We start from the raw sequence: 72089 nt of genomic DNA on the forward strand, positions 1-72089 counted from the left end.
CAACGTCTATCACACACAGGACTGCCATTTGCTTCTGTGACTGTACTGTTCCAACACTCAGGTCCTACCCGTGACACTGAAAGAATGGATGGGACCACCAAGAGAAAGACTAGGTTTGAAGCATAGTTATTTTTTTTGGTGTCAGTGCTTATTAAACTATTCTGCTCTACTGGTGAACCTTTTACAGTTTGTTTCAGTGTGCCAATGAAGGGCATTCTCAGAAAAGGTGATTGTTTTCCTTTCCATCTTCTACAACCTAGAGCCCTGACCCCAGGACTAAATTGCTATTTGCTGGCTGTCTTGGAACTTAACTGACACATACAGTGTTGTTTCTAGATGAGAGATTTCTAATTCCAAACAATTAACTTAGTAACAGATACTTGGAACACATTTCTGTAACCAAGTGGGGGATTGTGTGGAGTTTCTTTAAACATCTTTCTAAGTGGATAGAAATTTGGGTAGTATTTATATGACTCTAAATTAGAGTCCAAATGGCTACATGTTGCTTTGCTTAAAACAAGTCTGTTTCCTCATTTTGGAAAGGGAAAAACTATAATCATTCTTAAAAAGAAATTCTAAAAATTTCTTCTTGTGTGGGCTTTGGAATGAATAGATAACTAGATGTAGTTCTCTAGAGGACTCCAAAAACCTTAAAGCAGAAGGCATTAATTAATTGAGTTGACTATATGCCCTGACTTCTGCATTTGCCTCATGTGTTAAGGTTTTATTTGTTTGTTTTTGTTTGCTTATTTTTAAGTCACAGAATTGTGCATTTTTCAGAGCCTTACATCCCTTTCTTGACTGAACTCACTGTAAACAGATAAAGGTCCTGCTCTGTATCACTGCTTTTGCTAACTGAAAAGTCTCTTTATATGCTTATTTAAATCTCTGGTGTGCATATGTGCTTACGCATACTTTGGTTTGTAAATATTGACTTCCTTTTGGAAATATTAGTTCCTTACCACTAGAACAAATTGATTTCATCTATCTCCCTCCTCATCTTTAAGCATATTACTTATCCAACTTTCAGCCTTTCTGATATAAAGTAAAAATGTCTCGCTACAATAAGATTAATAAACAAAGTCAAAAGTCTGCTTATGAAAAAATATTTTAGAAATCCAGTCCCTTTGATTAGTAACCAGCCTTAGTACCAGCAAAACTTCAAAGTGCTCTCTAAACATTGAATTTTCATCAGTGATGCTGCAAGCCTTAGTTCTCATCTTTCATGCTTACCCATGCAATAACTTCAAAAGGATTAAAAAGAAGAATGACAATCTCTCAAAGCAACACTGTGCTCGGCCCAGTAATCTTGTCATTAGCTATCATGCATATACAACAAGATAATTGCTTCATTACATTATGCTTTAATAAATGCAATAATTAACATTTGTTACCCAAAAAAAAGCAAATATGCAAACCATTTAGAAATGAAATCCAGAGCCCAAGGGATTTCTAGAAGAAAATGAAAAAGAGTTAGACAGCGTCAAATATAGACATCTTCAAAGGGAAAGAGATCATTTAAAGTTTACTTACTGAAATATGTTCTTGCATATTTTATTGTTTTTGTCATCTTGCTTGTTATAATCCAGCCAGTGAATGTTCAAAGAACATAAAATCCTACAAATAAATAAAGTGGATATGAGTACATTTACAGAAAGGCAACAATTAAGATCTGGAGTCTCACATGGAAGCTTTGATTATATAAAGCAATTATGTTTCCCAGAGGTGTTGCAGCAACTTGCGATTTAGCAGTAGGAGGAAAATAAAAAAGTTTTAAGCTCAACGATACTTTCTAGTTTTCAGAATACAAGCTACTTGGAAGTCTTATCTGAATCAGCAGGGTATCATCAGCCAAAATCTTGGGGGATCAAGACAGTGCAGGCTTTGCAGGACATTGTGTCAGTGCGGGACGTTGCAACAGACACTGACTTTTGAGCAAGTATTACATACATCATCATGGACTATGTGGTTAGTAACTAGGTAGTCATCTCAGAAGTACCGAAAACTGTAACAGGAAGATTTTGAGAAGGGGTAGTTAGAGCTATGGGTTGTGGAATGGTAGCATCAAACTAGAGGAGACCAAACATTAGGTTAGTACTTGTGAATTTTGCTGTTTGGATCAGTGAATATTCTCCCATCAGCAGTTTTCCAAAGGTCTCTCTGTCAGCACAAGGTAACAAAATGGGGACAGCATTTAAAAATTAAAAATATAATTCTTCCTATCAAATTATATGTAGAAGTAGTAATTTATCTTGGAAATACATGTGAGAAATAGTTTTAAAAGCTATATTGCACCCCCCCCAAAAGGGGAAAAAAGAAATGTCTGGGAACATTCAATATTCTCAGTAAGTATACTTCTCCCTGAGACTATGGAGTTAAAAATTTATTTTTTTGATGACTGAGCTGTTATCGGAATCAGAGCTTCTCCAATTTATAGTGCATAGCAAATTGTTGATAGTACATTTTTACCATCAGCCTGTTAGATAATACAAGTGGGTAGGGCAGATTAAAGATGATCTGTTTTTTAAATATAAACATTAACTGCAGAGCTTAATCAGAAAGGCCAAATTAAGGTGTTGGGAAAAGAGCCGTGTGTGTGTGTGTGTGTGTGTGTGTGTGTGTGTGTGTGCGCGCACGTATGTTTGGAGGGATTGGTGTTGCAGTGCTGAATGATCAAAAATGGGAAAGGTGAGCAGGAAATGGAAAATTAAAAGCCCTGTCACCTGGATATAGAGGAGAATAGGAATGGAAGAAATATTAGGTCACAGGCAAGACTGACTGGAACTGGTTAGATTTATAGATGCAAATGGGAATTGAAGATAAGTGACTACTTAGTAAGTATAAAAACCTAGCACTACACATATATGAATTCTACCTTCTACCAGTGATAGGGAACCAATAAGTTAAATTCCTGGAAAAATATATATTCTGTATTAAACTCTAAGTATCTATCAGCAATGTCACTAGAGAATTATTTTTAGTTACTCTATTTCCCAAGAGTCTTTAGAAAAAGCTGAGTAGATAGAGCCATTTTTTCCTCCACAACAGCACACATTAACATAACCTTAAGATTTAGGATCCTAAAACACTGAAGAACAACAAAATATGAGAGAAAGAATGTAGGTTTATTTTAAAATTCCATGACTTTTTGCAGAGCATTGACAATGATACACAATGAGGGAGATATTAGAGGAAAAATCATGAACAGGAGATGGCCAAGCATTTGGCACAGGTATCACTTGAATTCTGTTCTCCTATCACTAATCCACACCAAGAAGAAAATATTTTTAATGGACTTTTAAGTTAGAAAAAAAGGGACAAAGACATGATATCTTTGTAATAATGGAAGCTGATACATATTAACTCACCCCACTGAATCCATGTGTCCGTGTTCATATTGGAAGGGCAAGACAGCTGTACTTTTCACATTCTGAATGTCACTTAATTCATTGTTAAACAATGGAACGGTCCTGAACTTTACCGGATAAAATAATGTGCTATTTACGTATTTTTCAGTGAAAGCAAAAATGAGTGAAAAATATAAATTGAAATTGAAAGAGAAGGGTAACTAAGGTTTTGAAGAAACGATGAGTAGGATGTAACAGGGCACCAGTTCTTGAGGGAGAGGGTGTATGAGGGCCAGTGGAGAAGGGCTGCCTATTAGAAATGCCTGAATTCTGACTTCTGAAGACTTGGTCTCAAACTAGCCTTCTATGCATAATCCTCCTTGGGGGTAAAAGTGATGCTGTGTAAAATGAGACTGGCTCCATACTGATTAATAAGAAAAGGGAAATAAATCACTCATGCTCTTTAAGACCATACTTACAAAGAGAAAACAAGCACCTATCATCGCTGCTTTGACTGTTACATCTAGATCTGCAGGAACGTGAATTCCGAAGTTGTCAGCATTGGTGAAGACATCATTTACAAAACCTGACCAGTATTTCGAAATCTTCCCAATTGTAAGCTTTTCATTAATGGTCTTCACCTTTGAAAATAAGAGATGTTAAATCTAAAAGTGAAACAAATGGTTTTAAGTATGTTTGCTTCAAGAGAGACATGAATTATTTTATTTATCATCAGTGACAATTCCATGTCATTCATTCCTTTATATAAGCACAAGTTTGTAGACTTAATTTTATAGTTCACTCTTCAGGAATATTGCTTTTTTGACAGTTGTCTAATTCATCCTAATTCCTTTTCTTTTTTTGCTTTTTGTATGCAGATTGAGAATATAATATCTATAAATAATTAAGGCCAGGCTACCACAAGATGGCAGCAGGTACATAGACTCAATTACATGGACTAACCTTGAAGGTAATTCCATTACCCGAAGTCCAGATTTCAAACCTGAATTCTTCAATTATAAAAAAAAGAAATTATTTTTGATAAAGATTTTAGATAAGATTTTTAGAAGAAACTTTACGTATAATTTGTAAACTTTTTAAAAAAATATTTTGTTTATTTAGTTGACAGAGAGAGATCACAAGTAGGCAGAGAGGCAGGGAGGAAGCAGGCTCCCTGCTGAGCAGAAAGCCCCGACGACTACGGGGAGCTCGACAACTACCTGGAGCTCGATCCCAGGACCCTGAGATCATGACCTGAGCTGAAGGCAGAGGCCTTAACCCACTGAGCCACCCAGGCACCCCTAATTTGTAAACTTTTAAATTTTTATTGCTAAGATCTTATAACTACTAACATACTTAAATATTATCAGCCATTGCTTAATCTCATTTTTATGTTATACTAAATAACTAAATATAAATTTATATATATAAATATATATATATAAAATATATATATATATATATATATATATATATATATATATATAAAATATACTAAATACTAAATATAACATAAAGGTCATTCCTTTATTACTAACTCCAAGTCCTATTTTTCACTAAAAAAGAAAACTCCTCGAAAAAAATGGATGGTACTTTGATAGGAATTGCATTAAATGTGTAGATTGCTTTAGGTAGCATAGACATTTTCACCATATTTATTCTTCCAATCCAGGAGCATGGAACATTTTTCCATTTCTTTGTGTCTTCCTCAATTTCTTTCATGAGTACTTTATAGTTTTCTGAGTATAGATTCTTAGTCTCTTTGGTTAGGTTTATTCCTAGGTATCTTATAGTTTTGGGTGCAATTGTAAATGGGATGGACTCTTTAATTTCTCTTTCTTCTGTCTTGTTGTTGGTGGAACAAATAATCCTAAAATTTATATGGAACCAGAAAAGACCTCGAATAGCCAAAGGAATATTGAAAAAGAAAGCCAAAGTTGGTGGCATCACAATTCCGGACTTCAAGCTCTATTACAAAGCTGTCATCATCAAGACAGCATGGTACTGGCACAAAAACAGACACATAGATCAATGGAACAGAATAGAGAGCCCAGAAATAGACCCTCAACTCTATGGTCAACTCATCTTCGACAAAGCAGGAAAGAATGTCCAATGGAACAAAGACAGCCTCTTCAATAAATGGTGTTGGGAAGATTGGACAGCCACATGCAGAAAAATGAAATTGGATCATTTCCTTACACCACACACGAAAATAGACTCAAAATGGATGAAGGATCTCAATGTGAGAAAGGAATCCATCAAAATCCTCGAGGAGAACACAGGCAGCAACCTCTTCGACCTCAGCCGCAGCAAATCTTCCTAGGAACATCACCAAAGGCAAGGGAAGCAAGGGCAAAAATGAACTATTGGGATTTTATCAAGATCAAAAGCTTTTGCACAGCAAAGGAAACAGTGAACAAAACCAAAAGACAACTGACAGAATGGGAGAAGATATTTGCAAATGACATATCAGATAAAGGGCTAGTGTCCAAAACCTATAAAGAACTTAGCAAACTCAACACCCAAAGAACAAATAATCCAATCAAGAAATGGGCAGAGGACATGAACAGACATTTCTGCAAAGAAGACATCCAGATGGCCAACAGACACATGAAAAAGTGTTCCATATCACTCGGCATCAGGGAAATACAAATCAAAACCACCATGAGATATCACCTCACACCAGTCAGAATGGCTAAAATTAACAAGTCAGGAAATGACAGATGCTGGCGAGGATGCGGAGAAAGGGGAACCCTCCTACACTGTTGGTGGGAATGCAAGCTGGTGCAACCACTCTGGAAAACAGCATGGAGGTTCCTCAAAATGTTGAAAATAGAACTACCCTATGACCCTGCAATTGCACTGCTGGGTATTTACCCTAAAGATACAAACGTAGTGATCCGAAGGGGCACGTGCACCCGAATGTTTATAGCAGCCATGTCTACAATAGCCAAACTATGGAAAGAACCTAGATGTCCATCAACAGACGAATGGATAAAGAAGATGTGGTATATATACACAATGGAATACTATGCAGCCATCAAAAGAAATGAAATCTTGCCATTTGCGACGACGTGGATGGAACTAGAGGGTATCATGCTTAGCGAAATAAGTCAATCGGAGAAAGACAACTATCATATGATCTCCCTGATATGAGGGAGAGGAGATGCAACATGGGGGGTTGAGGGGGTAGGAGAAGAGTAAATGAAACAAGATGGGATTGGGAGGGAGACAAACCATAAGTGACTCTTAATCTCACAAAACAAACTGAGGGTTGATGGGGGGAAGGGGTTGGGAGAGGGGGTGGGGTTATGGATATTGGGGAGGGTATGTGCTATGGTGAGTGTTGTGAAGTGTGTAAACCTGGCGATTCGCAGACCTGTACCCCTGGGGATAAAAATATATGTTTATAAAGCTGTTAAAAAAAAAAAAAAAAGAAGAAGAAAGAAAAAAGAAAGGATGAATCCCCAAGTTTTGTAGCAACATGGACGGGACTGGAAGAGATTATGCTGAGTGAAATAAGTCAAGCAGAGAGAGTCAATTATCATATGGTTTCACTTATTTGTGATGCATAACAAATAGCATGGAGGACAAGGGGAGATGGAGAGGAGAAGGGAGTTGAGGGAAATTGGAAGGGGAGGTGAACCATGAGAGACTATGGACTCTGAAAAACGATCTGAGAATTTTGAAGGGGTGGGGGGTGGGAGGTTGGGGGCACCAGGTGGTGGGTATTGTAGAGGGCACGGATTGCATGGAGCACTGGGTGTGGTGCAAAAATAATGAATATTGTTATGCTGAAAAAATAAAAAAATTAAATAAAAAAAAAAAGAAAAAAGAAAAATCCTCTGGGCAAATATATCACACAGGAAATGCAGTTTGGCATAAAAAATCTATAGTCCTTCTCAGCTAGAAGGCATCTACAATTAAACTTTATCAACTATTTTGCTTGCTCTGATTATCATGCAAAGGCTGAAAGTGATTCAGTATAAATTTTCACTTTCTGTATGGTGAGAGAAGATAGAAAATAGAGAAAGTTACGTAGGACATTCATTACTACAAATACTAAAATGTTTTTAAAACTTTTAAAAAGTATTTTATTTATTTATGAGCAAGAGAGGATGAGAGTGAGGGATAACACAGCATTGGGAGGGGCAGAGGGAGAAAGAGAAGCAGATTAAGGCAGCCTGACATGGGCTCAGGCTCAATGTGGGGCTTGATCCCAGGACACTGGGATCAGGACCTGAGCAGAAAGCAGATGCTTAACTGACTGAGCCACCCATGCGTCCCAATAATAAAATTTTCAAGTCTTAATCATAGGGCACATTTTTATCCTTTAGTTTTTTTTTTTTGTTTTTTTTTTTTTTTTGGTTTTTTGTTTGTTTTTTAATTTGAGAGAGAGAGAGCGCATGGGGAGGGAAAGAGAAAGGGACAAGGAGACTCCCCACTGAATGAGGAGCCTATCCTTAGTCTTAGGAAAGTCGTGCTAAGTCCTTTTAGAGTGGAGTGGAGTTAGAACACCTCATGTTGCAGAATTTACATCCTATTCTGGGTGAACAGTGTTCTGTGAAGTCCCTCAAACTGAATGAACGTCCTAGGTGGGATATATATGAATATGTAAAGAGAGAAGGAATGAATAGCAAATATACCCTTTAAATTCAATCTGCTTTGCCTAAAATGTATTTCTAGGAAAAGCAGTTAAGATAGCTCATATTCTTACAACCAAATTTGAAACTTCCTATTGTTTTTTTAACATTGCGTTTACACAAATATGTTTATGTAAGTGTAGATTATTTTACAAAATGAAGTTAGCAGGTCTTCTGGCCATAGCTTCTAAGTTAGTGATATTTTAAAGGAATGTGCTTTTTAGAAGAGACCTGAACTGGGATATGTAACTACAGAGCAACAGGAAAGAAGATATAATTTAGGGTGATTCTAAACTAAATGTATTTGCTTTGTACCATGGGTGCTATAATTCCACACACATCAAAAAGTTTTAGCATGTTTTTTAAAAAAAATTCTTAATATCTCTGAAATTATGAGTTATTATTGGCATGTAGAATATGGGCTTATTACATTATTTCACAAGTATATTGTCTTCTAAATTTATTTCAGAGATATTTCAGGGTTTGAATATCTTAAAATTGAATTATGTTGCAAAAAATCAGGACCTAAGTGAAAACATCCTTCATTCTGTCATCCATACCTCAAAATCCACATCTCCAAAACAGCCACATGGTGCACAAGGACCAACAATCTTCAAAATATCTTCTTTGTTTGCATTTTGGATTGTGAATTTAGGCAGAAAGGGGTCCCACTTCTGTGCAACATAACCAACTATAGTACCAGGAGGGGCTTGGATTTCTAACTGTAAGAAGAGATAATAATAAAATAAGATTTTTCTAGGGTTATTGTATTTTAATTTTAAAGTGTCAATTTACTTCTAAACAGTAACTTTTATAAAATTATTTTTGTATTCCACAAACTATTCTGAATATTTGCTATAAGGAAACACAGCAGTGAATTTTTTTCTATTATTTTATAGAAACAAAGAAATTCACTCTGTAGATATGCTTGGCATTATTCACTGAAGGTCCATGTCTTTAATCTTCCTTCCCTGAAGAGAACCTGTCCCAGAATTGTCTTCTGACCCTGGACGCTGGCTTCTTTGCCATTTTTGTTCTGAGTGTGGCAATTGGTCAGGCACTGAAGCTGTTTCCCATAAGGTATTTCCAATCTACTCCCTCTCCTGTGTTGCCACAACACACATCTATTTTTATCCCTCACTTACCAATTATTAGCATTTCGTGATTGTTTTCCCTTCAGGCTGTCAACTTCAAGCTTCTCTGTGTTCAATTAAAAACAAATGCTTCTTGTGAAGGTACTGTTTTACATACCAGTTTGATTCCTGTTTCACTTCTTCCAAAGCGTTACAGACTAACAATTGCATTTTCAGGCTTTACTTTAGTATTTTACCCTATTACCTTCATTTCCTTAATTTCTTTATTTTTCATCATATTGTACTTCAACATATTTATGTAGTCAAATCAAATCCATTGTGAAATAAACTAGAGGTGGGTAAAAATAATGAAAATTGTTTGCTTTTAAATCAAACCAACTCTTATAATCTGTTTACCTTTTGTCTTTTTTTAATTTAAGTTCATAGTCATATGTGTATGCCTTTAGTGTTCTTGGATCACCAGAGGTGGTTTCAATGAGAGTGCTTAGAATTATGTAGATCTGACTGGTTAAACCACTAAGTTGTCAGCTGATGGTTATGTAACATTGTGTGTCAATTATACTTAAATTAAAAAAAAAACTGAAAAGAAAGAATTATATAGATTTGTTCTGGGGTCATTTTTAAAATAACTGGTTTGATTTTGACCACATTTTTAAAAATTATTAATGAGTATCAAGGTACATCTTTTCATTTATGTGACATTGAGCTACTATAAAATAAAACATCAATTATCAGAAAGTTTCAAACAGATATATTATACTGACCATATCATCTTAGAGCATATTAAATCTTAAATATCCTCAGTAGGAGGATGAAGATTTGAACTCCATGTATGACTGCCTTCTCCATTTTATCACTTAACCAGGCAACTGCCAATAAATAGTTGGAGAATTAGTTTCAATATGTATTGCTAGAAACTTCCTCAATTCACCCCATTCATATTAATATTTATTTCTCATCATGCCACGTAGAGTACTTAAACATAGGTCGTCAATAGAAAAACTGTTTTTTTTCCTTTTTTTTTTTTGAGAAACTGGCATTTGAATAAGGACAGTGGATCAAGCCCCATTCATGATATTTCAATGACGTGTAAGTTACTTCCAATGTCTAAGCCCCAGTTTTCTCAGTTGCTAAATGTGGAGAGTAAAACGTATTCTAGCTCATACAGATGTTATGATATCAAAGAGATTAAGGTAAGTGAATGTTCCATATTGACTTAACTGCATTATGTCAATGAAAGTTATTATTGTAGATCTATTAGATAATGATGAAAATCTATTATATATTAAAATAATTAAATGATTCCCTTCAGAACAATAACATAGTCTTTGTTCCCGTTCGAAGTTTGTCATAAATGGCTGAATGGGATGGGAGATTCTGTATGAAAAGTGATACCTAACCAAGAGAACACCTTGGAAGGGTTTGTTATTACTCAGCCCTTTCTGAACTTTGCTACAGTCGGAGAATGCAAAGGGTAGATTTGCTTAATGGTGGATCTCATAGATATTATAATTATGTGCCTAATAGAGAGATTCAAGAGGATGTGTCCTATTTACGTGACACATTAGCTGTTTTTTTCCCATTCACCAGAAGCCACTAGAGGTTTTGGTTGGAAACAAAACAAAACAAAACAAAAACAAGTTAGTGAATCACCAAATCCTTCAGCTATTCTGCTCCTAAAGGAGCAGCCTACTAAATCAAACAATCCCAAGGTGAATTGCCTCATGGCTCCAGATGGATGTCATTTATTAAATAATTGTTAATCTTTTCAAATGTAGAAAAATAAAAGTACACGTCCTGCCCATGACTAACCTCTTGCAGGTAGCAAGGGCACCAGCAGCTGTTACACCTCAAAGGCCTGTTTACTGTAATCACCTCCCGACCTGAGTTATCCGTGATCTTTAGAGTGCAAGATCGCAGTGTGGAACAGAAGGTACGATTAAAGCAGATGCTTTCCTCCACTGCAAAGTAAATTCTTTGTCCCAGGCTGTTTTTAATCTCATATTTGTTGGAAGTCTCAGTGCCGAGTATCACTAAGGGAAGAAAAAATAATTCATTAAAACAATGCTATTGCCTAGTATCAAATCTTTAAATAAGTAAAGAAAACGGAGCACTGACTAATTATTAAGTGTATGGTATGTTCTTCATGCAAATCTATTTCCATGCTCTAAAATTTGAGGGCTTAGCTATGGAAATCAAAGTACTGAGAACAAAGCTGTGCAATGATTAAATTTTGATTCCAGATATATGACCTACTTGGAACACATAGTGCCGCTTTTCAACTGAAAAAGTCTGAAAAGAATCGAATCCTGAAATGATCCTTCTATCATTGCTGTGGAATTTACTGGGACAACTCATAGCATAGTAATGGTTTTGTTTTAGGATCTATTTGGCTATTTATCTACAGCTGCGTGCCATCCTGCCATTTGCTTATTACAATTTTGACATATTCTATTTTATGTATAGAATATTAAGAATAAAAAATACTCAAGCAATCTGTATTCAGTTAGTCATCATTGTAAATCTGTGTATTGTTAAAAAACAAGCCATTTGATGAATCACTGATTCAAAGATAAAACATTGGATTTTGTTCGATGGGTTTCTGTTATTTATTTATTTATTTTTTGTTTTGTTTCAAGTTTTATTTAAATTCCAGTTAGTTAATATGCAGTGTAATATTAGTCCCAGGACTAGGATGGGTTTTTGTTATTAATTTCAAGCTTGATTTCCATTTCTGAAATTACTAAAAAAATAAATTATTAAGAAGCATGGAAATGATCAAACATCTTTTATTATTTTAAAATAAAAATAATGTTAGATCCCTGATAACAATATTACTAAGGATTTGGAGAGTTTTATGCTTTTATGTTTATCTGTATCGGACTAACAATTTGCTTTCCAATATTTGTTTTAAAAAGTAGACTTACTGATCTTTTTAATTTAATTTTATCAACATTTAACTTAATTGTTTATGACGTATTTAAATGTAACAAAATTTCTGAAGCCTAAAATATTTTTAACAGTTTTAATAAGTATAGAATATAATATACTTACTTCCAAGAAGCTCCACCTGCTGGTGTATAATTATCAGGTCTAACTGTAAAGAATGACAAAGAAATAAAAAGCATTACATCACACTTTGAAAACCTTTGGAGATATTACTATCAACCTATTTACCACATGAAATTCCGTAATTTTCATGTTCTCTACTAGGAAGTAGTTGAAAACAGCTGACATTTTATAATGAAAACGGTATCTTTTGTATTCAAGTAAAAATAAAAAAAATTACAAGAGTTCTGAAAATTCCAAGGCAGAATTGCCCAGAATAAGAATAAGAACTGTGGTTAACTCTGTGTTCTTTCTGTGATAAAGGGACAAAAGAGTAACTGTTGGAAATAATACTTGAAGATGTTTAAGCAGTCTCTAAATAATAATGCCTAAAAGTTTTTTAAACTCATTTTTTTAAACTCGTTTTTTTAAGCAATCGTCTGAATGTGTGGCCTCCCCTCCTAAATCCTCTTTCACTCTCAACTCATTCCTCACAGAAATAAAATGTCTTTGTTAAAGCTGAGAGAGATCCTCTATAAATTGTTCTCACTCATACCTTCCTCTGGATGAGAAAAAAAAACAACAATAAGAAATACTATTGATGCCTACAAAATATCCATTTAAGCAGAATAAGTTTTGCCACTAACAGCTGACATAATAAAATCTGCTTTATGTAATTAAAAATGAAGTTAGCTTACAGAGATAAAGTAACCATAGATAGTTAAGAAATGACTATATTTAAAAGTATACAATACAATTATTTAAAGGAAATAATAAAATATGTTCTTGGAATGAATTTTATTTTTCGCTAAGGTAAATTCATGAACCATGAAGACCATTGTCTTCTCCAACACTTCATGTTCTATTTTGCCTCTGAATTTTACTTTATTCTCCCTTAACATTAATAAACTCCCTGGTAACCATTTAACTGAAATATCATTAGTAATATTTGGTATTGATTGGGCATCACAAACACAGAAAATCTGAAGTTACATTACTTCCTATATTCTCCATGTATATCCTGAGGTGTAGTAAAACTAATGCCTCATCCTCTATTTAAATCTTATTATTCTTTAATGAGCTCATGTAGCCTTTTTTTTTTAAGGTTCACAAAAAATATTTTCCATAAATAATTTATGATTTAAGAGATTCTAAAACCTATTTTAACAATAATGGCAATTTTTGAATATTAGAATCAATCTTTTGTAGTGTATTATTGTTAGTTCTGTTCTCTTTTAAGGCAAATTGAGAGAAGAGAAAAGTTCAAAAAGGATATCCACGATTATTTAGCGGTGGGTCCATTAGAGGTAACTTAGGTATGGAGAAGAACTATGGGGGCAAGACTGAAGTTTGAATCCGAGAACTTTAATGTTAGTGGCATCGATCGAGTTTTAGTCTTGAAATTTAGAGACTATCAATTGAGATCCACTGCACATTGGAAAGGAAAGTCGTACCCCTCTGCTTTTTAATAATAGTAGATGTTTATTTAGTGGCTACCAGGAGATAGTCACTGTGGTAGATATTTTGACATAGTGTTTGATTTAATCCTCATAAAAACTCAGAGAGGTAGACATCATTACATTTTATCCATGAAGAAACAATCCCAGAGGGAGTAAGTAGTCGGCGCAGGACCGCAGAGCTTGTAAAATTGTTGGGCAGGATTTAGACACAGATCTTACAGCCTGCCACCCATTTTGATGTGCTTTCTACTCTGTTGTTGTTTTGGCATCACTAACCTAATCTTAGGAACTGGGATAAACAATTCTTAAATGATACTGTGGAATTTCTGAGTACCTTTTCTTCCTAGTTTGTCTACCCTTTTACATGCCCCAATCTCTGTGATAATGTTTGATTTGATCTATCTCTGTGAGCAAAGCCCGTGGATTTGAGGGTCTTGTTTTGTTCTTGCAGTTTCCTTTAAGTAGTCCTGGGCACTTCTAAACTATTGTCCAAATGAGTCCTTTCCATCCTTGGCTATTAAATAATGGGCTAGGAATTGTTGGCAACTTTAGACAGATTGGATCATATATTCAAGTATCAGGGCAAGTAAAGCACTGAAGTATGAAAACCATAGAGTGAAAATCTAATGAAAGCTTTGGATATATAGCTTAAGAATAAATTCTCATATATAATTTATCAGGTTTACAGGTATCAGTGATTCCATTAAATATATGTACTTCAAATAAATTGGATCTACACATGTGTCTTTGTAGAATTTAACTCACTACTCCTACCTCCAGGTAGGTGACTAAATTCTAATAATTATCATTTGACACTAATAGGATAAAATGATATTGACTTATGAATATGTTAATCCAGAGAGAGAATCTCTAGTTTATTCTTAGGTTTATCTCTATATGAATGGTGTAAATATACACACACATACATACACACATATACATTCATATATATGTATATTGCATACATATTTACATATATATACATATATACATATGTGTATATGTATTTATGTTTATATACATACCTGAAGTTTTATTTTCAAATTATTAATGGAAACAAGATTTTCATTAGTCATAGGATGGACTTGATTAAAGGAAAACAAATGAGTTTTTACATTTTAACTTTGATTTTTTTAATTTAGAAGGATATTTTTGTATATTTTGTATATTTTCCTGTTTATTGAAGGATGTACTATTTTCAAATATTCATGATTTTATTTCATTCTTATGGTTTTTAGATAAATTTAACACAAAATTCATTTTATCTATATCTATATATCTCTTACAGACTTGTGCTATAAAACATTCAAAATGCTCATTTATCCTGCTATAAGTACACTGCTTTAAAGTAAGCAAGTATTCTTTTAGGATAAGGTGAATAAATTACCCTTCCCTTTGAAATAAACTATTCACCAATTTGTGGCCTATTTTTATTTTCTGGAAAAGATTACCAAAGGTATATGCCTAGAAAATTGACTTCATTTTAGAACTGAAGCCAATGGGTTCATATCTCTATTTATGGAACGTAAAAAAAGAAATGTATTCATGTCAAGCATCTGGCTCCGGGTGTGTCATCATTCATGGATGGAAGAAGAATATGTGATGACCATATGTGATCATCAAACCTCAGCCCTCTGGCACTGGTATATCACTTTTATACTTGGCAAAACCTTGTCTGACAACATTCCCAAACAGCTTGCAGCAGTTAATCAACTCTAGTCAGCTGTTACAGCTGATCCTTTCTGCAGATGGAAGATGGTAGCTTAGCTTTTCCAGCTCTTTTACATATCTCCCTGAGCTCTCCAGTCTCTGAAGTACATTTGTCTGCCAGTGGGTTTCTGGAGAAGGCATCTGCAATTATAAACGTTTTCCCAGGAACATATGCTGCTTGCAGCTTAAATCCTATCCGGCATAACAGAAATCTCTGGTACCTTAAGGGAATTAACAGAGAGATTTGATTTTGATAAAGGAGATAGACTTTATAGTTTGAAAGAATGCCAAAGAAGCTGAAAATAGCAGCAGATGTGCTGACATCTCAATATTAGCGTATTTCTAATCTTTTGCAGGATAAAATAGAAAAGCAACAAATATATATATATGTATATATATACATATATATATGGCTCTTTGTGTGCCACATAATTCAGATGATGGTATTTCTTGATTGATTTATTATAAGGATTGAATCACTGCTCACCCTCCAATGACTATATCTAATACTAATATAATCTTTTAAGCAAATAAGCCTGGAGAAGCAACAGTATCAAAGACAATGATGTTAACTTGGTAATTTGCTTTCCCTTGCCTTTATAGCTACCTTTTGAGATTCAGTTGAAGACGCTGAGTTCTCAGATCATTACTGACGTCTCTCCTGTGTACTTAGATCCTTAACAACCTTTCTCTCCTCTACGCACCTGCACACATTATGATGGTGTGTTTATCTGGCTTTAGTACATAGCCTTGCACTTTTTGTCAACATTTTTTGCAAGACGATTAGGTTGCAGAATGTTTAGGTGAGAGGACCTAGGTTTTATGCTTTTTATATGTCTTGATGATAGCAAGTACTCAATAAATATTCTTTAATTAAATAGCTGTAGGTCACTAGATGTGTCGGACAATTCCTTGAGGATACATTTGCTTATACCTTGAGCAATGAGCAGAAGGAGGATAAATGTGCTAAACAGCTCCATCAAAAATGTTTAGTGTCATCACTCTGCCAAATAAATAAGGATAATAGAAGTGGGAATAAAAAAGGATACATTTGTTTCTAAATAATAGAGATAACTTTCTTCATAATTTCATAATTTATACTGCTTTTCTCATTTTGGTAAGTGATTTGTTGAAGTTCTTCAACTGTGGTTGAAAAGCAAGAAACCAAGTCTGTTTTCATTTTAAGGGGTGAACGTGTGTAGAAATAAAGAGATAAAAAACACCTGGCTTAAATATTCTAGACCAGGAGGGAGACTGCCTGGTGGAGGGAGAACTGGCTGCCACACTTGGTTCCCTGGGTTGGGAAGTGAGACCTGAAAATTGTGGTCAGGGTCTGGAGCTCCAGGAAGAAAGCCAGGCAAACCTCTACTTCTTTGGTTCTGCGCATCTGCAAGAGAATGAAAATCTCAGCCCATATTTAAATTTAGTCCATTTCATTTTTTTCTCATAGTATTTGTTACTTCTGAATTCAGAGGGTCAGTAATCTCCTGAATTTTCCCTACTCACTGTTGCCTTCACTTAACTCCTAAGCCAGAGAAAAAGGAATGCGGAAGACAGCTGATAGAAGTTATATGAAAATGTTGGATAATTCGGGCAAAATAAATGATTCCTACAAAAATATATTTTTGAAAGCAAGTTAAACTGTTCAAAGAGCTGAAAAATTATAAACTCCAAAAGAAAAATAAATGGTAAAAAGAACTAGATATTCTCTACTCATAAAAAGATAAACATAGATACCAGTTTTGAACCATAATTACCAGTTTCAAGGCATATTCTCCCTTCCTCAGATACTTATGAGGGTACCTTGTAATTGCTGAGAATATTTTGTCTCTTTTTATCAATCCTACTGCTGTGTCTAGGTTTAATTCAGTGGTCCTTACTCTACCACAGACCAGGCTCTACCTGGTCCAGGCTCTACCACAACCACCTGGAAGGCTTGTTAAAAGACAGATTCCTGGGCCCCACTCCAGAGTTTCTGATTCAGGAGTTGGCAGGAGTGAGGCTTCAGAATTTGCATGTCTCTTAAGTTCCCAGATGAGCTAACGCTGCTTCTCTGACCGTATATTTTGAGAACTAATGGGTTAATTCTACATACTAGCAGAACATTCAAACTAATTTATGAGCTTAAGGGCAGTATAATATCTAATGAAGCTTTGATTTCCCAATATTTTGTATAAAAACATCCAAATACTTTTGACAGTGTGAATCCCTTTGTAGCTTGCTTAATATTACAAACAAGAAAATATTTACAGAATTCTAAAATGTTTGGTTTTGATTTTAAATCACCTGTTTTCTATATTATTGTCAGGTAAAAATGTTCTAATTCCACTTATCTGCTAGATTAAAATGTAGATATTTGCTATTTATCCTGCATTAGTCTGGAAACTGTAGTATTATGCATAAGATGTAATAATGCGTGAAAAACTTTTTTTTTTAAATCATAAATTACTGTCTTTCTACTATCACTTTTCTTTTTTCTTTTTGCATGTTGCCTTCTAGATTTCTCCCTCATTAGATACCATTTTTTTTCAAAGACTATCAGAGTTTTTATTTCTCATCTTTATTAATCCATAAACAATTGGAGTTCTCATAGTTGCATTCATTTAGTTTGATAATACTATGCTGTCTTAGATTGAGTGTAGGTATGGGTCAAGATCTGTGATAGGTATTTTCAAATATTAGAGGGGCCATTATGAAAACAATTCATACTATTCTAAAGACATATGAATGGGAAGGACAAGAAAAAGGGTCTGCTATAAGGAGAAGTTTATAACAGCTACACAGAGATTTGAGTAAGTACTCTCATTGTACTTATACTAAAGTTGGAGTGATATCTATATAATTCACAGTAGATTAGAATGGATTATCTCTCCCGAATTCATGTAAGTTGTGTGTATGTGGGGGTGTATTTTTCAGAATTTTTAAATCTCTAAAAAATAAATTTGAAGAAAGGACTGAGTTTCCTTTGGTGATAGTAAATTCCCCACTATTAAGAGAATTCAAGCATAGCCTGAATGAGTTCTTGGAGAGGGATAAAAAAAAAAAAAAAAGCCAGAACAAACTGGTGAAGGAACATGGGCATCCAAGTAATGGTCCTTTGGACCTTGACATAAACCATTTGCAGTAATAATCAGCTCGTTAAGTTTGTGTATACATGTAGTGTTAATGAGAAAAAATTGCCAGGTGATTCATTTATTTATTTAACCTTCAGGTTGTAGGAATGGATGAAGACAGGTGCTTAAGTTTGTATTGGTCTGTGACATTTAGAATTTGGACACGCTTTAGTGTTATGACCATAGGGAAAAAAACTCGTCATTTGGACTCATTAAAATAGAGCTCCATATCGGGGCGCTTGGGTGGCTCAGTTGGTTAAGCTGCTGTCTCTTCACTTCTGCGTGTGCTATGATCTCAGGGTTTGGGATCAAACCCCACGTTGGGGCTCTGTGCTCAGGAGGGAGTTTGCTTCAGGACTCTTCCTCCCTCTGCCTCCCCCCACCCGCCTTGCTCTCTCTCTCTCACATAAATAAGTAAATCTATAAATAACTAGATAAATAAAATAGAGTTCCATACCAATATTAGCAGTTTGCTTCCCCACAGGACCCATCCTGAACTTCTCAGATCTGGGCAGACAAAAAGGCAGACAAAAAGCATAGGGGCTCAAGTACTCCTCCTCTTGGAGAAGTGGAGAAGGTGCCCTGAACAGAACCTCCATCAGCAAACTGGGGAGGAAGACTGTGTAACACCATGTCTAATTTGGGAGAGGACCCAAACAGCAAGGTTAACTGGAAATAGTAATATGGAACAAACAATCCTTTCTTTAGCTTAGTGCCAAAAGCACTGTTGTCATTGACTTTCAGAGAAAAATAGAGGCCAATTTATGATCTAGAGAAAACCAGTTCATAATGATAAAATTTAGGATAGAAGTTCATCCTGGCTGTGAAGGTGTATGACTGTTGACCAAAAAGGGGACTTTATGAGATGCCAGAAATGTTCTATATCGTAATTTTGTTGGTGGTTACACAAGTGCATCCTTGTTTTAAAAAATCATAAACTTAAGTTTGATGCTCTTTATGCAGTGGACTGTATGCATGTTATCCTTCAAATACAAAAAACACATACAGGGATCGATGTCTAATAATAGCTGGCAGAAGACCATTAGATTCTCCCTCGTCAATTGTGTTGTTAGAAAGATTAGCAAATTACTTCAGTTCTATCTTGTAAGCTATATCTGCTGTGACAAAATGCAGATTATTGAGTGTCTTGCAAGTGGCTCTACATTCTGGACGCAGGTCTTTGGGTCCTTAGACCTCAAAGCAGGTCAAGAAGCAGTGATGCACTGGGGTCCCAGGGCGGATCATGTCAAAAGTCCGACTGGAGTCTCAGCTGGAAACTCTTGTCACCATGGTGACATCACTTGCTTCCTTTTCTGAGATTTCAGTTCATATTGGAACAGCTTTTAAAGATGGCTTCTGTTCAGTTTAGATCATCCTGGAAACTCCCGTCTTTCTCAAACTTAAAATTTGGGACCAACTTGTTCTTCAATTGTGTTTATTTACATTAAATCAGGGGACTTCAGACCACACAAGTGTTCCTTCACTTCTAATGGCATCCAGTATTCAGACTGTGCTCTGGTTTAGTGGTGCTGATTCAACTGCCCACAAAATGTGTGAACTATCCAATGACTCTGTATTCCCTGGGAAATAATAATTGCCACTATCATTCATGAGGCAGAAGACTTTCATGATGTTATGAATAAGGTCCTGCAACATATTTGAAGAAAACTGTCTACCAAAATGTTTTAGGTAAATAATTGATGATAATCTGATTTGCCCTCTCAAAACAGATTTCTGATTCAAAAGGGATCTTTGCTTTCATTTCCTTTAAATAGAATAGAGTCTCTAACAGATGTTTTGTCCACTTCATGTGCTAAATAATTTGAGTAGGTTGCAGGAGTATTAGTTTTCCACCTGAAGTTTTGCCTCTAAGTTTAGTGGTGAGTTTTTATCATTACTGAACATCACTGCTTTTTTTTGTAGATTAATCATATTTTGATCTTACTATGCTTTCCAGTCACAAGTTTCTTCAAAGACTCAGACCACCAGTTAAAGAAGGAATGCCTTTGAATTTCTATCTGGCTTTGAATTTCTATCTACTCTTTTAAAAATGTATAACTAGCTTATAAATATTTCACGTACTCTGCAACTCTTTACCTTACAGGCTACAGTTGTTGCTATAACTCTTATATAGTGAAGAAGTGTTTCGGATTAAGTGTTGGTGTCAGTCTTAAATGAAAGAAAAGGCTTGTCAAGATTTTTTTTGTTCACTTTCAAATATAAAAACGAGGTACATGTATTAAAATTCATGATTTTTTTGTTTCATGTCTATAGTTTACAATTTGTTTCAGCTTTCTCCGTGATACTCAGGGACTGGTGTACATTAAATGTTGAAGGAAAATGAAAAGATTACCTCCTTTGTTCCATATTAAATAGCATCCCAAAGTGTGTTTTGATAAAGAAAGCAAATAAGCATATGTACTTCTTTGAAAGCTTCATTAAATTAGTGGTGGATTTTTTTTGTTGGATTCTATTATCCTATTTGTAATTAGGTTAAAAGGTTTCTGTCAATTATACTAATCATAATTCTTCATGCTTAAACTTTTTATTACAGGCTAGAGTTTAATGGTTTGTTCTGATAATGGAATGAAACACATTATAGTCTCATTTTTATAAATTTCACAAGTGTTTTTAGTGAGATTGAAACTTATTGCCATAAAAAACAACCATATCTCTTGTCTTTTGAGAAGTTATTTAAAGTAAGACAGAACTAATGATATTTATGCAGTTTTAGGAATTTGAGGGAAAAATTCCCAGCTTCCTGTCCAACAAAGTCCCCAATTAATCTACTTAGATTAGTTATTTTCTGTTTGCTTTTTAATATATTATTTACTGTCAAAGAATTTTGGGAGTTTTTTCATAATTCAGTAATATTTACTTCTAGTCCATTAAATTATTAGAATTTACCAGCAACACATATTGAATTCTTTGTAAGTGGCTATATCACAACAAGTGGAGAATTTAAAAATACCGAACTGTATTTTAACACTTTTTAACTTATGTGTGAAAAGTTTTCTTCAAATCCCTTTAAACTGTCCTTGTGTTTGGTATTAAATACTGCCCTTCTAAATTCTGCTATGCAGCTTTTCTTATTAATTCACTAGATTTATATTCATGGTAACTAAAACATTGTTTTTATCTTAACTTTTACCTTCAATCAGATAGTGTTTCTTTTTTAATTTAATGGAAAATTTTCCTTGAAGTTAAAAATTCCAGTCTTCAAAATTGATAAATGACAGATTTCAAAGTGTCAACCTCACTGATTATAAAATCCCTACGACTGAGTACTTTTAGTCATAAATAAGGAAAAATTTATTAGCTAACTATATTTACTCTTACCTTTAGAGGCCATGAAGATGTTTGAGTCACTTCTTCAAAGGCAGCTGGGTTAAAAGAAAAGGCTTTTCTTGTTGCAGCAAGGAGAAAAAACACAGCATGCATAAAAACTTCAGAAGGTGTCTGTCTACTTCATGTCAGCTTACAAATAACAGAGGAAGTGAGTGCCTTACTGTATCCAGAGTGATGTATTTTATCACTTCGGACAACAGGGGGAGCCGAAGCTATCAGCAAAGGTAAACACTACTCAAATCCTCATACTCTCGATGTCTGAAGGAACAATATGAAAATAATAAAAAGAGGAAAGGAAAATAATGCAATACTAATTTTAAGAGTCTTGTATTCATGTAGTTACTGTTTTTTTTAATATTTCTTTGAATGAATATATATATGTGTATATATATATATATATATATGCTCTTGCTTTCACTATTATATCAGAAATACTCTATTTTTCTAGTTTCTAGAAATCTCCTGGGCCAGAGCCTATGATACATTATTCCAATCTATGTAAGTTTCTGACAGTTATAAACACAATATTTTATATTTTGAAAATGAACTTTAATATTATTTCTCTCTCAGGATTTCTTCACATTCTCTCCCCCAAAAGCAAAGAAGCAAGAAGAGAATTATTCCTTGTGATTTGTGTAATAAATAAATCTATAATTTCATTTTTAATTGAATTTGTTCAGTCAGAGGCATATGAAAATACAAACCTTCAATGACCTCACAAAGTTAATGGAAACATACAGGTGATATTTAACTACAATTGTATACTAGAGGGGAAGAGAAAGCATTATCACCTTGACTCGACAGCTCATCTTCCTAAATGCAGGTGACCAGGTAGCCATGGAGATTTTGCTTCTAAGACAATTGCCCTGGATGGCATGATTTGCAAAGGTTGAACTTCCAAGATACGCTGCATTATAAGTAACACTGTCTACTTCTAAAAATAGCTAAGTGACCTGATAAGCCATAGAGCATGATGAAAAATTGTAGTCAGCCTCACAGCTTGTTGACAGCCAAAAGTTTATGTTCTGATTAGCAAAGAGATATTTCTTTTTATTGTTGTGGCTGTTTTGAAGTATTTGGGGTTGAAGAACTGCCATTACCTGACTTGTCATTTTGCAGAAAAGGTGAATAAATATAATTATTTGTTAAAGATTTATTTATTTGAGAGAGAGAGAGAGAGCACACTGTCAAGCAGACTCCCAGCTGAGAGGGGCTAGGTCTCAAGACCCAGGGATCATGACCTGAGACAAAATCAAGAGTTGGAGGCTAAATTGACTGAGCCACCCAAGTGCCCCAATATGATTAGTATTTTAATTAAATTATATGTTTCCTAGATTTCTTATTATTTTTTATGGGCATTTGAAGAAACATTATTCCAAAGAAACTAAGTTGTTTTAATACTATCAAACTTGGTACTTTAATTTATGACCATAATGGACAAATTAAATTTGATTTTCCACAGAGCACCATTTTGGAATGAGAATCTGAGTGAATTAAACATGTATTTTGGCCTGTACAGCCAACCATCCATGTATGTGGATATGGCCATATGACTGACTCCTGGAATCTTTCAATATTTAACCTGCAAGGAAGAACTTCCAGGTCATTTAACCTGGTGTAGTGTAGGGACTGCCCATTTCTTTCTTCACTCTTTCTCTCTTTGTCCTCCCCAAAATAGCACAGACACTGTTTTTTCTTTCCAAAGGCCCAGCAGATACCAACTTGAGGTTTCCCCTTCCTTCCATTCCTTTCTGTTTCCCAGACTTTCTCAAAGAGAGGCTCACAAATCGTCCTGATGGACCTCTGGGACATTCGAGTGTCCTACTGTCCAGTGCTCCTGTAGCCAGGTGGTGTTGCTCCAAGAGCTGGCTTCGGCTTCTCTCCTGTGGTCTTTGCTGCGGTCATTTCAATTCCAGCTGCATGGCTCCCTCAATCCTCCTCCCCATCTCCTGGCACCTGTTGCCTCCGCAGAAGCACCCGGACCTCCCGTCAGCACACAGAACCCTCACACCCACCTCTCTGCTCTGTGTGCTCTGAAGCCCTGGACTGTTTCAAGCATCATCAATACCAGTTTCCCTTTGCTATCAGGCTGCAGCTTTCTGGTCTGCTAGTATGAGGCCACGAAATACAGCCAATACAAGGTGGGCGTGTCCAAAAGACATAACCTGGGGCTTGAAGACCACACAGTGGGATTTATACAAAAAAGGAGACTTAAAAATGAGTATCAGAAAACGTAAGTCAATGGGCTTGCCCCTTCTTAGGACACGACCCTCTCCTGAGCCTTTGTTCTGCAGCTCTGCTGCTTGAACATTCTCCTTTTCTCAGGATGTTCTGCCCCACCTGTCCTTGTCCCTTCTAAAAGAAGGGCCTCTATACTCACCCCCAACTTCAGCTCCAGCCAAAAGCAAATAGAAAAATATACAATTATCCCCTACCCATGGCCTTTCTGCAGGACATATCACAGATCTTCCAAAAGATCTGTTTATTCAGTATTACATCCTTGTTTTTAAGTTTCTCCATTATTTATTTAATAGTTAGATACTTGACTCAAATTCTCATGTCTGAAGAGACTCACCAAAATACTGTCTCAGTAGAAAGGGAGAGACTACACATTATTTATTTTTATTTTTATTTTTTTTAAAGATTTTATTTATTTATTTGACAGACAGAGATCACAAGTAGGCAGAGAGGCAGGCAGAGAGAGAGAGAGAGAGAGGAAAGCAGGCTCCCTGCTGAGCAGAGAGCCCAATGTGGAACTCGATCCCAGGACCCTGAGATCATGACCTGAGCCGAAGGCAGCGGCTTAACCCACTGAGCCACCCAGGCGCCCAAGAGACTACACATTATTTAAATCTATCTAGTGGCAGATAAGCTCCCTGTTATGACAAAAACAGGATTATGCTTCAGACAGCATCTGCTGGGGAAAGGATGGGAATGGAGCAGCATATAAGCCTATAGGTCTGGGGCAGGACCAAGGACCAAGTACTGAGAATAATTAGCTTTAGGAATATTTCATGGTTATTTTTGTTTTACTATGAAATTATGTATTCCTAAAAATTAAATATATACACATATAAACATATATATATGTATGTACATACATAATCATAATATATATATATACATATGGAATGAGAAGGAATCATTTTTTATTAATTTATATAAATATTACTGAAACTAATTCCAAAACATATTTTATTCACTTGAAATTATGTTTTCTAAAATTCATTATAATACATGAAGTTACATTTGCTTTTAACCACTCCCTTTTAACATTTGGTTAAAAGCAAATGTAACTTCATGTATTATAATGAATTTTAGAAAACATAATTTCAAGTGAATAAAATATGTTTTGGAATTAATTTCAGTAATATTTATATAAATTCATGTATTATATCATATATTATATCATGTATTATAATGAATGTTATTGCTTTTTATGGATACTATGGATATATATTTTATTACATTTTGTATTATTACATTTTTGGCCACTGTCCTTTTAATGGGAATTTTGATTATTTCCATGATATAAAACAATGGTTTTTATGCACATGTATGGCAGTCTTTTGAAGGTATATATCAAGAAATGAAAATGCTGGCTTATGGAGTATGAAGATTCTAACTTTTACTAAGAATCATTGCAGAATTTACCAAGTACTAAGCAAATACTAAGAAATTACTAATTATCACTAAAGATCATTGGAGAATTGACCTCCAGTGTGCTTGTGCCAATTTACATTCCCCACAGTAATTGGTAAGTGCTCCCATTTCTACATAGTTCTTCTAACACTGGTGTGGTTAGTAGAGGGGTGAATTAACTAGGGACTCCAAAATATTGATATATAAGAAGTCAGCATCTAGAAGTCTGAACTACATTTTAACTAAGTAATGTGAACACTTTTGTTGCATGTATTTGTATTTTCAGCTATTCCCATCATACCATATCATGTAAGATTAATTAATAACAAATTTTATGAATAACTGGCTAGAACAGTAACATTATTAATGTAAACTTGGGGAATGTTCTTTTCTAGGAATGTGTACCTCCTACTTCTGTAGCCATTTATCCATACTTTGTGAATTTTCTATCAAAGTGCATTTCTTTACAAACTTATTCAAATCTGTCCTTTTGAGGCAATGCTTTATTCATTCATCCAATAAACATGTATTAACTTCTTACTATGTGCATAGCATTATAGAGTATATTCAGCTGTAATGATATGGCCTCCACTGGGGGATTGTGTATGCCAGTGGAGTGTCACAATATAGGATTGCAATATTCTTTTTATTTTTTAAAACTAAGAGTAAGGTACAACCTCTTGAAAATAAAATGGTGTAACTTATCCTCTCTCTGAAAAGTGAAACTAACTGGAATCAATAATGCATCATTCAAAAGAACAATTCCTTGTTTCATACACATCTAATTTTCCTTTCTTCTGTTCCTTTAAAAAAGGAAAATAATACCAGTAAGATATTTTTTCTTAAATAATGAAAGGATAGTAAACTAGATCATGCCTCTTAGCTGTTAATAAAAGGTGGATTTCTGGGCGCTTGGGTGGCTCAGTGGGTTAAGCCTCTGCCTTTGGCTCAGGTCATGTTCTCAGGGTCCTGGGATCGAGTCCCGCATCAGGCTCTCAGCTCAGCAGGGAGCCTGCTTCCCTCTCTCTCTCTGCCTCCCTCTCTGCCTACTTGTGATCTATCTCTGTCAAATAAACAAATAAAATCTTTTAAAAAAATAAATAAAAGGTGCATTTCTTACCCCCACTCATTCTGCATATTTAAAAAGATATTGATCCAATGGATTAGAAGAAAAGGAAAAGAATCCTGGATACAGAGAAGAATCTGTGAAACTAAGATAAAGCTGGTTCTGGAGCAGATCTAGAGAGGTCCCCATTCACTGAGATGACATGGAAAAGACTCCTCATTTAGAATCCTGTGCACAGACTCCATGGGACAAATGGCACCCCATAATCAGTGGATTGTAAAGCCCAAGGCAGAAGCAAAAGTTTAATTTGTGTATAAAAGTTCTTCCTAAATTTTCAGCCTTATTTATTTTCTTCAGGTGGGACTAAGTTAAGCGGAATGGAGTTCTTTGAAGTATCCTGTGTTTTTTGTGCTTTGTCTTCAGGCATTTGCCTGATCTCTTATGCATAATGCAAACTTTTAATAGTCCATAATGGTTTTTTCCTTTAAAGAGTCTTAAAGTAGGAGGAATTCTGACAGCTTCTTTCATTCCAGGGTATATTACTAGAAAAAGAGATTGAAATTACAAGCAGAAAACTTGTACAAATATATGGCATATCAACAACTACTTATTTAGATGTCCTTCAGGAGGTATGTTTATGCGTGTATCTGAGAGAGAGAGAGGAAGTTGAAGAGACAGAGCCAGAGAGAGACAGAGAGAGGGAGAGAGAGCGAGCGAAATTGAAACTACAAATTAGATGGAGGAGAATTAAAATGTTAAAAACCTTCAGAAACCTCAGTATTCCCCACCAACAGCTACTTCGTTGTTTTGAAAATCTCTTGACTTCTACCATTATTTTACATATACTTACCTTGTGCCTTGCTCCTTATGGTCACTTTGTCCTCCCAACATCTGCCTGCATGTCAGCCATCACCAAAATCCTGCACCAAAGCCTTCGGTCGCTGCAGCTGACAGCCCAGCAGTGCTCTGCATACAGCTGCCTCCCCTGACAGCAGCCATAACACGCACAGCAAGTGCGGCTGCAGTTCAGTGTCAGCTAGAGCACAGCAGCTGGGTTCTGCAGCACATCTTCTTCTCATTCCCAGCGGTGAAAATAAGCTCCAGCAAGCCTGGATCCCCCCAAGAGCACTGTTCCCAAGAAACTGTGATAATGATTACAACAAATATCCATGAACCATATAGGCAGAGTCCATTAATTTATGCTCCATAGTGCGTGTTTAGTGTTTCCTCTGCTGCTCTGCATAGACTAGATCATCCAGGGAATGTTCCCGCATTTAAATGCATGCTTTGCGAAGTGGTGGCTGAAAGTGGGGTGCGTTCCATAGGACATGGAGAATGTTGCTTGGCTGAATGGGGGTGGAGAAGGAAGGCCTGTTTTTGTTAACTTGTGTCCTTTCTTTTTGTTGGTGGTGCCTCATGCAGGTCCTGACCTGTTGTGGGCGTTCGTGGAATGTTAACTGCAGGAATGATGGAATCCAAGTGACCAAAAACATTGTCTCTTGTTTGGACCATCTTCTTTCCATTATTTTGTCTACAGGCAAATGTAGGAACTATGAAGAGTGGATGAGAATTATGATCGTGCTCCTGACTTCAAGTTGTGATTTGAATAAGATTTATACAAGTAAGCTATGGTGTTTGGGGCATATCTAGAAATAACTCTGTGTTTGCCTAAGTGAAGTATATTTATGCTTTGTGTCATTTTGTTTTTTTCTTTTGAACTCTCCTTAGTCATGTTTTTCTCAGGTCACTAAGTAGATTCTACTACAACAGAAATATATTTTGTCAATAGAAATGTATTTTGAGCCACGTATGTAATTTAAACTTTTCTAGAAGCTACATCAAAATTCACAAGCAGGGGAAGTTAATTTAAATAATATATTTTATTTAACCAGCTATTTCAAACATAAAATTTCAACATGTGACATTCTCCCAATTTCCAAGGGCTCAGTATCCACATGTGGCTAGTAACTACTGTATTGGACATGAGACTCCTAGTGTATTTTTCCAGCAAAAGACTTGGCTGGTGGCAGCTGAAAGGTTGTTTATCAATCTTATGTGTTTATTTAAATATATATGAGCTTTAAAATAATTTTGAACTTCAGTTTTTTAATTTATATATTTTAAAATAAAAGTAGCACATTGATATGGAAAGCAAATTCAGGTTACACTGGAAATTATAAAGTAAAGGTTATCTTCTTTCCCACACCAGTTTGTTCTCCCCAAATAATTAGTGTGAACTTTTGTGTGTGTATTTTCAGGTCAAAAAAATATGCTTATAATATGAGAATACCTTTATCTATCCTTATGAAATCTTATACAAACAGACCTGTACTGTACTCAGCTTCAATAGTAAACAGAGAAAAATAGAATGTGATATCATTATATACTGCTTAGAATGGCAAAAATTAGAAGAACTGACACTACCAAGTGATGCCAGACATGGAGCAATGTTAACTCTTTTATGAGTATGTGTTTTGCTACCATATGTTGGAAACAGTTTGACATTATTTAATATGTTTGAAGAGACACATATTCAATGTCCTAGCAATTCCATTTCTAGGTATATACCCCGAAGAAACACTTGCTCATCTACAGCATGAGATATATGTAAGAATGCTCATAGAAGCATCCATCATTATAACCCCAAATTGGAAACAACCGTTGGTTGGCAAACTGGTGCCCTACCACAGAGCACCAGTGGGAGCTGGAGAGAGCAAGGAGAGCAAGGAGAGACCAAAAAAGAGACAGACCACTCCTGATTGGTAGGTGGTAGTTTGAATAAGCAATGGAATTTACTTGCAAGTCTTGTCTTGGGCTACTGCAAGACGAGTAGATCCCTGCACCTTCCTGCCAGATTTTTAGGTGTATATAGAGGTCTTAACTGGGTCTAGTCACATATGCCATCCAGATGGCCTCAATACCTTACTCTCTCAAGGCTGTATTGCTGGGGCAGTGTCTTGTGGGGAGGGCAAGCAGGATGCACATTCCAAGGACTGGGGAGGGATGAGGAACTTCTGTCAGGGACTAGCTTGACGGTCACCCAGAGATTATAGCCTGTTGGTGACCTCCTTTAACACAACGACAATGTTCACTCAAAAAAACTGATAAATAGTTGCATACTTATAGAATGAAATATTACACATAAAGTGAATAAACTACAGCTATTTGGTTGTAATATGTGTATTTCTTTCGATCGTGACATTGAATGCAAGAAGAAAGTCACAAAAAAAATGTTCACGTAGGGTGATTCCATTTCTATAAAATTTGGAATAGGTTAAACCAAAGGCATACATAGGTACTAAAACTGTACTTAAAAAAATACAGCAAAATATCAGATTTGTAGTTACCTTTAGGGAGGAAAGAAAAATATGTGAATAGGCAGAGACCTACAAGAGGATCTTTAGGTCCTGGCAACATGCTAATTTTTAACTGGTGTGGTGTTTAGACTGGTGCTGGCACTCTAGAGAGGAAGCTGGTAGTATTTGATTATATACTAAAGTACATACTTCAGTGAAATTCTTCCACAGGTCCATAAAGGGACACTCATGACAGTGAAGAGTTGAAGGCAACTCAGGTGTCCATAACTGGGACAATGTATAAGCAAAACATGATAGATACCTGCTGTGGAATAGCATACAGCTGTTAGAAGTAATTTATTAGGTGTACACACATTAACTGGCATAAGTAGTGGCAAAAGTGTTTAATAAAAAAAAAAAAAAAGAACAGAACAAAGTTTATTCAGTTGTTGGGATCTACTGATACTGCTTTTCTTTTCTCAACGATTTTGGACCTTGGCTCTCTGTCACATTTTCCAATGCTATTTCTATCTTATATCTTGAAAAACAGAATACACACATAAATGATCCCCAAAATTTACTGCTTTTTTACCTTCCTCCAGTGATCTTGTTTCCTATTCTACCTCAGTCTACCTTAAAAGAAGATATATCTTTTACAGGTATATCTTAGTTATTTTTATAACTAGTAAGTGCAGTCCTTCCATAATGTCAAATTCGTGTATCCTATCCTCTATTTCTGGCTCATTCTCTCCAGTACTTTCACTGAAACAAACTTTTGATACACCAGTGCCTTCAATCCTACGCATCATTGCTTCCCTTTGATGTCTTCATTCTCTTGTTCATGCAGCCTAAATTCCATGGAGAACTGTTATAATTACATCCCTGAATATACACATTTCTTATTTCATAATACCCACTTAGCAAAAAAAAAAAAAAAAAAAAAATCCTGGCTAAGTCCAACTCTTCTATTCTAGGCCTATACCTAAACACATACAAAGCACACCAAAAAATGATTATTAGTTTCACTTTTATATTTATGATCTCAAAATCAAGTGGCTGTCAGTGTTGCCGGATTATCATTTCATTGACCCTCTTGGATGACTATTTCATACCCTCTCTCAAAGAAGCATCCGTACCGGGGCGCCTGGGTGGCTCAGTGAGTTAAGCCTCTGCCTTTGGCTCAGGTCAAGGTCTTGGGGTCCTGGGATCGAGTCCCGCATTGGGCTCTCTGCCCAGTGGGGAGCCTGCTTCCTCCTCTCTCTCTCTGCCTGCCTCTCTGCCTACTTGTGATCTCTGTCTGTGAAATAAATAAATAAATTCTTAAAAAAAAAAAAAAAAGAAGCATCCATGCCTTTTATCCTATCCTGTTCTCAGCTTATAATTGTACAGCCAAGTTCACTGAGAAAATGGGAGCAATCAGAAGATGATTTTTAGGGGCACGTTGGTGGCTCAGTGGGTTAAAACTCTGCCTTCAGCTCAGGTCATGATTTCAGGGTTCTGGGATTGAGCTCTGCATTGGGCTCTCTGCTCAGCGAGGAACTTTCTTCCCTTTCTCTCTCTGCCTGCCTCTCTGCCTACTTGTGATCTCTCTGTGTGCGTCAAATAAATAAATACTTTTTTTTTTAAAAGATAATTTTAAAAAATTCCCACTACCATAGGTAGTCACCTGCCAACAACACCTGTGCACAGAGTCTGTCTTCCTCCATGTGGCCATACATAATTTATCCACATTGCTCCCTGCAAGTGTGCACTGCATCTCAGCCTCTCTTGCAAACTCAAGGACCCTTAACTAGTATTTTCCTCCTTTCTCTCTCATATCAAGTTTTTGTTCTTCACATTAGTGTACAAACTGCCATAATGACTTCCATATTAAATTTTTCTTTACTTGGTCCACTCCTCTACCAGCCATAGCTCATTTCTCTGCTCCTTTTCATAGCAAAACTCCTCAAAAAGAATTTCTGTATTTGTATCCTGTGATGTCTTACCTTCTATGTCCTCCCAACCCACTCCACTCAGGCTTTGGCTTTAACCATTCCACAAATAACTACTTTCGTTAAGGTTAAAGATAATTCCTATATTCTTAAACCCAGTCATTAATTTTTGGTTTTCCTTTTCTCCTTTTGCTTGACTTACTGGCAATGCTTGACAGAGTTGATCATACCCTCCTCCTTTACACACTTTCCTTAAGAGGCTTTTTAGCTTTTTTTTTTTTTTTTTTTTTTTTTTTTTTACTGATCACTCCTCAGGTCTGTTTTGCTGGTGATACCTCCTGTTTCAAATGTCTTTTTTGGAGTACTCCAAACCTAAATCCTTAATCATTTTCCCCATTTATTCACCTTCTTGGTGACCTTGTCTAATCTCATGGCTTTAACCTTTTATACATGTGATTACTCCAAAATATATTTCTAGCTCAGGCTATGCTTCTGAACTGCCTACTTGTAAAACAACATCTCAGACTCAGGTTCAAACTGAACTCCTAATCTGCTTTACCCATCTAGTCCATGATAATCTTACCTCTCTAGTTAGGTCAAATCTTGTGGGTCATTCTTGATTCCTCTCTTTACTTATACCTTCTGTTTCATACAGGGAATTCTTTGACTTTTTCTTCAAAATATATCAAGAATCCAACCAGTTCTTACCAACACTACTTCTGTCTTAGTCCAGCCACGATAATCTTAGGACTGGATTATTGCGGTAATCTCATAAATGGACCCTGTTTCTACCCTGGTCCCCAATAGTTAATTCTCAATGCAACAGCAAGAATGACCCTTTGAAAACATAGGATCAGATCACTCCTCTTCTCAAACCTTGGAATGATCTAGAAAGACCCTGTACCATCTGTCACATCTGATCCTCTTCCCTTTATTCACTCTAGTTTAGTCTATTTTAGTCTATTCATTTTAATCTATTTAGTCTATTTACTCTATTTATTTTGTTATTTCTAGACCATACCTAGGATTCTTTTCCTTTAGTTTTGCTCAAAACATTTCTTCTAATTGGAATATTCTTCTGCAAGATATTTGCAGGTTAATGCCCTCATCTCATTTACATTTTTGCCTAAATATCACTTTTAAACAAAGTCTTTACTAATCATCATATATAATATTCTTACACAACCGCCTTCCCCCCAAAGTCCAGCAGTTTCTTTTCCTTTCTTGGCTTGAAAATTATAGACTCTATTTCTATTCTTTAAAGCCTAACTTTACATATTGGTCATGTGTATATAATAAAGTATAAAGTTATTTTCCATAACTTTGTATCTTAACATTTGGTCTTAGTTCTATATATAAAACGTTCAATGCTTAGCCCTTTACTATAGCTTCACTGTATTATGATTGGTGACTACATGTGTATTCATGTTGTGTTTTCATAAAGGGCTCCTGGGATTGTGTTTTATGAGTTCACGCATATTTGAAAATTTCTTTCTGTTGTCTTTACACTTACTTGACAGATTGGCTGCGTATAACACTCATGAGTTATGTTTCATCTCCCCTTAGAACTTTGTAGACTCTGCTTCTATTTTTTTTTTAATATTTATGTGATTGTCCTAAGACAATAGGCATTTCCTGCTTTGTAAATCCCTTGCTTTCCTTGCCTACATGACTGAAGAATTCTCTCTTTAGCCTCACAGTTCACAAAGTTGACTATCACATGTTAGATGGCTGTTTGTTTTGTCGCACTGCTGTAGGAAAGCATGTAATCTTTTGATCCTTGCATTCCTATACTCTTTTATGTAAGGAAAATTTCTTTTAAGAACATTTTTTTCTGTTCCATTAGTTGTGGTCTCCACTTCACACACAAGTATTCTCCTAGGTTTCTTCATTATCACTTGCTCTGTTCTATTACCTTCTTTCTAATTGTTTTAAGCACTTTGTTTTCTCTGCGTTCACATTATTGTCTCAAGAATCTATTATCTTTCCTATTATTCATTTTGCTATATAACTTCTTTTAATCTAGTTACCTGAGTTACCTGTTAGTTTCAGATGATTTCTGTGTTCTGTAATGCTGTTTCTGCTCCCTCAATTTGGTCTTTAGCTCTGCATTTTCCTATTATTAAGCTCTTTTACCACTGTAAACTTAGTATATTGATATCTTGGATCTGTGTTTTCTTTAAATTCTTCTTTGGCAAAATCAGTTAGAGATTTTTCTTTCTTAGGTGACTTTTTCTTTAAAAGTTGATTTTTTTTAAATTTCATTTTACTTACACAACCATTTCTTCCTCTCTCTGCTTCCACCGTGTCTTCTTTCCTTTCTCCCTTTCTTTCATCTCTCTCTCTCTCTTCCCCACTTTATTCCTTTTTTTTTTTTTTCGCCTTTTCAATAGCCTTTTGCAGTGCTAACATGCTTCTTTCTTTCATCCATCTCTGTCATGACCTTCTGATTTCTTTGATGCAGTGTGGATAAATCCTCCATGATTTTCCTTTCCAACCTGATATGAAATTCACAGAGCTTCACTTCAACATCTCACTATTTTGTAATCTGTTACTTTTATGTAGCATCTGATCATGAAAGTCAAGAGGAGAATTCAGCCTAGACTCTGTGATATCTTATTCAGAGGATTTGGTCTCTGGGCCCCTTTTTCCATTTTTGTGAAATATTTTGTATCAAGTCTCAGTGTTCTAAGTTGCTATGTATCCTGTTTCTGTTCTGTGGTGGATAACCTTCCATACCAAGTAAAGTGGGATCCTACAGCCCTCCTTTGCTTCTGAGATGATTAGGCAGGTTAGTTCTCTTGTCACTTCCTCCAGCAGCCATTGCCATATACTCCCCAAGCACTGAGACAGAAATACAGTTGGAAACTTGCTTTTGCCCACACGATTTCCAGAATGATTAGTGTACTGCCTGTGGCCATTAGAGTTTAAGGGATTGGGACACTGCATGGTAAAGGTGAATAAGAGACTGCAGTTAAGGTGTCTAGACCCATGGCCTTTGGTATAGCCATTTCACTAGGCTTCATTCCCCTTTCCCAGACAATCTGCCTTGCTTTTTAATTCTTTGTCTTTGACTACTTTGCCTCCTGGCTGGACACAATTCTGGGAAATAGAATTCATTTTATTTTTCTTATAAACATCCTTCTCGCTGGGGAAATCTAAATGAAGAGTCTTAGATATTTTTCTTATTTCTTATGAGACTCTGATGTGGTCGGGAGGGGCTATGTAAACCTTTTGTTTACATTTTTTCCTACCCTGCCTAAGAAACACTTCAATATGCCCTTCAAATTGGGAGAAAATATTTTAAAATCATGGGATTCAAGGCACAGAAAGAGATCTTAGAACCATAGTTTCCTAACCAGTAACCTTGGTAGTTTTCAATTTCTGTGTAATTTTTGATAGTAAGTACTAATATTTACTTGTCAAGAAGAAAAGCAAGTTGAAAATAAAATGTTATGACTGAGTACATCCAACTAGTTACAGAGATATTCTCTGACTCTAAAATTCTTACTGCCCTTATAACTGTATTTCTATTATACTTTTTTTCCTGCTAAATCCCACAACATAATGCAGAGATGTCAAAAATATTTATTTTAGTCTTTTGGGTCATTTATGATTTAAGTCAACTAGTATTTTTTATGCTAATTTTTAGAAGTTCTTTATAAACAATTTAACATATTTTGGCCAGTTAATTAGGAGCAGTGATTTTGATTTACAGTTTCGTGCTGTTATAAATTGAGATATACTGTCCAGTTTTTTTTTATGAAGGAGCAAAGGGATGTTTCATTAAATTTCAAAGGCCTGTCTTGTGTCTGACCATCAATGTGCTATTATTACACTTAATGTCTTGTTCTTCATGAGGGAAATCTTTTTCTTTTTTAATCCCCTGTCACTTTCCAAATCATCATTTTTGAGAATCTACCAATCAAAGGAAATTGTGATTCTTTGAGCCTCTCAGCTGTACTCTTTGTTACCATGGAAACCAAGCCAAACTGTTACCATGGTAACCTTCCTGAAGCCATAATTTCTCTCATTATCAGTTTTTCCTAAGATTAATAAATTCATTGGAAGTTTAACATAAATAATGTTGTATTTGTATATCATTTAGGGCTCATTTTTAACTCTCACTTATTTTAAATTATATATAGCTGAATGTATGGTTCATGATGGAGGAACAAGCACACTCAGGTGGCAATATTTTAAGCAATTGATTGAATGTCTGAGGAGAATTAATTTGACCTTGATACTGAGAATATTTTCTCTTTAGTGGCATGTATTTAGTAGCTTAAGGTGCTTTTTTCCCCCATACAGCTTGGCTCTGCGGTATTATATGCCTTGATATTATAAACAGTATTTTTGGTCTTCAGTTTGTATAATCCTACAGAAAAAAAACAGAGGACATGGTTATGGATAAAAAACAGAAGGTAAATTATAGATATCTTGGGAACATAAAAGCAATTGTATCTTTATGTATTTAATGTGTGGTGAAAGAAAGTGTGATTGATTAATATAATCTTTTTTTTTTTTTAATTTGGCAGAGAGAGATCACAAGTAGGCAGAGAGGCAGGCGCGGGGGGGGCCGGGTGGGGAAGCAGGCTCCTCACTGAGCAGAGAGCCTGATGCAGGCCTCGATCTTAGGACCCTGAGATCATGACCTTGAGCTGAAGGCAGAGGCTTTAACCCACTGAGCCACCCAGGTGCCCAGAAAGTGTGATTTGATTAAAGAGCTGATTTGATATTGTTAGGAGTCAATTGCTACCATTTAAATGGGTAATTCAGGAAACTGAATAAACATACTTCAGAATAATTTTATAAATATTTTCAGATATTTATAATATTTAAATATTTGAATATTTTAAATAGTTTAAAAAATCTTCTGATATGCATCCAAAGGGAGAAAAATTAAATAGTTAATAGAAAAGGGGACCAGGATTGGAGGTTAGAATATAAAACTCATTATTTTAAACGTTTTTATGGTTTGATGTTTATGTTTTATATGCTAACCATTATAAATAAGGATCAAATCAAGATTTTTGTTGTTCTGTAGTTTTGAGTGGTATTTTTCACATAAAAAGGAATGTCTAAAAATTTTTATTTCTTTCTAAATTGAACACAAACATAAGCATGTGTGCTCTGTTTTCTAGGAGAGTCCTATTCCTCATAAAACTTCATCCCAGATTGCCCCTTTGTTTCCATTTTTTTTATGAGGGAGAAAGTATGGACTCATGTAATCAGTGGAACTAAGGCCCTGGATTTGGAGCATGAACACGTGGAAGGGCTAGCACGTGCATTGCCTCTATGTGATTGAAGGTGGGACCCCTGGGAGTCTGAGTACCAATAACAAACAGATGGCACCTTCAAAATAGAACCAGATCAGGAATTTTATTTACAAAAACATTTTTAAATTTGTGGCTTTGGGGACCCAAGATGAACACACTTCAGTTTACTAGTCGGCCGCCAAGAACCAGTGTGTGTCTTACAGTAGGGACCTAGAAGGAGACAGTCCCATGGGGTTGGTTGTGGGGAGAGGGATGAGACAAGCAGATAGCTGTTCTGACCGCACCCTCCCTGGATCTTCTCATCTCCTGCCTCTTCACTGGCCAGTGACAAGAAGCCAGAAGACATGAAAGCTCTGTTTTGTAGGACAAGTAAGTTCTTTTCTCTGGGCAGAAAACAGAATAGGTATAAGTGGAGATGGGAAGAGAATGGATTTTTAGGGGAAAAAGGAAGATATCTGTCATGTAACTCCCATCTTCAGAGCTTTTGTGATTTTGTTAGAATTGGGATTTTATTCTCATCTGTCAGAAAAATTGTTGTAATGAATATACAAATCTGCCATGTCTACAATGTGAGTAGTCTTTTCTTACTCATGGCAACATTGTGTACTGAGCCACCAGCAAGGTAATGGGTTCCTGCCTTATGTTTAGGTAAAAATTCAGAATGAGGAACCTGACTAGACTCCATGCATGGTGTCTTTTATTTAGTGTCACAATGATCAAGAAAAAGGAGCTATTCTGAATTCACATTTCATGGCATCACGAGGATCACATAGATGGAATCCAGAAAGTGGAGCTGTTTCATCAATATGATGTAGGTCCCCAACCTCACCATCTGAAAATTCTTTCATAGACCATTCCCTCCCTCCCTCCCTTCCTCCCTCCCTCCCTTCCTTCCTTCCTTCCTTCCTTTTTCTTCTTCTTCTTCTTCTTTTCTTTAAAGATTTAAAGATTTTATTTATTTATATGACAGAGAGATAGCACAAGTAGGCAGAGTGGCAGGCAGTGGGAGAGGGAGAAGCAGACTCCCCAGTGAACAGGGAGCCACCCAGCCGTCCTGCCCCCAGTTTTGTTTTTTTAAAGGAGAAATCTTTATGGGCATTGTTTCTACAGTAAGAATCATTTTGTTGTGTTTCCTCAACCAGGGGTATAAATTTTCTGTAGAAAATGGTCTTTGAGGGGTGCCTGGGTGGCTCAGTTGGTTAGGTGTCTGCCTTCAGTTCAGGACATGACCCCAGGGTCCTGGGATTGAGCCCCACATGGGCTGGCTTCCTGTTCAGCAGGGAGTTGGCTTCTCTCTCTCCCTCTGCAGCTCCTTCTGCTCTTCCCCTGCTTTCTCTCTGTCAAATAAATAAATAAAATCTTTAAAAATTGGGGGCATCACTAGGGTCTTGTTTCACTTGAAAGAGGGAATATTTGAAGGAAGAAAAAGGGAGGGAAGGAAATTCACATGCCTTTAACATGTTTTATATTAGATGCTGTGGGACAGAATTAAATATATATATTTAATTTAATTTAGTTAATCACAACAAACTGATAAGGCAAGTAATTTTTCCTTTATTTTAAAACTGCTGTGTGTGTTTTGTATAGAATTTGGTTCCAGTCTTGTTCTATGATTGCTGTTCAGCTGCAGGCAATTTTGAGGCATAACATACTGGAAGCTAAGAGAAGAGAGGAATGTGAGAAGGTAATGGATTACCTAGATCAGTGCATTTCAATATGTGTCTTGGGAAATCCTCATGTCCCAAGAACAGGCCTCTGGGATTTCTGAGGTGTGAAGGGCAGGGTAAGATTTGGGGGCTCGAGTGAGGCCCGGTGGGGAGAATTCAGATGCCTTCTTTTCTTTCAAACAGAGAAATTTGATGTGATCTGCTTTCAAAAATTTTCTTTAAAATAAAAAAAAAAAACTGGCCGAGAAATTCTGAAAAATTGTATGATAAGCATCTTAATATTCAGTCAAAATCATCTCTAATATGTTAGTGACCTAGACTTTTCAGACTGTATTACAGTTAAGTAGAGATAAAGGAATAATCAGCTTGCTATTCACATAAAAAACAGTATTGCTTATTTTGCTCCACAAAGGTTCATTAGCTCATTTTAAGCCAGACACTTCATTAAACAAACATGTGACCAGACACAGCAGTTCTTTCAGAAAGTGGAAGTGAGAAACCCCGGAGTAGAATGTGAGCTCCCAGGGTAAAGATTCTTTTCACATTCTTTCTTTTTTTTTTTTTTTCTTTCTCTTTTTTTTTTTTTTAAGATTTTATTTATTTATTTGACAGAGAGAGAGATCACAAGTAGACAGAGAGGCAGGCAGAGAGAGAGAGAGAGAGAGAGGGAAGCAGGTTCCCCGCTGAGCAGAGAGCCCGATGCGGGACTCGATCCCAGGATCCTGAGATCATGACCTGAGCCGAAGGCAGCGGCTTAACCCACTGAGCCACCCAGGCGCCCCTTTTTCACATTCTTTCTTAAGACCCGCCCATTTGTCTATTCTTTTGGGGCTCTTTTTTTGATTGCTGTCATACATTTATCAAGAGAACAGCTTTGAGGAATTTGTGGAATTCGTAAGCAACAATATTCTGTCCATTTGTTTTATGAGTTCTGCATTTTGATGACAATGCTGAGTCTAGAAGGGATCTGAAATTTTGCCCAGTCACGTGGAGATATGCATTCTACCTACTTGGTTACACGGACAGCCTTAAGTGACCCTGCCACCAAGACATCTCGAAAGAGTGAAGGAAAAAGAATTTGAAATAGATTTTTTCTCATATGATCATCTTTATTCTATGCATTTCTTAATGGAAATGTCATTGACATATAACACTGTATAAGTTTGAAATGTACAAAGTGTTGATTTAGTACATTTATGGATTACAGTATAATTACCACCAAAGTTTTAAGGTAACATTCCCCATTACATCCCATAATTATTTCTCCTTTGTGATGGGGACCATTAAGATCTAATCTCTCAGTAACTTTGAAGATGATGCTACAGTATTGTTGACTCTAATGCACCACTGTGCATGAGCTCTCCAGGCTTACTTAACTACCAGTTCCACGTTTGTACCTTTGAACAGCATCTGCTCAATTCTCTCACTCCCTAGACTTTGCTAACCATCATCCTACTTTGTTTTTTGAGTTCATCTTTTTTAGTTTCCACCTCTAAATGAATTCATACAATATTTGCCCTCCTCTGACTTATTTCAGTTAGCATAATGGCCTCAAGGTCCACCCAGTTTGTCCCAAATGGCAGGATTTTCACTTTTTATTTTTGTTTATAAGTAAAATGGGTTTACCAAAGTAGGAGACCCTAGGGGCTCTCTCAGAAGGAGCGCTCCGTTTAGTTAGGGTGTCAGGAAAGGAGAGTAGATAATCTACTAGTTTAAACAAAGAAAAAAAGCTACATTTGAGAGTTTCCAGTTTTAAAAATTGTTATGTTTAGATAAAAAAAAGGGGGGGCTGGGTAACAAAAGTTTTCACCTAATTTATTCTCTGGCTGATTTAATCCATTTATATTTGCATACATTAGCATACAAGAGAACTCACTCAATGAAACCAATTATTTAAGTTGAGCCAAACAATAATGGCAAGGAAAGAATGGGGAAAATTGTAGTATTTTCTACATTTTTTTAACTGTTTAAGTATTTATAGGTAAGGAAATTAAAATAAGGGCTTGTATGTGCTCTCTGTTTAATATTTCCCCTCATATTTTCTATTCTTTATAACTAGGAAGAATCTGAGAACTGTTACATTGGCCTTTCTAAGTTGCTTTTCAGAAGGCTAATTAAAGTAAAAAAAAAAAAAAAAAAAGGGAATGCTAAATGCTCAGAGTTCTAAGGGGTCTCCAGGGTTTAGGTGCTTCATCTCCTTACCCTCAGGCACATTTCACAAGTAATTCGGGCAGATAAACCTAGAGGAAAGGTGATTCCACAAACCATTTCTAGTAATTCATTGTAATGTTTAATTGACCTGCCCTAACTGGCAGGAATTTCTTACATCTGTGTGAAATGCTTTGTGCAGTCACTTAAATATCACATGAAAGAAAATCTGAAGCAGTATTTGTTCCATTTATGTCTGGGTCAGTTACAACCAGAGCCTTTGTCGCCTTCATTGGAATAGAAGCTTCCTGAAATATGTCAATATTTGCCTTCTCCACTTCCTCCTCTACCCACTATCACCATTCTCTACTTACACAAGTGCAATCTGACTTCTGTTTCCTAATTCAAAGACCTATCACTTCTCTGAAGTAACTGTTTCCAAGGTAACACATGACCCTCTGGTTTCCAAACCTAAAAATGCTTTGAAATTTACTCGTTTGACCTCTCTTGGCATTTGACTGGGTTGACAACTCCTTTATTTCAAAACACTTTCCTTCTTTGACTGGTTTTGCTTTTACATTTCTGGGGATTTTCCGTATTTATCTATCTTTTAATTTTAGTGTTACCTATGCTCCAGCCCATCCTTGATCTTTCTCTCTCTCTCTCTCTCTCTCTCTCTCTCTCGCTCCTTTTCCCTCACCCTATACTCTCTCCCTGAACAATTTTATCCACATGCTGGTTTTAGTCTCTATCAACTCCAAATCCATATTAGTTCATACCTCTCTTCTGGTCTTTAGATTTATATAACAAATTTTATAAAAGTGTACTGATCACTCAAAAAGCTCTGATGTTCCATAAATTGTACATATACACTATCACCACCACCTCAATGAAAAAATCAGTTTTCAACACAAAATCTCCATTATGTGCCATTCTATTGGCCAGTCTTCATGCTGCACATAAGACTTAGAATCAAGTAAAATACACACATGGTCTCCAGAAGCCTAGGTCCAGAGACCCTGAGCTTTCTCTTGGGTTTTCCCGCTAAAGGCTACTGTGCCATCTTGTCCTTCCCCATCATGGCTCATACCACATTGTGCCATATCTGTTTGTTTCCTTGTGTACACTTCTCACTTACAGTGGCAAAAGTTCAGGAACTCCTTCTGTCCTGTTATGTCTCTTTCTAACTTAATATTGACTTAAATGAATGGATTTTCCCAAATGTCATTTATCCACCAAAGTATATAAATTTGATGTAAAAAGAAAATTCTTATTTGCCTTCCAGAGTTTCATTTTCGTACTTGTGTAATTATTTTTCCAGCAGGTCAAGAACATTCATTTTATTATTTTTTTTATCAACCTTAAAAATATAACAGTCAGTTATTTTACTAGCAAAAGGAGTTTACTTAAGAACAGCAGAAGAATTGCAATTGGGAACAAGCAAGCTATGACAAACCATAGTCAAGTCTGAAGAGACAAAGGGAAGGACCGATTTTATTATATTTTAGGAGGAAATGGGGAGGGTTATTTTGAACAAAAATTCACTGGAGAAGAACAAGGGTTTGAGGCTGTGGAGGTTTCTTGTTCGCTGTAAATGGTGGTTAATGTATTGTTGCCAGGGCTAGGAGAGATCTTTCTTTTTCTTAAAAGCAGGAGATAAAATTACTGTGTGGAAAGTGTGCTTCCTTGTCAAGATAAGGATTATCTTCCCTCTTGGTTGTTATGCAGGCTGCAACTAATGGTCTGTGTGTGAGAACGCCCCCTTCAGGGCTTCTCTGCTGGATTTTTAAAAGAGGTTTCCTTTACTCATTTTCCACTTTCAAAGTATGCACTGATATTTATGAACATAATAGACTCATGTAAAATACAGGTGACTTTTAGTGAATGTATGGCTTCTGAGACCAAAGAAATATATTTATAGAAATATAACCTCAGATGTTAAAGGACTACCAACTTAAGAAAGCATTTAGAATTTATTTTTTGGAACCATTCCAGCTAGGTTATGAAAGAAGCCACAATTTAATTGAATCTGTAAAAAATTCTTACCATGTATTTTTATCGAGCTTATTTTTGTAATAAAAAAACTTCTCTACTGATATTAGCCTATGCATTACAGTGAAAAATCTTGATCATAATTTCTAAGATTTTTACTTCTGTTAAGGCAACTGTATTCCATAAAGTCTTTGACATTGTGTACAAATGTTGGTATATGTACGTAACTAATTATATAGAGTAGGCTCTGTAGCTTTTGTCAGAATCTCAGAGAGATTTTCCCCCAAAATGTTAAGAACCGCAATGATGTACTCTTTGTTCTACATTATATCTGGAAATTATCAGTTAAGAAAGAAGAATTTTTTAGGGAAGATACCAAATGAATACCTTAGACCAAAAAACCCCATCTTTTTGTTTTTGAAATTTACACTACACAGAAACACAAGCTCTCTTGATGCTGACCCTACAAGGGCATTTCTATTTGTAGCTGAATAGATTCATTCCCAAAATTGGAGAGTAGCCCATGTCCCATTACCATGTAGCCCACAACATGCTTGAGATTGCTAATTAAGGTGCAAATTGTGGTAGTATTTCTGGTGACCTGGACATGTGTTCAATAGAAACAGAAATGAGCCCCTCAACTCTTTTCACATAGGACAGAAAACATCTGCCAGATGGTTATAGCTTTCAGTAACTATTAAACTGGATCACATTTGAACAAATGACTTAGATATATAATGTTGGAAAGCTTATTCTGAATTTTCTAACATATCCATGGAGATTAGTCTTAATGAAAAACTACATTAATCTACCTCATGTATTCGATTAGCCTAAAATGGATAATTCCCTCTCACTTTTGCCAAAGTCAGCCCAAAAATGTCTTTATCCACTTTCATATAATGTTAACAAAATATCTGGGAGATTTATTGAGATAAGGATATCTATTAGGACATCAAAATTAATTTCAATTCCCGGAGGTATCTTATTTTAATTAACAAAACCATGATCCTGTTCTATTAATTAGCATGCTGAAGGAATAAGTTTGAGATGAATTTAATTCTAGCAAACCATTTATCTTCTAAAATAATAAAAAGAGCATTAACCATCTCAATCCAATTTGTTTTATACTTTTAATAACAGTCTTGAAATTCCATCTAGAAGAGTAATATAACTAATATTCATTATTTTTAATTTAAAGCTTCATTTTGGGTGTGCATATTTCTTATAAGCCTCATTATTAGTGATACCATAGTTCTAACATTGTATCATTTAAAGATTATTAATGTGAGCACAAGTTCATTTAATATGTTATATTATTAAACTTTCTGTTGGGTGTAAAGCTCACATTTATTTCACTCCTAGTGTCTTTTCCTCACTAACTTATGAGGTATCTAAGGATGCCAGCGTACGACTAGGAACAAGGCACATAGAATTTGTAAATAACTCCCTGTTTTGCCCATACATATAATTTCTGTGTAATCATATATTTTACCCTAGATTCCCATTATTGACACATCCTTGTATTTTAAATACAGCTAAAACATTTTAGATAAAATTAAATTAACAGATTAGATTAATAGTGCATCTGGTACCATATTAAGATTACTACTATAAGGGAGCATGCTGAACAATTTCACACTTTGTCTCATGTCAAGTCACAAATGATAGCTTCAGGTGGTATAAGATTAGGGGAACTGGATTGTAAAACCCTAAATGGCCTCCTTTTGAAACTCCTCATAGAACTTTTTCACTTACATATCCATTTTGTTGCAAACAGGCTTGTATTTGAAGGCATCATAGAATGGTTTTCAAATAGAACATTGGAAAATAGAGTGTGTGTACTAATATCAGAATACAAGAAAAAAAAACCCAATATTTTACATTTGATTGCTGTTTTTCAATCTTTCGTACTTATAATCTAAACCCTAAATAATCAGATAATAAATATTTTAGCCTTTATGGGCCAAGAGGCAAAATTGAGAATATTATGGAAGCCGGTATATAGCAAGTGAGAAAACAGAATTACACAAAGCTTATTGATGACATTCAAAACATAATAACTAAGACAATTTTTGACAATACAAGTCTACTAATGAGAAGAATGGAATTGTTTTTTAGAAATAATACTTCACTTAATTGGGATTCAAATTAGTGTTTCCTGTTATCAAAATTAATTGCAAGTGTTTATTTGTCAATGCTGATCTATAATGAGATGTTATGTATGTCAACTTTGGAAAATGGTTTTTCACAGAGGTAGATCTGTCAAATATTGATATTAACCCATGAACATATGGAAGACATATACAGAATCTTCTTAGATTCTTCTCTAAATATTGGCCTCAAGCATGACCTTGCATTTGATTATTCATGTCCAGTTGAAGTTTGAGGGGAAGCGTCTCACTTACAGAGGTAAGTCAACTTTGAGATATAGAAATTTCCTTTGAACTTGGACTATTAGAACTTCGTTTGAACTTGTAATGTGTATCTCCTGCAAAACTATGGTAATAAAGGTATTTCTTTTCATCTTATCTTCTGGTAATGAAGTATATAAAAGAGCTTGACATCACTTGTGACTCAAACAATATTAGTTGTCATCAGAATGACTTCATGCAGTATAAGTTCTGTATGTAAGTACTATTATTAGTACTTATAATTTTGCCTTATAATTTTAGGTCACATTAGTGAAATATTATTAAGCCTATAGCAAAGAGTTGTTTCCAGCTCTGTTCACCATTCAAAAGTAGTGGGGCTTTTTTTTTTAGAGATTTTTTTTTAAAGATTTTATTTTTTTATTTTATTATTTTTTAAGATTTTTAAAAAAGATTTTAAAAAAGATTTACTTTTTAAAAGATTATTTTAAAGACATTATTTACTTTTTTATTTGAGGGAGAGCATGCAAGCTCACATGAGCAGAGAGAAGGGCAGAGAGGGAGGGAGAGGGACAAGCCAACTCCACATTGAGTGTAGATTGGTCACAGGGTTTGGTCTCTGGACCCTGAGATCATGACCTGGGCCAAATCAAGAGTCAGATGCTTAACTGACTGAGCCATCCAGGCCCCCTGAGGGTGGTTCTCCTTGATAATAAAAGTTTTAATCTTGACTCTAAGCTCAAGAAAATCACAAGGAAATGTCACTTTTAAGCTATATAATTGCCCTGTGGTAGAGCAAGTCAGTGTAGTCAGTTTCTATTTTTGGCACACATTCATAGAATGATGATGATCATATCCATGAAAGCCAATGAAGATCAGTGTTGACACTACTCTTAGTGGCTTACCTAATATAAAGTCATTTATTCTTTATGTACTTATTCACAGTGTCATTATGCTAGTTTGGGTATACACCAGTGTGGGATTAGATGTGCAAGAAATGTACTGGAGAAAATCTGAGAGGCACAAACAGGAAGGGGCTGGATTAGGTAGGGAGAGACTTCAGACTTTAATGCACTTTTCACTCCTGTCAGGGAGGAAAGGAATGAAGGGAAGGTTTACACTGCTGTTTGAAGAAAGTTTCAACTACCCAGTCGGGAGTACTTGAGCGAAACTCACCCATCAGAGAAGGCCCTTCTGTGTTCCGTCTTTGACTGGAAGCATCCTGCCACAGTCCACCACTGGTTCCACGCAGATTTACTTCTTCATACTTATTTGGGGAGACTCTCCTCCATGGTTCTCCTGAGTCTCTCTTCCTGAGGGGAAACGATGAACTACAGCCCCAGACACTGCCGTTGATCTTGGGCTACAACTGGTACTCACTCACCCCTTTCCTCCTACATAATCCATTCTAAATCTCCCTGCCCTCCCCTATCACCTTAGCGTATTTTGATTACTTATGTAGTGGTGTGATCCAAACTTCACTTCTGAGAGTTTGAATGCTCAATGATCATACTTTCCGCGGGCCTGCATATATCTGGTCAATGGGGCAAGGGAGTACCAGGAATTGCTCAACTGGAAAACTTGAGTTTTACATGTGTTACTCTCTTCCCCATTGTGTAAAAGCAACCCTCTCTTCTTCTGCCACTCAGAGTCAATTACTTTGTTAGTATGGTAGCTTCCATTCTTGTCTGCTAGTCCCCAGACATAAGGGGTTCTGGTGGACAAGGTGCCTTGCTAACACCTGTAGCTTATGATATAATGGTACTCTTGCCAAGTCCATTAGTAAAAGCATATTAGTTTTTGGGTTTCAGGACCTCTACTCCTGCACAGACTAGTTGTAGGGATGGAAAACACAAAATTCCCAATGGATCATTGGAAGTAAGAGTACATAGGGTGACTCTCGCTTTTGTGTTTTGGTTCTTAAGTCTATTTTTGGAAACACAATGCCATGTTAAGAGCTCTGATTTAATGCATATGATTCATACAAAAGGATGGCATTCCGTTCTTTCAGAGAATTGCTTCTGAACTGGTACTGAAGTTAAACTTTTAAAACTGTTCCAGCATTCTGTGAGGTTGGCTGCTTCTAGATGGTTTGGTATGTGATATGATTATTGGATTCCATGGTACTGGGCTCATCTCATATCTCTTTCACTGCAAAGTAGGTCCTCTGGTCTGATGTCATCCATATGAAATCTATAAATCCTAAGATATTGGTGCTTACTGAAACCATGCAGGTAAGAATACCTAACCCATACCCAGAACAGGCATCTGTCTCTCTAAGAGGAATTGGACTGCTGGCCTTTCCAGTACTCCATATTGAGTACATTGGAAATATACCTGCAAATGGTCTATTGGTTTCCTCACCTGCAAGTGGTCTATTGGTCTCTTCATGTAGGAGAGTTGTCTTGTTGTTAAGAACTCTGAAGAATCTATTTGAAAGCTGAACTTGCCTCCCAGAATTTCACAGATTTTTAAAAAGACTTTTTAAAGATTTTATTTATTTGGCAGAGAGAGAAACAGAGAGAGAGCACAAGCAGGGGGAGCAGCAGGGAGAGGGAAATAGAGAAGCATACTCCCCACTGAGCAAAGACCCCAACATGGGGCTGGATCCCAGGACCCTGGGATCATGATCTGAGCCGAAGGCAGACTGAGCTACCAGGCACCCCATAGTTTCATAGATTTTGGCGTAACCAACTGAGCCACCCAGGCCGCCATAGTTTCATAGATTTTGGCAGAAGACATGAGACTCTTGTATCAGGGACAATAGACAGTTTAATATGTACATCTGTAACGGTAGTCAGAGTATCATCATTTTTGTGTTGGCTTCCCCAGTCCTAATTCTAGAACACGTTTGAAAGAAGAAGGAAACAGAGGCAGTGAGTTGGACTATAGGACAAAACCCCCAAACTTAGGGAACTGGGTTTTAGAAGATAGGATTTAGAGTGATTTAATGGCACCTAGCATATGGTCAGGACTCAAAATAGACCAGTAGTAGTAGTAGTAGTAGTAGTAGTAGTAGTAGAATAGTAGTAGTATAAAGGTTTACTTCATATACCAGGGATCCCAGTAAGATTTACTATTTGTTGCTAGAAAATAAAAATGTCACTTAAATTTTTTTGTAGAAAGTGAATTTACACATTTTCACAAGACAAAAGAAGGCAAACACAAAAGCAAACCAAAAAGGAAACAAAACATCCTCTGTAGATTATTCTTTATTATTCTAGATTATTCAAGATTAAGCCACTTGGATTAAAAAAAAAAGCAAGAAAGAAAATACGTACTGGAAACAGTATGTATTTTCTTTAAAATGTGTTAGAGCTTTTATTAAGTTCAGTATTTGGTAACTGGTGGTACATCTGTCATTTAACGTGACAGAGAACTTATATTTATTGATAATTTTATTTTGGAGGCTAAATGTAAATCCATAGAACTGTACAATGAAGATGACCGTGTAAGTCAAAAAGAAGAAATTATGAGGAAAAAAGCAGTATCACTGTTCAATTTTGTAAGTTATAATTGCATTATTCTAATATGTGGTACATAGAAGAGCAAATGACATGGTTTCCAAAATCTTTACAGATTCTGAAAAAGTTAAATGACCTTCAGGATTCTCATTGACCATGAAACTGTTTCAGATTTCAGCCCTTGTTTACATATACAATTTACTTTGCATTTTTCTTAAATAATTTATAATCTGTATGAGATTTTTTTTTAAATTTCTTTTCAGCATAACAGTATTCATTGTTTTTGGACCACACCCAGTGCTCCATGCAATCTGTGCCCTCTCCAATACCCACCACCTGGTTCCCCCAACCTCCCACCCCCCGCCCCTTCAAAACCCTCAGATTGTTTTTCAGAGTCCATAGTCTCTCATGGTTCACCTCCCATTTCAATTTCCTCCAACTCCCTTCTCCTCTCCATCTCCCCTTGTCCTCCATGCTATTTGTTATGCTCCACAAATAAGTGAAACCATATGATAATTGACTCTCTCTGCTTGACTTATTTCACTCAGCATAATCTCTTCCAGTCCCATCCATGTTGCTACAAAAGTTTGGTATTCATCCTTTCTGATGGAGGCATAACACTCCATAGTGTATATGGACCACATCTTCCTTATCCATTCGTCCGTTGAAGGGCATTTGGTTCTTTCCACAGTTTGGCGACCGTGGCCATTGCTGCTATAACATTGGGGTACAGATGGCCCTTCTTTTCACTATATGAGATTTTAAAACATACTGTAAATATGGTAAGTAAATAAAAAAGCACTGGGACCAGGCAATATAATATCAAAATTTTATTCTTGGCAACCTATTTTGAAGTACCTTGCAAAATTTAGTTGGCCATATCAATCTGATCTCCTAGGAAATTATCTCAAATTATAGTCTCCAAGGTAAGCAAAGGCCATACTTCATAAATAAAAAATGGTTTCCTAACAGAGCCCTGCTTTTGCAATTCATGCAATAGTCATCTTCCTGGGCCCCTCTTCTTTAATTCATGTAGTCCTGGGTAAAACAAAACCCATTTCGTGCCAGTCTTCTGCTTGAAACTTTTCTTTGGCTTATGGACACCCTTAAAAAACAAGAAACAAAAAACAAAACTCTAAAATTCTTACAAAGGCCTTTCAAGCCTTATGAGTTCTGTTTCTTGCTAGAGTATCCTCTAAAATCCAGCTACTATTTGTGGTAGAAAAAATAATGGCAGGAAATAACCAAATACTTACCAATCAGAAACTGGTGTATTCACATAATGGAGTTCTGTGGAGTTGTAGAATCTCTGTCTTTCTCTCTCTCTCTCTGCATGGTATGTGTATGTATTATCTATGTATATATCATGTATATCATATAATGTATGTGTATATCTATAGATGTATTCATCTACCCATCTAATCAGGATGGAACAAGGGGGAGGAGGTAGGGTGGCCTCTAGACTTCACTGAATATACTTTGTTCTATATCTCTGACTTTTCTACTATTTACATTATTTCAGTAACTCTGAAGCTAACTTAAATTGAAAAATTCAATCCCTAAATTCAAGATGCAATAAATGAATCTGTGTTATTTTTTGGTAGCACAACCACAGAATAGAAAGGTCATTCTTTCCTGATGATTTAGACTCTCCTTTAGCTTCTGTATCCCAGAATAGTTCAAAGTTTTCTACTGGATCCTTTCGAAATCAATTCATGTCCCATCACCTGGGGATCTCCCTGGGTCAGTGTGGCCTAGAGGAACACACGCATGTGCTTGCTCACAATCAAAATTCATATGCTCAGATGACCCCTGCTTGATTTCTTATGTTCACTGATCCAGTTGAGAGCTAGGCACAGGCTTCAGTACTGGTGAACTCCAGATCATGTTCTCCAGGTGGCTGGGGTGAATCCCTCCTGCTTGTTTTGTGGGTAAGAAACATATTTGCCCCCTCCTCACAGGACTGGGAGATTGCATGGCCCTCTGGCTATTCTCTCAAAAAATCTAATCTCTCCCAGTCATTCCTGAATGTTCTCACCGCATCTTATATACCTTTGTATGGGTGATGGACTGAGGTGTCCCCCTATTTTGGGGATGTCACTTAGCAAGCTCAGCATAACTTCTCTGACCTCCGTTTTAAACACAAGCAGAATTGGGGCACCTGGGTGGCACAGTGGGTTAAGCCGCTGCCTTCAGCTCAGGTCATGATCTCAGAGTCCTGGGATCGAGCCCCGCATCAGGCTCTCTGCTCCGCGGGGAGCCTGCTTCCTCCTCTCTCTCTGCCTGCCTCTCTGCCTGCTTGTGATCTCTCTGTCAAATAAATAAATAAAATCTTAAAAAAAAAAAAACACAAGCAGAATTATCCTTTTTTGTTGACAGCTTTGGAACTTCAACTGAAAGTAAAAGTTTAGGTGATACAGGCATAATGCTTGAATGGCTCTGGACACATTTCTATAACAGTCACTGAGACTAGACCACAGAACTTTGACAAACCACCAGACTGCCATCTTTGGGCTACTCAGCTACCTTTAAGAATAAATACCTAATAGAGTACTTAATGCTGTTTGGTGATAAAGACATCTTCTTTTTGCAAAATATCAGTGGAAGATAAATATAAGTTTTATCAGAATGGTGTGATGAATTTACTTCTTGCTTGTGATGTTCCCACACACCCTAGAGTCAAGAAAATAGAAAAAGATAAAAAATGCCTGATTTTGAATTAAACTGTTATGGGAAATAAATAGATAATGTCTATAATGTTAACAAAAAGTCAAGAAATAGATGTGAAAGCCTGCAAATTAAAGATACAAGTAAACCACCAAAAAGGAAAAAAAAGAAGTAAAAAATTGGAATTGATTCTCATGGGGGATTAAGAAATGGTAATAGGAGAGTCCTCTGATAATACAGAGAAGAAAGTAATTTAACTGGTATGATAGGTTTCCTCCTCTATTTCTAATAATCTGTATAGTTTTCTATTGTGAAATGCTAAATGTTAGCATAAACTTAAAACTATTGGGAAAAATAAATTAACCTATGCATCTGCTCTAAGTATAATCATGGTTGTGTAATAGGTAAATATTTGGATTAGAAATTCTAGTTAACTATTTATGAGCAAATATTATATGAAGAAATAGTAGATGCAATGGAGGTATAAAAAGGAGCTAAAAAATCTATGACCGGTGCTCATTACATGCAAATGCCAGAACTAGCTGGACCTCAAACACTTTATGGTGTCCTGCAAAACTCCTTTTTACCACAAGTAAACTTTTTTTTTTTTTTTGAGACAGTGAGTGAGCGAGTGCAAGCAGTGGGTAGGAATAGGGAGGAACAGAAGGAGAAGGAGAGAGAATAATAAGCAGGCTCTACACCCAGGGCAGAGCCCAACACAGGGTTTGATCTCAAACCCTGAGATCATAACCTAAGCCAAAATCAGGAATTTGATGCTTAATCAACTGAGCCACCCAGGCAACCACTGAGAAGACTCTATGATCTTCATATATCCTCTTAATAACTCACCTTGCTTGATACAATTTAGAGTGATGCACAATTAAGTTTAACTAGAAAGAATAATTGACATCTAAATTACCGGAAAAACAGTTGTCACTGATATATACATACATTCGTGTATGTAGGAAAGAAATAAATATATTTGCTACTTTGAAAGTTGAATTATTTCCTTCATGTCTACTCATCAAGTCGGGTGCATGTTTTTCTCTTTCTACATTGTAAAAGCATATGCTCAGGAGTTGAAGGCTACTTTTTATTGAGAAGCAAATCCTTTAAAGAGGAGTCCTTTTCTAAACAAAAACATGTTAAAAGGTATTGACTCAGAATTGATCAGATGGTAGATATCAGGGAATTTCAGCTAGATGGCCTTTCTATTTAATGGGCGAGTTGAAATTGCAGTCAGCCTCCCAACGTCTGTGCATTCTTCACACTCAGTGCAGCTGCTATGCAGTTTGTCCAATTGTTGAAATTTAAGACATCCAAGGCAATTAGGAAAATCCAGCTTCTCTTGTCAGTGTTCAGGAGCTCAGGCATAAGCCACCCAGTGCATTGCATTTCCTTGGTGACAGTGACTGGTTTAGGAACAGAGGTGTAACCTAAGTGGCCCAGTGAATCCAATACAATGGGATTTTGTTGTGTTCTTAGGGCAGAGGTGTTTTTCTTCCTCTTCAGCTGGTCACGGACAAGGAAATACTTGATTTTGACAGGTAGTGGTAACTCTCTTAAAACCACAAGGTTAGAAGCTGCTTTAGGTTGCATCTGTTGGTGGCAGAATGTAGAGACCAAAGGAGTTGGTTCTTAATGACATAATAGAACAGACAGATTATTCAACCCTAGGCTGCTCGCCATGTAGGCCGGTATACATCCTTTTTGTTTGGGCCATTATAAATTGGCTTTTGGGATCTCTAATTAGGGTCAAAGTCTGGTTCTCTAATATGAAATAGCTGACATAGAACACTTAGCTAATATTGTTTTCTTGCTTCTTCCTTTCTGCTTTTCATCACTTTCATATAATACATTGAAAAGAACTATGAATATTCGTAATTTAAAAATTAAAGGGGAACTTTCATAATTGAGCCACCTAGTGGTTAGAAGCATGTCTTACAGAGACAAAAGTGGATTTTGAGATTTCATAGCAATTTTATGAAATAACATTTAGGAGAAAATTTTATTTTTAGAATATATAATATAAAATATAAATTATAATTTGTATAATTAAAATGATTTCAAAGTACATATGTAATACTAGTAAATAATGACCAATAAGTACCAATGTTTATATGTGTGAGCTTCTCACTCTCAAATGAACAAAATTCCCTGTACACATTTTTTATGATCCTTTTCCCACCTTTTTCCTACAACAAACCATCAAACAAAACTTAACCTTAGTTTCTTTACAGCTTATTTATCCTGCATGTAGATTAGGGTTATTGATATTTCCACAGATCACTGATGTATGGAACAATGCTAGCCAGGCATCCTAAAATTCTTGGTTTGCCTATGAATTAAAAGAAAATTACTAATAATGCAAATTTTCTTCATGAAATAAGTTTCTTTTTAGGAATAGTTTGCAACATCAGAGGTAACTAGAAAATATAGTATTATTTCACAAATATATAATTGGTCCTCTATTATAATGTTTGAATCATTGTACCATATTTGTTCCATCAGTTTTTCTGGGATTATAGATTATAGATTTTGGGATCATAAATAGGCTCAGAGCACAAAAATCTTTATAAATAATTCAGCGTGCCTTCTTTTATCTTTGCTTTATAATTTTAACTATATGAGTGTGTATATATTACAAATATATATTTATATATGTATATTTCACTGTGATGGTCACGGTAGCCTAAATTACTTGATATGTGGTAAATCATAACTATTTCCTATCTAATGATTTCCTTAAAATGCAATACTACCCTCTTTAACCATTATTAACTTGTTACACAAATTGTCATTTAGTCTTAATTATACTTATTTTTTACATTCATTGTTTCCACTTCATGTTTAAGTGATAAAACATATATGTTTTTAAGGTCCAAAATGCTGCTATTGGTCAGTTTTGGGAATGTGGTGGTTGGTTTGCTCTTCTAATAGAAATGTTAATTTTGTAAAAAAAAAAAAAAAAGCTTTTTTTTTTTTTGCCTCTTTCTAATGACTCAGGGTACCCATCTGTGGAAGGACTGTGTTTCTACTCTCTGAGCACAGAATACAAGAATGTTAATAAATTTCCAAGAGTATTGTATCTTTGATTTGGTTTATATGTTAATGAACAGGAAAGTTACCACCCATTATCATCTCACAGATCAGTGCATGAACAACTAGTACATATGTTAGGGCACTTCAGAATATGGGTTGTTTAACTTCCTTTGCATATAAAAGTTAAGTATGGGGCTTGAGGGTACCTCCTTAGTAGAAAAGTATATCACTTGCTTTTATCTTTATCACAGTATTTAATCAAATATTAGCTCTTGGTTCTTTTAAGTGTTGTGGACCTAATTATTTAATTATCAATAATATCATAGACAATTGAAGATTCTCTTAAAAACCACTCTGGGGCCAGCTGTCAGGAGAACTGGAATGTCTTATTTCCCCACTATAGGTGTTTCCACTAAAGCATAATCAGATTCCTTCCAACCCTAGGGCTATTTGCAGTTTGGATGCCAGGAACAGCTGTGGAGTCCAGAAGGCTTTTCTAGGATTCTCCCACCAGGGAGGGGTTTCAGGGAGTAGTTGAGCAGGGTTATAGATTTGGAATAGATTAGGTAGCTAGGGCTGCTCTAAAGTAATCTTCTATAATATGTAACTGTTCCAAGAAGGAGAAAATTAACAAATCCTTCACATGCTGAAATTTAAATTTAATAGAACATTGTAAAAGTGAAATAAAGTATGCGTTGCATGTAAACCAGATTACATGTGGGAATTGACACACTCAGCCACAAAGTAAAATTAATATCTCCATACTTAAATAGAGACAGTAGGTAGGATTTTAGATAATATTTCCTTTACTACAGAGACAGTAAAGCAGTACTATAAAAGTAATAAAGTGTTATAGAGGAAGTGGGCCTTTATTTACTCCCTATTTTATGCACTTTCTTTAAATCAAGGGGATTTCCACTGTCAAATGCTTGCTTATTTGCATTTATATGGTGAAATGTTGCCATCATGTGGCCACTCCATCTATCACATCTTTCTCTTTCCTCTGGGTTAGCCCGAGTTTTTGGCTATTTTTATATGATGCATGAGTATTTGGAGGTAAGTATGGTGTCTGTTAGGGTCATTATTACAATGAAATGACAAATATTTAAGCTTATTAATTTAAAATAGACAAGATAAGTATACTGTTATTCTCACACAATGGGATTTTAATATGTATCTTCTGAAGCTCTTAGAAGTCCCCTTTCTGTTGGCAGATTATTCAAATTATGAATCTTAAATAGCTGTTTAGAACTGTTCTTTTAAGAGTCCAGATGACTTTCCTCACCCCGTGTTTGTAGTTGTTTTGAATGTCATGACAAGTTACCAAAATGTCCATTTATTTGTATATAATTTGGGAACTATTTCTAATGCATATCACATTTTAAACAATAGGGGGCATTATGATGTCATGTTTTGGTTTGCTCTCTGATGGCAAGTATTTTATTTCATAGTAAAAATCCTGGATTTTCCTCTTGATAAGAATACTTCTCTAAGTCCAAAAACATATTTGTTTTATTTTGACAGTATTGGCAATGAATATGAGCTTCATTATATATCCTTGGGAGACCTAATTTCCTAAAAGAAAATACTATACCAGTTTATCACTATTTCAGTAAATGCATACATTTCTAAATTGCTGTAAAAATCCAAACCAACTTATTCTTAATCCAGATAAAATAGCTTTAAAACAAACTGCTTGCTTCCTTATTAAATTGAGAAATGTTGGCATTTTCAAGGGCTCCTAAATCAATCTGTTTCATTATATATTATCATAAATGAAAACTTTTCTTTAGTTAAGGTTTAAGTTTAAAAACTGTGGAACTAGGGGGGCCTGGGTGGTTCAGTCCATTAAGCATCTGCCTTCCACTCAGGTCATGATCTCAGGGTCTTGGGATCAAGCTCCGCATCAGGCTCCCTGCTCAGAAGGTAACTTTCTTCCCCTTGTCTCTCTGCCTGCCTCTCTGCCTACTTGTGATCTCTCTCTGTCAAATAAATAAATAAAATCTTTAAAAAAAATTGTGGAACTATGGGGATGCCTGGGTGATTCAGTTGGTGAAGTGTCTGCCTTCGACTCAGGTCATGATTCCAGGACTCTGGGACTGATCTCTGAGTCTGCTACTTGCTCAGCAAGGAGTCTGTTTCTCCCTCTCCCTCTGCCCTTCATTTCTGCTTGTGTTCTCTCTCTCTCTCAAATAAATAAATAAAATCCGTTAAAAAATTCATGAAGCTATGTTCTTAGTATTGCAGAAGTTTGAAATCTTTAGACAACTAGGGTGAAAATTGTTAAAACACAAATATTTAAAATTATTATTATTATTTTAAAGATTTTATTTATTTATTTCACAGACAGAGATCACAAGTAGGCAGAGAGGCAGGCAGAGAGAGAGAGGGGGAAGCAGGCTCCCCGCTGAGCAGAGAGCCTGATGCCGGGCTCAATCCCAGGACCCTGGGATCATGACCTGAGCTGAAGGCAGAGGCTTAACCCACTGAGCCACCCAGGCACCCAATATTTAAAATTATGAATTTTATGAAGTTAATTAAGGAGTTCTTTAAATGTATAGCATTTGGGCATTTTATCTTTTCCAGCTTTACATGGGTTTAAGTTTCAGATAGGATATAGAATAAACCAGGATTTAGTAGGTTAAATATTTAAGCTTAAAACTGAAAGTTTTAGATGGAAGAAATATATTTCTCAATAGGAAGCATCTCTTTCATGTTTCATGAAGCAGAGAGAAGGAAACTGAAGATAAGACAACTTCAAAGATCATTTCTGTCTCCACCCAAAACTGTGTAACAGTTGTCAGTGTTTCTTTAAAGTTTTATTGAAATTATATATATGCATATATATGTGTGTGTATATATCTACACATAGAAGTATTGCATTACTATATTATCTTTATCTTTATAAAAACTTAAAACATTAAATAATAGTCTAATGTTAACTTTTAATTTGCTTTCCCAGTCTCAGTTGGCTACATCAGGTAAGTGTAACCATCATTATGAATATGTTGTATATACTGAATTTTTAGTTATTCTGGTAAAGGTCACTATGATAACATTTACTTTTGCATATTTCTGGGCATTAGAACCCATATTCAATGAAATCTTTATGACTTTTTTTTTTAAATCATGTGCTCATATCTTGAATATAGCCATTGTGGGAGTATTTCAGCAAATTCAACACATGCCTGCTGGGCAAAGAGCCTGTCACCAGTACACCAATGAGTGTTTCTTACTTGGGACCACTATCGTAACTATTGATTAGAATAGTATTCTTCTGCAGGATTTTTCAACCCACTGCAGAACATTTAGCATCTTCCGCCCTGGCCCATAAACACCATGATAGAAAACCCTAGTCACAGAAACCACTAAAAATGTCCCCATATGTTTCCAAATGTTCCCTAGAACATTTAATCCCTTGCAAACGACACCCACTGCTGCAGGGATGACTAAGCAATATGTGGCAGTAGGTAATGAAAACTCTCTGGGAGGAAACTTAGACATAGAAACAATGTAGCAGGTTAGGTTTAGAAAAAAATAAGTTGGGACTGACTATAAACAGATTTCAATTATAGTCTACTTGTTTCAATTTTCTGACATCTTTTTGGTCTGCTTACTGATAATACCAGAATGTGGATAGACCAAAAACCAGAAAGCCAATTAAGGAAGCTATAGTATATATCTGTTGTTTTGCCAACCAATAGCATTCATTTTTCTTTTGATAACTGGACTTCAAGTGCCCTCCAGACTTCAGAGATGTGGTGCCCAATATGGTGGTCACTAGCTGCATAGGTCATTAAATACTCAAACTGAGGTTAGTGAGAGGGAGGAAATGAATTCATAATTGAATTATGTTGGAAGTGTAAAATATGCACTAAATTTTGAAAATGTACTCTAAATTAAAAAAAGAATGGAAAATATTTTAATAATTTTTAAATTTTGATAAGATAGTGGAATAATGTTTTGGATATATTGGATTACAGTATCTTGTATCTTATAATTAATATACTGACTTAATCTATTTCTTTTTATTTTTTTAATGTGGCTACTAGAAGATTTACAATTATATATGTAGTTTACATTATATTCCTATCAGACAGTGCTGCTCCAGAAAGAATCATCTACTTTTCATTGTGGGTCCATGCATTGGACACATTTTTTTCAGTTTAGTTATTTTTTACTAATCTCTACACCCAAGTGGGGCTCATACTCACCACCCCAGAGACCAAGATTTACATGCTTTTCCAGCTGAGCCATACAAGTACCATAGTTCTGACATTTTTGATTCCTTCACAGCTTTGGAGCTAGGCAAATGATTTAGTCCTGGCCAATGAGAACACACTGTGTCCTATCTCTTTGGGGATGGTTACATGGCCTAATTCAACCAAAGAGAGTGATTTTACAGGATTTTAGCTCAGACTTCTAGGAAAGACTAGTTTTCTTTTTATGAACTTGGAACTGTTGCTTCAAAGTCTAGAACTCGTTGAGGCCATATTACCACCTTGAAAAAACTGTTGTGCTCGACATGAAGCCAATACTGGAGTGTAGAGCCAAGAATTAGAGAGAGAGATGGACTCCTATTAAAAGTAGATCTACCTCAGGACTTCTTAGTTACTTTGGGCAGTAGAGTACTTTGGGCTCAAGCTTGTTTGGATTTTCTGCTACTTAAAAAAAAAAAAAAAATTATTTGAAAGAGAGATTGGGAATGTGGGAGCGGGGTTGGAGGCAGAAAGAGAGGGAGAGAGAGAATCTCAAGCAGATTCTACTCTGAGCGTGAGCCCAACACAGGCTTAAACTCATGATTCTGAGATCATGACCTGAGCTGAAACCAAAAGTCAGGTGCTTAACTGACTGAACCACCCAGGTGCTCCAGGTTTTCTGCTACTTTAAAAACAAAAATTCCTTATGGGTAAGAGGCAGAAGATATTTAAAAGTTAGCGCTTAGGCAGTGGCTGCAGGAATGGAGAATGTCATATCTATGACACATTGCAGTGAATGTGACCCTCACTGACTTAAGAATTCAAGGAGTAGAGCTAGGGAGAAGTTAAGAACATCAGCCTTGTCAACTGATTCTATCAAGTGGTAAATGTAAGTTTTATTAGCATGTGAGATTGAACTTACTTTGAAATTTAGTCTTTTCTAATGATATACTAAATTCAAATCCTCAGTAACCTGGTTGGCAGCATTTAGAAGTGACTCTTAGTTTACTATGTGACCTTCTATTTGGTCTTTATTTAAAATGCTAGTGTATAATTAGTGAGATTAGGAATTCTGAAATATATATTTTTCAGCTCCAAACTAGTGATACATAGATAAAAATCAATATGCATGCAAGTGTTACAGCAGTATATCATCAACCAACCACCTAATTCTGCTTCTCTTGTAAGAGAGACTCATACATTCATGGTTCAGTCACTGTGTGCGACTATTACTGATGAGCTCAGAGTCAAGTCAAACATTTTTCTTTTTAGTCAAGTGCTTCTGATAGTCATAAACTTTAAGAAGGTGTTGCACTTTTATTTATGGTAAATCATATCTAAGTTTCAATTAAATTTCTATTCCCCAGTAATCTTGAAATATTTCAGATTTTAATGGTTTATTAAACTCTAGATTTTTAAAATCTATTTTTTTAGATCATAAAGGTAACATGAAAAAAAATTGAATAGCTGTGCTTTAGTTTTTATGTCTGTCCTCTGATTTATTATGATATTGAAAGACTTTGCCAAACGGTTTTTCTTCCCTACCTGCCACCTTGATAAACTATGACAGAGCTGATTACTGGAAAAAAAGGTAGAAAAAGTTGACAAATTTTTTATTTAATGAAAGTTAACTACAATAAAATAAGCTTTCTTATTATGATAGAAATTTCTCAAAGGGCCCCCAAAATAATAATAATAAAAAAATAAGTTCCCAGGGATTTATTGGTTATATTCAATTCAGATGTAAGCGATTGAACAAGTACAGAGAGTTCAGTGCTCTTGACACCAACAAAAACATTACCTTGTGGAAGAAAGATAGGTCTTTCTAATTGTATAATAGTGGAAAGATACTTGCATAATTACAGGGCTCCACTGACAGCTGCTTACCATGTCCGCTATCATACACTGCAGGTGGTAATTTACCCATGTGCTTTCCCTTCATTTGAATGGAAAACAGTAGGGGGTGGACTTATGAATCCCATATAATTGTAGACATTTTAAGCAACTATCATTGAAGTTTTTTTTCATTTTAATATTGTGTAAAAATATGACATTATTTTTAACTAGACTTCCCTATTCGACAGAATCTTTTAAATACTATGCCTACAATTTTTGTTTCCTTATTTTTTCTCTGAAATTATTACTTTTTGTTTTCATATTCCAAGGCATAAGTGAAAGGTAACAATGGGAACAAAATCTGGGTTAAGATATAGGTCTAATGAAAATGTTGGGTAAAAACTCGTCTTTTTAATTAACATTCCTAAATGTAGTAAGTACAGTAGCATAAATAAATCAAATATACAGTAATAATACAGTAACATAAACATATCAAATATACTCTGAGTTCAGAGGGCTTGAGTTTATAAAATTGCCTTTAATAATCATTTTATTTGCAAATTTTTTCAAAAGTCATTTAATAATATCCATGTACATGGAAGTTCCTGGCTCTAATCTCAACTAGCTAGAAGAGACCAAGACCAGAAAATAAACAAAATGGTTCCTGTACAACTATAATTGCTGGCTTAAGACTTCAAAGTCAAACCTGCACATGGTCTTCAGAAGAGGTCTTTCATTTTACTTTCTTTCTTTCTTTTTTTTTTTTAAGATTTTATTTATTTATTTGAAAGAGCGAGAGAGGCATGCTTTCACATACATGTGAGGTGGGTGGGTGGGACGTAGAGCAGAGTGGGAGGGAGAAGGACAAGCCGACTCCCCACTGAGCCCTGAGCCTGACTAGAGCTCCATTCCAATACCCCAAGACTATGATCTGAGCTGAAACCCAGAGGCCGCTGCTCAACTTTCTTACAAACATACATAAGCAAATAAATGAACAGCTTTATTTCCTAATACAGGGGCAATTAAAAACATCAGAGAAAAGACTAGATAGGAGAAGAAAGGTTTATTTTGGTCACTTACGGACTCAAATCACATTTCAACTGCTTTCTTTTGGCTTTCTTAAATTGCCAGGTTTGGAGTTAATCACCTCATTCTCTCAGCTCCCAGAACACATTTTTTTTTTTTTTTAAATAGAGCACTTCTATGCACGTGTGTGGGGTGGAAAGGGGCAGAGGAAGAGGGGGAGAGAGAATCTCAAGCATGGAGTCTGTTAGGGGTCTCTATCCCAGGACCTGAGATCATGACCTGATCAGAAATCAAGAGTCAGCCACTTAACTGACTGAGCCACCTAGGCAGCCTGCTCCCAGTTTTAAAAATAAATTGACATCATGATGAGGGTTGATAGTAAACATGTTTAATGACTAGTACAGATGTGGGGTGCCTCTCCCTTTGCCCCACCCCTGCTCATGCTCTCTAAAATAAATAAATCTTTAAAAACAAACAAACATGCTGGCCAAGTGCTGAAGTCTGGAGCTTATCTATGCTGACCATTATATCTTAGCTATTGGATCCTGTAGAATTCTAAGGTGTCCCAGAGCCTTAGCTGCTGAGTTTTCTGGGAAGCCCTCAGCAACCATGGCAGTGTTATTTGCCAGGCGATATGGAACTATACATATCTTCAAAAACTAAAGGATGAATGGGTGCAGAACCTATTTCTAATTCACTTTAACAACCCCAGCTGGCAGAGAAAAGCACAAGTTGTTAGTAACCCAAATAAGTAGCCTTTGGATTTAATGTGTTTTAAAACATTTTATCAGAAAATTTAACAATTTGGAGTCATATCAGTATATATTTTACTAAAGTTCTGCCTCTGTAATTCTCCTAAAGTAGGAGACAATGTATGTCACCAAGATCCACAGAGTGGAGAGAAGAGAACATGGTAGTCCAAGGACTTGGACTTGGCGTGGCCAAGCAAACTTTGGATTACCAGTTCCATTTACTTGTGCTTGCAGATAAACAAAGAGGCCGAAGAGATGGAAATGTGCTGATGAAAGTAAAAAACAACAACAACAGTATTTTAACAGATGTGGTGTCCAGTTATGAATTAAATAAGACATTTTGAAATTTGGGGGGTTTTGTTCTTTGCTTTTTGGATAATGCTTGCATTTTTGTCAAAATTCAGTTTTCTTTTCATTTACTTCTTGTCTTCCTGCCTGTTGGTGTCCTATTTAGCAGAAGAGATGGATGAAAGTATTTGGAAGAAAATAAGATGTGAGTGAGGCAAAAAACCTAGTTACATCAAAGCCTACAGAATACCCAAATTATGGGTTTATTTTTACCTACTTATTATGATCAGTACAGATAGTAGCCTCCAAATGGTAGCAAGACACAAGTAATATCATGAAACGAGTGAGAATTATTTTGCCTAATTTTTCAAGATACTGCATTGTACCATGAGACATGTTTTTAGATACTTAGAACTGAGTGTGAAATGGATATCCTGAACATTTACATTTTAATTATAATCGTGGTAGGTAAAGTCCTTTTCATCGTGTATTACATTAAGTTAATGAACTTGGTGAGCAGAACTTGAACGAATCATCAGTTTCACTCCAATTCATTATAAAAGCTAGGGCTCGTTAATTCAGATTTCTATTTTACTTTATTTAAAGGAAGAGCAAAAAGTTTACTTCCACTATCTGCTCAGCTTGTGTGTTCACCACATAAGTGGTCACCTCTAAGTTACAAACCACAGCAAGCGTGCAGTTTGGCATCTGACTATTTGCGTTTCTAATCTAATTCAGACCTGACTGCACTTTTCAAAATGATGGAAAGTTTCTCTTTCCCTCTGTTTCTTTCTCTTTGCTTCTTTCCTTCCGTAGTCTCATTGAGGCATAATTCATATGTAATAAATCACACATATTTAACGTGCACAATTTGATGTTTTGACATACACCGGTATACAGACACACACACACTGAAGAAACTATCAGCAAAATCAAGACAGTGAACATACCCATCACCTGATAAAGTTTTCTTGTATCCCTTTGTCACCCTTCCCTCACACCCCTCCCCAACTCCCATCCCTAAGCAACTGCTGATCTACTAGGAAAGTATTCTTTATTCTGATAGTTTAGTATTGTGGATTCTGATTTTTATAAGGATATCAGAATGTCCAGTTTAAGGTGTTTAGTGTACAGGTGGATCGGCTTTATACAGTAAGCAGAACAGCATGAATACACTTCAACCAAGTAGACGTAAGCTGAACAAATCCAAAATAGAATAAATATACTCTTTCATACTGATAGGAGCCATTTGACAACTATGGAAAACTAATGTTTGTTTTGACTGTTTATTGACTGTTTTCAAGTAACTACTCAGAAACAGATCCTGGCACCTTGTATTTTCCCAGGGTAAATAGACCATTGAGTAAAATCAAAATTCCACCCTTACTTGAAGACATGTATTTGTGGATCAGTGCATAATGGATAGAAAAACCAAAGTAAATATTTACCCTCTGAAATCTGGGTCTGAAATTTGTTGTTATTAAATGTTAAGGAATTCCCATTAGGTGGTGTGAATTAGTCTTCATTTCTTAACTTTTTTTTTTTCTCTTCTTCTCCTTACTCTCATTTTGGCCAGAGGCTGGAAAACAAGTACTTTATGGTGTTATTATAGTCACTGCACGCTTTCTAGTGAAGAGACAAAGGGCTGAGCAGCCTATTTCTGTCCTAGGCATGGGAGTGAGGAATAAAGAGTTATGTCGGTCTCTGTGTGTGTGTTTCTGAAGAAATATAATGAGAATAGGAATAGAATTCCATTGCTGGTGGTCTTATGCTTCTATATCAGTAAAGTAGCAATAACACTAACAAAGTTGTTAAGGCAGAGAGGACATGCATAGAAGAATCCTGGTACATAATATGTAGTACTCGAATATGTTAGTTCTTGTTATTACATAAAAACCTTTATATTTTAAGGCTATTTGAATCAAAATGTATAAATACCTCCCATCCCCAACCTACTTGCCCTTTAGAAAATGGTTATTGATTTTTGAATTCTGGAAGCTACAGCTGTATCTGGTCAAGAAAATCTCCTGGATTGGCAGGCTATTGAGTTAGCTGCCTGGAAACAGCCATGAGTGGGGTCACTTCTGATTAGAAGTGACATCTAAGACTTTTTAAAAGTGAGTTTCTTCCCAGCCTGCTCATGTACTCCACTTTATTGTTTATAGAATTGCAAGCCCTTTTACTTAAAATAGCACAGACACTACATTTACTTTCTGCTGACAATTAATACAATTAAGAATAATTAAAAGTTCAGGTACTACTAATTCCCTCATAAAGTGTCCTTGAAGCGGATACATCTATGAGGGTTTAAAATGACACTAATCTCACACAGTGTGCTGGCAGTTCCCCATCCTTGAATTTTTTGTCTTTTGTGAGGCGGTAAGGACAGAAATTGAGAGTTCCAGGACAGGCAAGTACATGATTTAGGTTCTGACAAAAGTATTTTTCTGGTGGGGACGGGGAGGGGGGATTCCGCTGGTCCTTCCCTATAGTAATTCACAAAGCACTGATTTAAGATAAAATCTTTGTACATAACCAGGTAACAAGTTATGTGGTCTGACTTGTGGAGATGGAGGCTGCCCCCAAATCTGTCTCCAACCACCTGTCATGAAATCTGATTTTTGGAATGAGTATTTTATTTCTTAGAATTGTCAGATTTAAAGATCAGATTTTGATTCTTCTTAATAGTACAGATATTTCTGAGAAGAGATAGGAACTCACATTTATTAGACAACTACTATCTGAGTTATGTTTATATTCATTATTATAATTCTGCAAAATGCTGGCCCAATGCCCTAAAAGAGTTCAGTTACCAGGAAGGCTGACTTAGTGTCAGGTTGAGCAAATGTCGGCAGAGGATAGTAATGTCGTGTGTGTGTGTGTGTGTGTGTGTGTGTGTGTGTGTGTGTGGCAGGGGGTCCTTAGAGAATTCAAAATCAAACTTAGAGAGGCTTCCTCATTTTGCCCTGCATGTAACTGCTCAGAGGTTTTTATTTGACCACTTTGAGGTCACATGGGGTAGCATAACTTTGGACATAATCATGTTGATATGGACATGTCTGTCAACCCAACAGAGAAGGTGAGAATTGAGGGGAGGCTGTGTATTTAGTCTAATGCTTGTGCAGAATTTGCCTTCCCTTCCACTGACCTTCATCGGTCTTCATTCAGTAAAGCTTCCCATCATGGCTTACTCTGTGATCTTCTCATTTCCTGCATGCTCTAGGGAGGGAGGTCTGTGTGGAAATGTCCTGAGCTATCAGACTAAAAGGAAGTCATGGATTCTGAACTAGCTATTTTAGTTCAAATATTACATATTTCTTGTTTTTCTCTTGAGAATGTTTTCTTGATTTTCTGGCAGAATTCAAGATGAATAGAGAAAACAAACAAACCCTCAAGATTCTCTAAACAAGGGTCTCTCCTACTAAGATTTTAAAATATTTTCAAGTTTCTTCTCATCTGTTTTATGAATTTAGACATTCTAGCCAGGTCAGAACATTCTTTTAAATGTTTTTTTTTTTTCTATTAACTTTTGATTATGGTAGTCCCTATTAAGTTGGCTTGGTGGGAATATTTTAATAATTTAATACTGATTCTTAATAGGATTTCTGGTGCAAAAGTCAAGGCATCTGACCCTGAATCAGAATGAAGGTACCTGGTCATAACTGTTAACATTGACCGTAGGTGGGGGTTTTATGTATTCTCTGTTACTGAGATGTTTGGTGACTGGAACAGGCTGAGTGGCATATTCTTAGTATGATGACTGAATATTCCATTTATTCTCTTTTAATTCAAAAAAAGTTAAAATTCAACTCCAAAGTCTATTCAGAAAAGTCCTTTAATGGAAGATTCTGCTCTTTTTTTTTTTTTAAAGATTTTATTTATTTATTTGACAGACAGAGATCACAAGTAGGTAGAGAGGCAGGCAGAGAGAGAGGAAGGGAAGCAGGCTCCCTGCTGAGCAGAGAGCCGGATGCGGGACTCGATCCCAGGACCCTGAGATCATGACCTGAGCCGAAGGCAGCGGCTTAACCCACTGAGCCACCCAGGCGCCCCAAGATTCTGCTCTTTAATAAAAATATTTATGAAGGAGAGTAAGTCACTGTATTACACAAAGCACAACAGGTTTTTAAGACCGCTTTCTTATGAAAGTAAGTTGGACCAGTACTGATATTTGGGACAGTGCATCCTAAGTTCATTCCCATTTGGAAATAAAGAAACAACTACTCTTTGAGGTACAAGTCTTTTGGTCATGAACTCATGGGATCTAAAGCCATATACTCACTTCTAGACTAGAGAAATTAAAAATGCACTAAGTTGAAATGGAATTTTCTCTAATAAGAGAAATTATGAGCTAATTATGAGCTAATAAGCTCAGTGCCATAGAGTAACTTAAGAAAGAAAAGCTTAAGAGAGCTCATAATTAAAATGATGATCTGAAAATTCTGATAAATAAGAAAATCTCCAACCTTGTTTTTTGCTTTCAGTTCTTGAACTCAGACACCATTTGCTTTCCTTCCATTTCCTTACCCGACCTCCAGGCCTGTTTTTCGAGGTATGTTCACATATGAAGTGTGTTGACCTCTTATTATATAGATAGTAGGCTAAAATAAAGTAATGTGCATTCTCATTTAATCCTTAGGGTCATCCTGTAATGTACGAGAGGGTTTGCTCCTTATTTTATTGGATGGAGAATTTTAAGCAGATATTCTGATTTACCTCTGCAAATGAGGAACAAAAAATTCAAATAGTCATGTCTAAGTTTATCATTTATGTATCATCTATGTGGTAGTACATCTGGCATCAGGCGAATGAATGTAGCATGGCTGGTTGTGGTGAGTATACAGCTGTACATCCCAGTCTCCCTGCAGTCAAGTGTGACCAGATGACTGAGCTCTGCTGGAGGAAGTCTGAGAGGATGGATGGTGTGCCATTTTTAGGCCAAAGCTTTTAGGAAGTGGGTAATCTACACTCCATGTTCTTTTCCGCTTTTTCCAACAGGGTGAAGATTACAACAAAGCCTTACAAGATACTGGAGCCACAAGGCAGAAGAAGCCTTTGTTGCCAAGGAGAAAATCTGTCCACAGACCAAGGAGCTCCTGCAACACTTCCTCTTGTGTGTGACTCTGGTACTGTTTGAACTTACTTGTTAAGGCAGTAGTATTATAGTAATGTATGCTTATTTTCATTGTTTCCTTGCTTCCTTTCCCCAGACTTTATAACATATTCTGTTAGGACCTCTTAACTCTCTTCCTGTTGATGTAACATAGAAGATACAGGTTTCTATTGAGTTATTAGAGTAGATGTTGTTCTTATTATCTTTCTTCCACAAACCTTTCCATAGGTTTTGACACATGCTATTTATACTGATTATGAAATAATGCTAATTTATGATTATCCCTACCTTGAAAAAAGAGGTGAAACGTTTACTATGTCTTAACCATTTTGTTGAAAGTTTGCTGATAGCCTTTTCAGTACATATAATTAAGAATGCAAAATGAAGATGCAGACTAAGACACATATTTTGTAAAGATACTGTATGTGTAAATGGTTAGTTTACTATTTGGCCATTTAAAGAAAATGTGGTGCTTTTTACATTTCCAAGCTATGAAATAAACACTATGTATGACTAAATTGGTATTTTATTCCTTACGTGACACTAGCTGTATGACCTTGACCAAGTCCCTTACTTTCAGTCAAACTTAGCTTCAAAAATATGGAAACATTTGGGGCGCCTGGGTGGCTCAGTGGGTTAAAGCCTCTGCCTTCGGCTCAGGTCATGATCTCAGGGTCCTGGGATCGAGCCCCACATCGAGCTCTCTGCTCAGCGGGGAGCCTGCTTCCCTCCTCTCTCTGCCTGCCTCTCTGCCTACTTGTGATTTCTCTCTGTCAAATAAATAAATATATTCTTTAAAAAAAATATGGAAACATTTGATAACACTTACTCAGTGTTATCTCTGTATCCAAAAATGGCCTGGGGGCTCTCCATGTATTAATTCATTTAATCTTTAGTACAACACTATGAGGTACTACTACTTTGGCCCCATTTTACAAGAGGGAAACAGAAGAACATATATTAGAATTATTTGACAAAAATCACTGAGCTAATTGGTAGCAAACTGGAGCTTTGAACTGTCAGTCTGTCTCCTGAGTAAAAATTATTAATCAGTTTATTAGTGCTTTTCAAGCAGGAGTTCATCAGAATCATCTGGAAAGCTATTATAAAACACAGATTTCTGGGTCTCACCCTCAGATTTTCCGATGTAGTAGGTCTAGGGTAGTACCTGAGAATTTGCACTTCTGACCAGTTCCCAAGTGACGCTGCAGCTACAGACCCAGGTGCCACAGGGTGAGAAGAATTCTCAGAATTTTGTATTTAAAAACATAATCAAAGGTTGAGGTTCCTGGGTGACTCAGTTAAGTGTCCCACTCTTGATTTCGGCTCAAGTCATGATCTCAGGGTCATGGGATTGAGCTCTGGGTCAGGCTCTGCACTGCCTGTGGAGCCTGCTCACTATTCTCTCTCTCCCTCTCCCTATGAGGCTCCCCCTTCTCTTAAAAAAAGATGACACATGGTTGAAGGTCAATCAAAATAGTTTTTTGTCTTTTTCTTTAAAGTCATGAAATACTTTAAATGAATTATAAATGAGAGAAGAATTGTCTTATTTGAGCTAAAAAGTACAGTAATTATGTGATAATTCGTTTTCTTAGCTTATTACCATTTGAATCACACTAGTACTTTTACATTTTATGTTCATCTTTGGAAACACTTTAATTCTAGTTTATATGCAAATTTATGTGGTCAGTTTTTAGTACTTCCCACCTTGTTCTATTTTTTAAAGTTTTCTTGGGGAAAAAAATAAAACAATCAACACTCCCCCCCCCGCCCCCGCCCCACAGCTTATACTGTGCAGCTATCTGACAAATTCTGTTTACAGTCTTTGAATTAAATTTTGAATATCATGTTTAGTTTTCCTTGGATGTTCAGTATAAAATCAAAGATGAATTTTTGAAGAGTTTAAAAGGAGATGTAGAAAGTAGAGATAGAAAGCAATACCAAAAATGTGTGAGAAAAAAACATGAAAAATAAATTAAGAGAATATAAAGAGTATAGAGGAACACATTTTAAAAATACAAATATACCTAAATTTAAAAATCGGTCATATATATATAGGTGTATATACACACATATATAGTGATTTAGTGCACAACATACTTTCATGTATTGAAGCTGCCATGTAAATTGTAGAACATTTTATATCTTTTTCATCAGTTCTATTATAAATTTTAGTTTATTTTTCACTGAGAAACTTTGATCCCTATTGCCTTAGGTTACAAATGAGTAACTCAGAATAGAAACTGATGAAATAGAGACATTAAAGCTTGTTGACTTTTTAATGTTAAGAGTTTTTGTTTTAAGGATCCAAGAAGAATGTTCCTTAGGATCGTTTGCCTTCCAAAGCATCTGTGGCTTTGGAATCATGCGTAGGGAGAGAAATTCTCAAATAGGAGAAGGATGTGGGTTAGAATGGTCAAGAAAGAAAGAAAAAAAAGAATTAAAAAGTAAAATAAGTGAAAGGACCATGTCCTAATTAAAACCACTTTTCTATCTTTCAAAATCCCCCAAATGCACATAGATGAAAGCAGGGCTGCTTGTTTTATTAGTTGCCTAGCCAATCAATACCATCCTGGAAGCAACAACTGTATAAACACAAAGCCTCCAGCAAAGGCTTTGTAGAGCCACCTGCACTCTGATCTAAACTGAACCCGAGTGACATTTCAAACATTCTCATGAGAAGTTTTCTGCTTTCTCAGGATACTACATTCCACATTGCCCATAAGTTTATTGAAGTATGTTCAGCAGCATTTTCTTATTCTGGTATGTCTAGTACAGTGTTTTCCAATCATAGCTGGAAAAAATGTTCAGCCTTGATACTGAACATATCAAGTTCCGCTAAAAGGCTGTACTCTTTTCAAAGAACATGTAAGGAATAGCGTCTGCCCTGATGATTACTATTGCATGTGTTCCTAATCAGTATCATTATTTCTTTAATTTTTTTCCACATTAAGATAGTGACTAACAAAGTTGTATTTTGTTATGACGTTTATCTTCTTGTGTACTACCAGAGTCAGGCAAAATAGGTACTATAGAAACTCAAACCAAAATGTGCTTAAAATGATTAGTACAAACTTCCAGAATATGTTTTCTGAACAAATCTAAAGCATTATCTGCTTGTTATTGCCCAATAGCTTAGTGTGATTGGAACTTTTAGTTAAAATTTGTTTATAGTTTAAAAAAATATTTAACACTTTCTCTTTGCCAAATATTGTGGCAAGATTTCACTCATTGACTTAAGTTTTATTATTTTATTATTTTTATTTTATTATTACTTAAGTTTTATTCATTGACTTACTTTGCTAACAGAGCAAAGTAAGTATTGTCATGATTTTATGAGGAAAGTGAGAAAAGTTAAGCAACCTTCCTCAAATCCTACCATCAGTAGGTGTCTAAGCTAGAACCTGAATAGGATTTTTTTTACACTCACTGCTAATTTCAGTAGCTACACATTAACAGTTGAGTTGATGGTCTATTTATTGAATTTTGGCCTTTTTTACTTAAGATAAATTATGTGGTAATTATCTATTTGTAGTACTTAAAAAAAATCCATAACTGTTAATTAAAATAAAATCAACTAAAAACTTAAAGGAAATCCAGCCATCAATTAAAATAAAATACAACATTAATTGCATACATTTAAGCATTTTAATTGCCATAACTACCCTTATATATGAGGCCACTAAGATTTTGTTATATATTAAATAAAATATCTCAATTAAAATACATTTTAGTTATTATCTTCATAAAACTTATAGTTTTACTTGTATATTAGTGAAGTGGATAGCATTAAAGAAAATATTAGTTAATTGAATATACTGGGTATCAGATTAATTCATTGATTATTAATCCATTAATGATGAATGAATTAACTGATTTATTAATTCACTTATAAGCATAGGAAACATGGCAATAAACATGATAGGTTCAAACCTCTCTTCCATAGAGTTTATACCCTAGCAGAGGACATATATGTGACAGCAACCAACTAGATAAATAATTATTTAATTAAATTTGATGTTAACAGGTAGAAGTGCAGAAAGCTTAGAAAGCATTGACCCCAATACTTGACCTGGGGTGGAGAAGGGGTCTGGAAAACTTCTGAGGGAATGATAGTAAACTAAAATATGGATGATAAAGAGGATTTAGTTGGTAAAAGGAGAAAAATAAAGAAGAGCAGAAGTGTTATCCTACTTAATTCTCTTCATAAATATGTACCTGTATTATTAACATCATGAAAGGCCCAAGTTTTTTTTTTTTTTTTTTTAAAGATTTTATTTATTTGTCAGAGAGAGAGGGAGAGAGAGCGAGTGCAGGCAGACAGAATGGCAGGCAGAGGCAGAGGGAGAAGCAGGCTCCCTGCTGAGCAAGGAGCCCGATGCGGGACTCGATCCCAGGACTTGGGATCATGACCTGAGCCGAAGGCAGCTGCTTAACCAACTGAGCCACCCAGGCGTCCCTTTTTTTTTTTTTTTTTTTTTAAAGATTTTATTTATTGAAAGGCCCAAGTTTTGTGGGAGAGACAGGAAGCTCATAAAATTTGGAGAAA

The 72089-nt window shown here is 35.8% G+C and overlaps 1 protein-coding gene across 1 annotated transcript; it reads right to left on the reverse strand.

Annotated features, from left to right (window-relative positions):
- Window positions 1-1434: 1434 nt before the first annotated feature.
- Window positions 1435-27550, reverse strand: LOC125098458 (phospholipid scramblase family member 5). The gene is made up of 9 exons (XM_047727305.1): window positions 27322-27550; window positions 21755-21821; window positions 16526-16689; window positions 12139-12181; window positions 10897-11117; window positions 8551-8712; window positions 3827-3988; window positions 1534-1617; window positions 1435-1452 (listed from the first exon to the last, which is right to left on the reverse strand). The coding sequence occupies exons 2-8, from the start codon at window positions 21765-21767 to the stop codon at window positions 1579-1581; spliced, it is 804 nt and encodes a 267-aa protein (XP_047583261.1). The 5' UTR covers window positions 21768-21821; window positions 27322-27550; the 3' UTR covers window positions 1435-1452; window positions 1534-1578.
- Between the last annotated feature and the right edge of the window lie 44539 nt (window positions 27551-72089).

The sequence above is a fragment of the Lutra lutra genome, chromosome 1 (assembly GCF_902655055.1).
Source record: "Lutra lutra chromosome 1, mLutLut1.2, whole genome shotgun sequence".
Taxonomy (NCBI): domain Eukaryota; kingdom Metazoa; phylum Chordata; class Mammalia; order Carnivora; family Mustelidae; genus Lutra; species Lutra lutra.

Excerpts from the sequence above, each read along its gene's own strand:
- LOC125098458 (XM_047727305.1), bottom strand. Across the intron at positions 12,182-16,525 it reads GTCTAGAATATTTAAGCCAG|TTAGACCTGATAATTATACA; the intron begins GTGTTTTTTATC and ends CATTCTTTACAG. Across the intron at positions 11,118-12,138 it reads GCAGGTGGAGCTTCTTGGAA|TGATACTCGGCACTGAGACT; the intron begins GTAAGTATATTA and ends TTCTTCCCTTAG.